This window comes from Psammomys obesus, unplaced genomic scaffold, assembly GCF_907164565.1.
Source record: "Psammomys obesus unplaced genomic scaffold, mPsaObe1.curated_primary_1811, whole genome shotgun sequence".
NCBI lineage: Eukaryota > Metazoa > Chordata > Mammalia > Rodentia > Muridae > Psammomys > Psammomys obesus.
In genome coordinates, this window is record NW_026585644.1 from 31,883,603 (window position 1) to 31,942,671 (window position 59,069).

At 43.6% G+C, this 59,069-nt stretch overlaps 3 protein-coding genes and 1 long non-coding RNA gene across 6 annotated transcripts in view; 2 read left to right on the plus strand and 2 right to left on the minus strand.

Annotated features, from left to right (window-relative positions):
- The first annotated feature begins 3,584 nt into the window (after positions 1–3,584).
- Ubxn2a (UBX domain protein 2A) lies at positions 3,585–31,150 on the plus strand. Its single transcript, XM_055626073.1, has 7 exons — positions 3,585–3,773; positions 9,119–9,172; positions 13,206–13,347; positions 17,587–17,693; positions 23,003–23,140; positions 24,311–24,469; positions 27,590–31,150. The coding sequence occupies exons 2-7, from the start codon at positions 9,132–9,134 to the stop codon at positions 27,777–27,779; spliced, it is 777 nt and encodes a 258-aa protein (XP_055482048.1). The 5' UTR covers positions 3,585–3,773; positions 9,119–9,131; the 3' UTR covers positions 27,780–31,150.
- Positions 31,151–33,095: 1,945 nt separating this feature from the next.
- Positions 33,096–44,291, plus strand: Mfsd2b (MFSD2 lysolipid transporter B, sphingolipid). Its single transcript, XM_055622830.1, has 14 exons — positions 33,096–33,161; positions 36,635–36,760; positions 37,701–37,825; positions 38,618–38,741; positions 39,051–39,129; positions 39,219–39,349; positions 40,525–40,615; positions 40,727–40,848; positions 41,287–41,370; positions 41,619–41,699; positions 41,911–42,020; positions 42,210–42,353; positions 42,667–42,843; positions 43,891–44,291. Exons 1-14 carry the CDS (start codon positions 33,096–33,098, stop codon positions 43,913–43,915), a joined length of 1,485 nt encoding a protein of 494 aa, XP_055478805.1. The 3' UTR covers positions 43,916–44,291.
- LOC129688091 (uncharacterized) lies at positions 41,434–42,271 on the minus strand. Its single transcript, XR_008721858.1, has 2 exons — positions 42,200–42,271; positions 41,434–41,695 (listed from the first exon to the last, which is right to left on the minus strand). It is a non-coding gene; the product is annotated as an uncharacterized LOC129688091 (long non-coding RNA).
- Positions 44,292–48,273: 3,982 nt separating the features above from the next.
- Positions 48,274–59,069, minus strand: part of Wdcp (WD repeat and coiled coil containing) — a 15,948-nt gene continuing 5,152 nt past the window's right edge. For 2 of the 3 annotated variants that reach the window (XM_055627316.1, XM_055627309.1), the window contains exons 2-4: positions 54,964–56,797; positions 52,017–52,131; positions 48,274–50,184 (exon numbers count right to left, since the gene is read on the minus strand). In XM_055627316.1, the coding sequence (XP_055483291.1) occupies positions 49,946–50,184; positions 52,017–52,131; positions 54,964–56,778 (2,169 nt within the window). In that variant the 5' untranslated portion in view covers positions 56,779–56,797 and the 3' untranslated portion in view covers positions 48,274–49,945. The remainder of the gene's footprint in view (positions 50,185–52,016; positions 52,132–54,963; positions 56,798–59,069) is intronic. The other variant, XM_055627325.1, reaches the window with a different exon arrangement.

The window sequence follows — 59,069 nt, forward strand, 5'->3', positions numbered from 1 at the left end:
AAGAAAGAAAGAAAGAAAGAAAGAAAGAAAGAAAGAAAGAAAGAAAGAAAGAAAGCTAACAAAAAACTAGCCGGAGAGCTAGCCAGTAAGCAGAATTCATCCATGATTTCTGCTTGAGTTCCTACCCTGACCTCTCTCGATGATGGACCATGGCCTAGAAGTATAAGCCAAATAAAGCCTTTTCTTCTCAAGTTGTTTTTGGTCGGTGTTTTCTCACAGCATCAGGAAGAAATATTTTCTAATCTGTTCTGTGGGGACAAAGCCAAACAAAAACTCCACAAGAACTATAAAATATCTCTTGTAAAAAAAAATAAAGCAAAATTATTTTTGTTTTGGTTTCTTTTTTTGAGACAGGGTTTCTCTGTGTAACACACGGCTGTTCTGGAATTTACCCTGTAGACCAGACTGGCCTCGAACTCAGAGATCTGCCTGCCTCTGCCTCCAAAGTGCTGGGATTAAAAATATGTGCCACCACCAAACAACTAAGGCAAAATTCTTAAACAAAATAAAACATCAACAAACCAAATCCAACAGTTTAACAAATATATATATGCACACACAACGACAAACTGCAATTTGCCCCAATACTATTCAACAAGGAAGTAAAATTTTCTGAAGCAAATGGTACTGGCAAAATTGTACACTGGGCTGAGAGAGGGCTCAATGGATATAAGAACAAAATTTTAAACAGAAATAGAAAACCTGACCTTAAAGTTTGTATGAATTGCAGAGGATCTTGAATAGGCAAAACAGTCTTAACAGAAGAGCAAAACTGAAGGACTCACATTTCTTAACTCAAGACCTCCAAGACATATATATGCCATGGTACATGCCTGCAAGCCTTCAATCTTCCAAGGTGGAAGCAGTAAGAATAATTCAAGGTCTTCCTTGGTTATGAGGCAAACTTGACCTGTTTCATTTTTGTTTTGGGGTGTGTATGTAAGTATATGTAGGTGTTTATTTTGTTTTGTTGCCATGAGGTTGTAGCCCACACTTTTAATCCCAGCACTCAGGAGGCAGAGGAAAGCAGATCTCTGTGAATTCAAGGTTAGTCTGGGCTGAAAAATGAGTCCAGGACAACCAGTGCTACACACACACACACACACAAAAATCCTGTCTCAAAAAACTAAAACAATAACAACAACAACAAAACAAACAAGGTTTTTCTGTGTAGCCTTGGCTGTCCTGGACTTGCTTTGTAGACCAGGCTAGCCTCAAAAACAGACAGATCCACTTGTCTCTACCTCCCAAGTGCTGGGATTAAAGGCATGTGCCACCATGACTCTGCTTGGAATAGGTTTCTTTACATATAATAATGTAAATAAAAATAAAAGCAAATGTAAAATAGAAATAAAAAATAAACATAAATAGGTTTAGTTACAGAAATAAACCTATAGAGCTATGGTCAGTTGATTTCTTTGGTTAAGACAGGGTCTCACCTTGGAGACCAGGCTAACCTTGAGCTTACATTGTCATGCACCCTCCTAATGCCAGGGTTACATGTATATGCCACCACACCTGGCTGGTAACTGACTTTTGACATGGGGAAGAGTCCTTTTAATTAGAACAAACCCTGTAATAGGACCAGGGACAAAAAGACAAAATATTAAAGGAGCCTCATAGACCAAAGTGTCTTGTGAGGTTGCTACATGCCTAAGATACTAATATTAGACAGACTGAGACAGGAGGATCTTGAGATGGTAGTGTACAGACACATAAATAGGCAAAACACCCATACACATGAAATAATAAATAAATCTCAAATATATATGCCGATTGCATCTAAGTAGAGGTTTCTATAGAGAATGCCCAGACTAACAATTATTATATACATAAACATATATGACAATTATTATATGTAACATTATATACATACAACAAATATTGTGTATAATATACTATTGTAATCCACACAATCATGCATCTTTCACTACTGGTTAAAAAAAAAGAAACTCAACACACAGGGGATCAAGAGCCCTGCTTTGAGTATAAACTCACCGCAGGATCCCTGAGCTGCTCAGTAGGTCTTCAAAAGAATCCCAAATTGCTTTTACCTGATTGGGAATGGTTGGTAGGTGAGGCCCAATCTCAAGCTGACTCCAGGCACTAACAACTGTCAAATAAAAAGCAAACTCCAGTTTAGGTAAATCTAAATTCTGTGTAGAGAGATTATTGCGGGGGGGGGGGGGGCTTGCAATGAGCAATACAATTGCCATAGGCCAAGAGTATAAATGTTAGAGAAAAGAAGAAAGAAAGAAAGAAAAAAAAAAATCTAAGATAGGTGGAAGTGTAACTTAGAGGCAAATACCCCTAGCATGTAAAAAACATGATTCCACCCAACAATTCTAGATTTAGATTTAAGAGACTATTGTAGCCAGGGGAAGTGCACACACCTTTAATCCTAACACTCAGGAGGCTGAGGCAGGTGGATCTTTCCAGCTGGTCTACATAGTGAGTTCCAGAATAGCCAGAGATACCTAGTGAGACCCTGTCTGGAAAACAGAGAACAACAACAACAAAAGGAGACTATTGAACAGAGGAAACTTGATGAGATCTGCGACAGGTTTCTAGATTAAGTAGATAAGGGCTTTTTTTCTTTTTTCCTTTTTTTTTTGGGGGGGGGGGGGGTGTCCTTTTCTTTTATAGGGAAGAATAAATAGGGCTAGAAAAACGTGGGTATAGGAAAGTGGGACCAATCAACAGTACAGGAGACTGGACCAGACAGGACATCAGAGACACTTTGTTTATTCCAAAGTCAACATACTTTCTGGAATGGCAAAAAGGAGAGGAGGTGCTTCCTGGCTCAGGCTAAGGACATTCGAAAATTTGGGAACCTGGAGAAGGAATGCTTCACTAAAGTTTGGTATGTCAGGGCAGCTGGTATTTTGACCACATAGTGATTACAAGCAGTTCTGATAATCATTTATAGCGCAAAGACCGGGAATTTGGAGAGAATATGCCTGACCTTGTGTTGAGTAAAACAGCGGGCTTGCTGAAGTCATATCTAAATCCTATAGGAAGCCAACTCCGGAGGCAGAGACAGGAGGATCTCGAAGTTCGAGGCCAGCCTGATATACAGAGTGAGTTCCAGAACAGCCGGGGCTGCTAAACAGAGAAACCCTGTCTCGAAAAACCAAAACGGTAAATAAATAAATACACAAGCAAATAAATAAATCCTACAGGGGAGAGCAGTCTTTGCAGGGGGCCCTTTCAAGAACGCGAAGGGAGGGGGAGTTTCTTTAACTGTCACTCTTGGGATGACGGGGATCAGATGAAGCCCACTGACAGAATGTAGGGCGATCTCTGCAAGGCAAAGGGGAGGAGGAGACATAGGAAGAAATAGGAAGACTCTGGGTTGTCAGGTAAACGCCCACCTAGCTCCTGGCATTTTCCGCGCCTCCTAAGGAGGCATCAAGCAGCGGCGCCGGCGGCAGGGAAAAGACCGCCGCCATTAGTGCGCGCCAAGCCGAGGCCTGAGGTGACCCGCCGCAGGAAGCCCCGCCCCCGGCGCGCTCCCGTCCCGGCCGCCCGCGGCGCGCTCCCGCCTCGGCCGTGCGCGCTCCTCGGAGCCGCGCCGAGCCGTCCCTGGCGCGCGCCGGGCGGACTGAGCCTCGGAGGCGGGCCAGGCTTTCGGCGGCGGCGGCTGCGGCGGGGCCGCTGGTCCCCGGAGGATTTCCAGACGCTCCCGGGCTGAGGGGCTTCGGCCCGGCGGCGGTGGCGGCGCTTGCCGGCCCTAGGGGACGGACGACTGGGCCGCGGGGCCGCGCCCTGAGGTGAGTTTCCAGGCTTCGCGGCGCGGCGCGGCGCGTTCGGGCGGGCGAGCGGGCGGGCGTTTCCCGGGCTGCCGCCCGCCACCGCGGCGGGTCCGGGCCGCAGTGAGTCGGCAGCGGCGGCCTCCGGACCGCGCGGCCGGGCGAGGACGCTGGCGGACCGAGGCCTCCTCCCGGCCCCAGCCCGGCGCAGGTGACGGCCGACCTGCAGCTCCCCGCTCCGCCGGCCGCGCGGCTCGTCGCGCTTCTCTCCCCTCACGGCGCCCCGAAACTTGGACTTCGGTGCCGTCGAGACGTCGCCGTTTCCAAAGGCGAACGCTGCGGAAAGCGCACTCCAGAAATACAGGGTGACTCGTTCGCTGGACGTTTCGTAATTCGCTCCACCAGCTCACTCAGCTCACTTTAAGTGATATTTTTGGAAATATTTGATGTTCACTGTTGTCCTGATTGATGATTTCTTCTTCTTCTCCTCCTCCTCCTTCTTCTTCTTTCCTTTTTTCACTCCTTTTTTTTTTTCACTCGTGGCAATAAAAGTTTATTAACAGTAAAAATGAACGTTAGAGTGGCCTCCAGCGTTGGTTCTTTTTTTACGTAATTTGAAATGAAAAATAAGGAATAATCTGAATTTACTCGGTTTTTCTGTTTGTGTTTTTGTTTGTTTGTTGTCTTTGTCAGATCACATGCCGGACTTGAATTTGGGATTCTCAGACCCTCAAGTGCGTGGATTACAGACATGTAGCATCAGTTTTTAATTTTTGTGACAGGGTCTCGCTAATTAATCTTGGCTGGCTTGGAACTCACTCTGTGGACCAGGCTGGCCTCAAATTCGTAGACACCCTGCTGCCTCTGCCTCCTGAGTCCTAGGGTCAAAGGCATGCACTGTAGCTGTTCCCCACCCCACTTCCTCCACACCCCTGAGGCGAAATATTTGTACCCTTGGCTATTTGGCTTTCAAGTTGCTAAGTAGTACATTGTGGCCTCAAACTGTCATTTGCCTGCCTCAGTTGTCTTAGTGCTGGTGTTACAGGTGTGATTCATCTTCCGAGTTTGTTGTTGCAGGGAATACTGGTGTGATAACACTGACATTAGTGGTAGGTACTGGTGAAATGCAAAAGTCAGAATTGTGTTCAGGTAGGAAAGAGCGGTTGAGTACCGAGTACTAGGAAGAACTATAGATAGCAGTTAGGACTTGAGCACTGGCTCTTTTTTGGGGGGAGGGGTATGTGTTATTTGTTACTTTATGTGCACCAGCGTTTTCTCTGTGCACCATTTTTATGCCTGACACCTGTGGAAGGCAGAAGACGGTGTCAGGTCCCCTTAAAACTAGAGTTACAGATGGTTACCAGCCACTATAAGCTTGAATAAGTCCTCTACCACTGAATTACACCCCAGTCCTACACATATGCTATATTTTCTTCAAGTTAGGTGGACTTTTACTGGGGAGGAGCACACAAATGTCCACTCACCCAGACCAACCACCATTGACAGACCAAAGTTTGAATTCCACTGGAATCCAACTTCACTTGGCACGCTAATGAGTTTATTGGGCTTACTTACAGAGCATGGGTGACAGGTTACTTATAGGAGTATAGGTGATCCCAGAGCAGCTTCATCTCTCAAGTCTTACCCTAACATGGATGAGGACTTCTCATAACTCATAGATGGAGTTCCCCCACTGCCTCTCTCTTCATTTAATCTTCCACACTCCATAAATTCTGGTACCTCAGAAACCCACCAAGTATTGCTTGGGCAACATTATAGTCAACTGGATAGGAAATGGAGGAGGGAGGGCTTACGATTTCTAATGATCCTTCTCACTTTTTCCTGTTCTGTGAAGGAATGTCAACAGGCTTGATATTGAAGGTCTCTTGCAAGTCACAGCTGCTCTGATGAAAGTGGTTTATGTTCAGAGTACAGCATTCTGCATTAATGCTTGGGAGAATTATTTAATGTCTTAGTTTTATTCAGTTTTAAAAATTATGTACAACTGTAATCCCAGCACTAGGAAGGTAGAGACAGGCAGATCTCTGTGAGTTCCAGGCTAGCATAATCTATATAAGACCCTGCCTCAAATAATAAATAAATAAATAAATAAATAAACAAACAAACTAATGGACTGAGTACTAAGGAGATGATGGTGGCAATTATAGATTCTATGTTTAGATTACATGGTATAATTAGACAAAGAATTATGAAACACAGAAATAAATGCCAGTAAACCAAGGTAGAAGCTAAGAGGAAAAAATAAGTTATTTGTGAGAGGGTGTTAATAAAGGATTTACCCCAGCTTAGGAAAGCACAAAGTTTCTCTAGGAAAATAATTTTTGAGCTGAGAGTTTATTGGTAAATAGGAGTTAGGTGAAGGTTGACTTCTAAAAGAAAGAAAGACCCTGCAAAGGAAATAAATGCCACAGAGGCTAAGAGGATGGCCATTTCAGGAACAAAAAGCTCACATCTGAAATATGGAGAGCAAAAGGGGACTGAATAGATTAAGGCCAGATAAAACGTGTCACCTTTTTATGTAATGTGGATTTGGGAACAGTCTTTTTTTCAAAACCATTACAGAGAAAGACTGCTAAGTTAACTTAAGCAATGAGTTTCTTTGCTAATGCTTATTCTAGGGGGCAAAGTAAAGAAACCACTAAAATGACTGTTCCATGGTATGGTTAAGGGGAAGGTTTTTATTGTGCATAAGAGAGAAAGTATCCAGAGGTATCTGAAAGAATCCAGAGCTGAGAGAACTAGAAACAGACTGGACATGACCAGGGCAATCTACAAGAAAAGGGAGAACAGCACATAGGTAAAGTGTGAGAGAAGAGGGAGAGTAACTGAGGGAGCCTGGAGGTCTTCATGGGCTTTTATATACAGGCACAGGTATATGTCAGTGGAGCCATTTGTCCCTTCTGTCAAAGGTAAGGGAAATGATTCCTTTTGGCAGACGGAAACCAGTTTCACAAGTTCCTGAGAAATGCTGACTTTTACCTAAGCTCCTCCTATAGTCCTAGGTGAATTGGGCCTAGACTCAATGTTGGACCCAGTCAGTGGGTTTGCTCTTTTGTGGGTGCAAATAGGATACCCTTTGGGCATGATACCTATATTATTATCTTTCTGTTTTAGTACATGAATAAATATGTGCAATAGCTGTATAGTGATAAATAAATGAAATAATTGAAATAATAAAGTAACTTAATTATATATGACTATTTCGGCAAACATCTAGTAGTGGTGATGATCATAACTTTGAAGACTCTAGGTTACAATTAAGGGAACATACTTTTATTACAAGCTATTAAGTGCAGCTATGGTAAAAATGTGAAGAACTATATTAGTTCTCCTGTAAGGATTCGGACCTTAATCTGACAGCAGTGGGAATCATTGAGGGGTTTTCAGTAAGGAGGTCCAAAAATCAGATTTGTATTTTAAAAAGGTTATCCTGACAGCAGTGTAGCTACTAGTTTGAATGAGGATAAGAATGGGGATGTGGGTCTTTGGAACTAACATTCCAGGTCATCTAGGGACCTTGTCTCAGAAAAACAAACAAACCAATGAAAAACCTCTGGAAGCTGCAGAAAAGCTTAGTCAATAAACTAAATTCCTTGGGCAAGGATGAAGACCTGAATTTGGAACACCAGTATTCACATAAAAGTTAGGTATGGTGGTGGTGAACACCTATAATGTCAACACTGAGGGTACAGAGACAAGTGGATTTTTGGAGTTCACTGGTCTGCTAGTCTAGCTGAATCAATAAGCCCCAGGTTCTAGGAAGAAGCACTCTACATGAAAAATAAGGGGATGGTGTCTGAGAAGGAAACACCTGAAATTGCTCTTGGCCTCCACATGCATGCATACATACCTGCACATATATACACAAATACAGTGGGAAAATATCCAGGAAGACACCTGACATTGGCCTTTGGCCACCACATGCCTGCCGTCATGCATGTACACTACATGAACACTTAAACACAGTGTACACACCCCCAAAAATAAACCCTTCAAAATATTTTTTTTTTAGCAGTTGAAGAAAGATGTTTATTAAGGGCGGGGTGAGGAAATACACATATAGCAGACAAAAAAAAGAGACCCTCTGGAAAGCAAAAATAAAAAAAGTCCCCCTTTATTATTATTGGTGTCTTTGTGTGTGTGTTTTAATATGAATGAGTATTTTACTCAAAGTATGGTTGTCTGTATACCATGTGTGTGTGAGGTACCCTCAGAAGCCAGAGTGTAACTCTGGAACTTGAGTTATGGGTGGTTGTGAGTTGCCAAGTGAGTGTTAAGAATCTATTCCCAATCCTCTGGAAGAACAATAAGTTCTCTTAACTGCTGAGACATCTCTCCAGCCCATGTCTGTTGTTATAAAAAAGAAAAGAAAAGAAAATCCCAATCGTTCAGTTTGAAGACCCAGGAACAAGATGCTGGGATGAAAGCCTGCTAGCTCAAAGAGGCAGAGAAAGCACCCAGATGACCTTCCTATTCAGCTGACATCTCAGAAGGAGAAAACCCTTCCTATTCAGCTCCCATCCCAAAGAAAAAAGCCCCTTCTCCTCCATGCTGTCTTAAATACCCTTCAACTCAGTGTCCCTCTAATGCATTGCTATCTGTCCTCTGGACTTCTGCTCACTATGTTGTTGTTGGTTTTTGTTTTTTTTTTTTTCTCCCCACGTTCACTTCCTGTCAGTCTGGTTAATTGTTCTGCCTCTTGACCTAGGGTTAACTTTATTTAATCCTGTTTACAGAAAGCTCTTGGATTAAAGGTGTGTGCTAGGGCTGAGCCACACCACAAGAACTTGTTTACAATAAACAGCTCTAGGGGTAAAGACTGAGCCATACCACAATTAGAAACAGGTTTTTACAGTTCACAATCTTCAGGTTCTCAATGGGATCAAGTATCCTGCAACACCTTTTGTTTTGTTTTGTTTTGTTTTGTTTTGTTTTGTTTTGTTTTGTTTTGGGACAGGGTCTCACTGTGTGGCCCCAGGTAGCCTAGAACTCTTAGAGATCAGCCTGCCTCTACTTACCCAGTGGTGAAGTTAAAGGCTTGCTTTCTTTCATTTTTTGAAACAGGATCTTTCTCAGGGCCAAAGCTTGTCTTTAGCCACATAGCAGACATGATCTTAAACTCTCCGGGGATCATCCTTCCCATTTTCAGGTGCTGGGATTACAAGTGTGTTCCACCATATAATGCTGGGTGATTTGTTTTAGATTAAAATGACAATGTTGGCTTTGTTCATTTGTTCAAACTCTTTTAGTGCTACTTTTTGGTTACATGACATGTTAAAGAATACTGATATATAGGAATAAGTATTATTGAGAACTTTAACTTTCATGTCTTTTAACTTTTGCAGTAGCAGAAAGAGAATGAAAGAAGTAGATAATCTTGACAGTATAAAAGAAGAATGGTAAGTTAACTCAAGCAATGAGTTTGTTGATGCCTTCGTTATTTTCTTTCTGGTTTTCATTCATGTCACTGGCAGAATAGTAAAGGAGCTTTTAATTATACATGACCACTTCCATAAATTGGTAATAGTAATATATTTTAAGAGTGGTTTATTGTTTTTACTCAAAGCTGCATTGAATAGATTGTAGTAAAAGTTTATTCCATTAACTGCGTCTTAGAGCTCTTCTTTTGATCATGATTACTTTTTCTCTTTAATTTCCTTCCCTTTCTTTTGTAAGGATTAAACCTAGGAACTCACATATTCAAAACAAGTACCCTGCCACTGGGAAGAGCTACATCCTAGCTTTATTTTTGTTCTTGTGACAGGGCATCACTAAATTGCCCAGGTTAGCCTTAAACTCACTCTGTTGCCCACATATTCACTGAATTTGCAAATCTGCCCCAGCCTGCTAAGTAGCTGAGGATACAGGCTTACAGCAGTAGGCCAGGCTAAGATTGCATTTTTAAAAACTGCTATTTGAATAAAATTTATTATTACTATTAGTAGTAGTCATGTGTGTGTTTGTGTATGTGTGTACATATGTATGTCTGCATGCCACAGTGTTGTGGACTCAGTTTTGTGGACTCAGTTTTCTCCTTCCATGTTCTGGGTTCATAGGTTCTGGGAATTGAACTCAGCCTTACACAATAAGTACTTTACTGGCTAAGCCAATGTAATGAGCACTAACTATAAAATCTTTAGCCTTGTCTTCAATCCCTAATATTTTGTCTTTGGCCTTATCTATTTTTTCTTTTTTTAAATTCTTTTTTATTAATTACAGTTTATTCGCTTTGTATCCCAGCTGTAGCCCCCTCCTCACTCCCTCCCAATCCCCTCCTCCCTCCCTCATTTCCTCCCATGCCCCTCTCCAAGCTCTCCAAGCTCCTTTTTTTTTTTTTTTTTTTAATTAAGGATGGTTTTCTTTTTCTTTAAGATTTATTTGGTTTATTATGTATACAATGTTCTGCCTGCATGTACATCTGAACCCCAGAAGAGGGCACCAGATCTCATTATAGATGGTTATGAGTACCATGTGGTTACTGGGAATTGAACTCAGGACCTGTGGAAGAGCAAGCAGTGCTTTTAACCTCTGAGCCATCTCTCCAGCCCCAGCCTCATCTATTTACAGTGCTTTTCATTGAGGCTTGTTTTGATTATTGATTTATTATTTATTTGATTTATTCATAAAACTGTTCTTTGTTTTATTAGTTGGCTTTTGAGACAGGATCTCTCCCTGTGTAATCCTTGAACTCGCTCTAAAGACCAGGCTGTTCTGAAACTCCTATAGATATCCTCCATTGCTAAAGGTGTATACCACAACTCCCAGCTTAATTGTCTTTTCCATTTAATCTTCAGGACCATTTGTTATGGCATCTGCATCTTTGTTTCTTAAGGCAGTCTCATAATGGCCCTGACTATCCTTCAATACAGTATGTACCCAAGGATCACCTTGAACTTCTTATCTTCCTGTCTTTCCTACCAAAGTACTGAGATTATAGTCATGCACCACCACACCAGGTCTGTGTACTACTGAGGACTGAACCCAGAGCTTTGTGAATGCTAGACAAGTACTCCCAACTATGCTGCATTCCCAACGTAGTTCTGCATCTTAGAGATAAGAAAACCAAATCATAATTTTAAGTTTCTTATTTAGACTTAGTTTTTCTCACTACAACTACGTAAAGATAGCTAAACATGAACCACAAAGTCTGGACCTTTAGATAATATGCTATACTATAGCTATTTGATTAAAGAAAAAATCATTAGTATCATGATATCATTTTACAGTAACCATTTCTGTGTGAGAGGTATCATGTCCTTGTTTTGGAAAGACGTAATTAATACTGATAATATGAATGTTTTAATAGTATATATAGGAGAAAATGAACTAGGGGAGTAAAAAGAATACATCTAACTTAAAAGCATTACCATGGGTATGAGCCTTCTCTTCAGCTAGAACACCTGGCATTTGTTTGTTTACTTTTTGAGATAAGGTCTCACCACATAACCGTGATTGGCCTGGAGCTCATTTGTAGACCAGGCTGGCCTGGAATGCAACGGAAATCTGCTTGTCTCTCCTTTGAGTGCTGGGATTCACTATTACACCCCTGCACAGCTGGGTAATAGGTTTCAAACTCAGGTCCATGTGAGTGAGCCATATCCAACTGAGCTATATCCCCAATTTTGAGTACCAGCATTTTAATAATAATAAAATGATAGCTATTTTGAGAGATTGTCTGACATAGTGATAAGCACATAAGCCTTGCATAAGCAAATTACTTAGCCTTTTTCTTGATCTATTAAGATAAAAATGATACTTTGTAGGATCATTGTGAAGACTGAATGAGTTGGCACACGTGAAGTACTTAGAATAGTTCTTTATAGAGTTTGGTGGTTAGAAGCATAGACTTGAGATGTAGATTAGCAGCAGGAGTAATAAGAGTATCTACCTTACAGTTCCTAACAGTGAAAGATACAAAATGTTTATATTTCATCACTTCTTATAAATGTGCCTAACTTCCAAAAGCTTAGAATCCATTTCCGACAAGTAAAATCTTAGATAATATTTTTATCTGATAAAATACAAATTCAAAATAAACACACACAGACAAAGCTAGGTAGGTTTGGGCTGTGGTGGTGTATGCCTTTAATCTCAGCATTCAGGAGGCAGAGGCAGGTGGATCTCTGTGAGTTCGAGGCCAGCCTATCGTACAGAGAGAGTTCCAGGACAGCCAAGGCTGTTACACAGAGAAACCCTGTCTTAGAAAAACAAAAAGCCAAGTAGGGTGGCACATAGTTGTAATTCCAGTATTCAGAAGATAGAGACAGGAGAATCAGAAATTCAAGTTTCCAACATCTTGGGAAGTTGTTTAAAGACTGCCTGATCCCTCAGTAGTTTGAGACCAGCTTTGGCAAAATGATGAGACTGTGTGATAGGAATGATAAAAACGTTATTTTGAGCCCTTCAAAAATAACCTATTTCCAACTGAGCATATACATTAGTTGGTAGGGTTCTTGCCTAGTATTCATTAGGTCCTTGGTTCACTCCCCAGTACCATATAAACCCAGCACATGGTAGATGGAGACAGTAGTTCAAGGTCGTCCTTGGCTACGAGAAAGTTTGAGGTCAGCCTGGGGTATATGAGACCCTGTCTTCAAAAACAAGAAGTGTACTTATTATAGCACTTTAAGTGGAGATTGGTTAACAACTATTATTTTCTATGAGATCTTCTTTAAAAATGTATTTTTTTTTTAAGTTTAATTATGTCTGTGTAGGATTGTTGCATGTGTGGGCAGGTGCCTTCAGAGGCCAGAATAGAGCATTAAATCTGCTGATTCTTTAGCTGTGAGCTGCCACATCTTGGTGCTGGGAACCAAACTCAGGTCCTCTATAAGAGCAATACATACTCTTAACCTATAAGCCATCTTTCTAGCCCTCTATGACCTCTTTAAAAAAAAAAAATTTAATTCCGGGGCAAGTGTAATAGCTTCCTTGTTGCCAAACTTGACAGCCTGAGTTTGATCCCTAGAACCAACATGGTAGAAAGAGTAAACCACAAAGAGAGTCCAGGATAGCCAAGGCTATACCAAGAAACCCTGTCTTGAAAAAGAAAAAAAAAAAAAAGAAGAAACCAATTCCCCAAGTTGTTCCCTGACTTCCACAAGTGCTTCCACACGTGTACACATATATACATATTCATGCACATAAATATTATAATAATGAACATCTAGTTTGAGAGTTTTTTAGTTAATTTTTTAAGTTACAAAGTAATGGATTTATGATGGCATTTTCATACAAATGTATAACTCTACTTGGTTATCATTTGTGCCTTTCATAATGTTCTTGTTATCAATACTGTATGGATAAGGGTCAAGGGCCCTGCTAGACATCCTAAAATACAAAAGATGCTCTACACAGCAAAAAGTTAGCCCTCCCCAAAGGTTACATATTTATTAACTTGGAGGTAACAACACTTGTTTTCTTTTGTTTTAGGGTTTGTGAAACAGGACCTCCTGACAGTCAGTCCCTCAATGATAATCAACAAAAGGACTGTGACTGTATTGTTGACAGCCTTTTTGAGGAAGCAGAGAAGGTTGGTGCCAAAAGTTTGTCCCCTGCAGAACAGAAGAAACAGGTAAATGTCTCTTACTTAGTGGCTTCTAGGAAGATCCTAAAGTCAAAACTACTTTTGTAATAGTAAAGCTATTTTTTACCATTTTCATGATGTTGGATTTGCACAGGTGCCAGGAAAGCAGAGGTGGTAAAGCTGAGCAGGAAGCAGAGCAGTCACAACAAACTGAATTATAAAGTTATCGTATTACTTGCTTAAATTTACAAACCAAATAAATGCTGTTTTCAGTTAGAAATATCTGTGAGGGGGCTGAGGACGTAACTCAGCTGATAAATGGTTACATAGCAAACAACACTCTGAGTTCAGTCAACACCAGCACTGCATCAGCTGGGCAAGGTGAAAAGTATCTGTAATCCAGCACTTAGGAGAGTCAGGAGAACAGCAAGTGCAAAGTTGTCCTCAGCTACATAGTACGTTCAAGGCTAGAATACTCAGGATGGAAGGAAGCCAGGGAGGTGGCTGTTAGAGGGTTAGGATCTGATTTGTATTCCCAGTTGCCACATAAAAAGTCCAGGGCTGGGAAAAAAAAAAAAAAAAAAAAAAGGCCAGGACTGGAGAAACAGACCCAAGAGGATCCCAGTGGCTTGGTGACCAGTCAGTCTAGCTGAATTGGTGAACCCCAGGTTCAGTAAGAGATCCTGTCTCCTACAGCTGGGATACAAAATGAATAAACTATTGGAAAAAAGAGAGAGAGAGAGAGAGAGAGAGAGAGAGATCCTGGGTAGTGGCAATAGCTCACTGAGTGAGGCCACCTGCTGCCAGGCCCAACAATCTGAAACCCACATGGTAGGAGAGAACTGACTCCCATAAGTTGCCCTTTGACCTATATACACACCTATATACTCTAGATACTTTGGGTTGTTTTTGTTGTTTTTTTTTTTCTTTTAGATTTATTTATTTTATGTGTTTGGGTGTTTTGTAGGAATGTGTGTGAATGTGTGTCTGCTACCCACAGAGTGTATCAGTTATCCAGGAACTAGAGTTACAGATGTTTGAGAACCACCATGCAGGTACCAGGAACCAAACCAGGTCCTCTGCAAAAGCAACAAATGCTCTTAACTGCTAAGCCAATTCTCCAGCCTGAATTTCTTTTCTTTTTTTTTTTGTTTTTTAACATTAAAAAAATATAAGATAGTAATTGAAAAAGACACATCAACTTCTGGCCTCCACGTGCACACAAACACATATGTACCCATTAAACTTGGCTATCTTGGCAGGCATTTTCACAGAATAAGTGAGACTAGTACTGCAAGGGAAACAGCTTACAGTATTTGTTACAAATGCAAAGATTTTACTTTATCACCTTTTAACTAAAATAAGAATTTGAAGAAATTACAATTATTACTTGACAGCTTTTCAAACATAACAGTATTTCCTCATAAAGTTAGTGTTATTTTAATAAATATAGTATGTATTATATAAGGAAATACGTTAGCATTTAGATTTGGTATGGCTAGGGAACCACTGTTTTCCAAATGACTCTGTATGTATGTTATTATAAAGTCATGCATTGAGCCTAGGTGTGGTGGCACAGGCCTGTAAACTCCAAACTTGAGCTAAGGTAGAAGGATGAGTTCAAGGCCAACCTGTGCTATTTAATGAACTTGTGGTCAGCCTAGGCTATATATATTTTTTGTGTCCAGAGGGGGGAAAAATCATGTATGAGTAAAACCTCCCAAGTAAAGTACATATGTGAGGATTTTAATGTAATTAGTATATTAAAAGGTGAATAATGAGTTTCTAATTTCACATTCAGATTCTCAACTAACTTTTGAGATCTTGCCACATATGAAGCCTTGATGAACTGTCTATATCTAGGAAACATTTTAAAAATAACTTTGTAACTGCATACCTATATAAGGTTTGATTTTTAAAAGGTATCTCAATCATAATAGTGCCAATTATAAGAATCCAACTGACTTTTTGAAGACTGACATTAAGAGGGTATGTGAAAAAACTCTCATTCTGATTTTCTTTCTTTGTTTTTTAAGAGAAAGGGTTTAATCAAATTTGGACTTGGGAGTTATTCTGATCCTCCTTGCCTCTACTTCCTGAGTGCAGGGATTAGTAGATGCTAGCATGCTTGGTTTTATGCAGAACTAGAAGAAAACCCAGGAAATCACCCTACAGATTGTGCTACATTTCCAGGCCCTCTTAAAACTGTTTTTTCAAAGTTTAAGTTATAAAAAATTAAAGTTTAGGAGGCTGATAAGAAGGCTTAGAGGATAAAAGTGCTGGCTGCTAAGCCTGATAGTCTGAGTTCAGTTCCTGAGAGCCATATGGAAGACAGAATGAACTCTCACAGGTTGTTCTCTTGACTTCCACACACATGCTGTGGCATGCACACACTCACTCACAAATACTCACAAACACACATACATTTAGACTCAAGGTAAATAAATAAATATCATTAAATATAATAAAAATGTTAGGGCCCGAGCGGGTGGGTAGAGGCATTTGCTGCTGAGCCTGATGACGTGGATTCAATTTCAGGGACTCACGATGGATTACTCTAAGTCAGTCAGGTGAATGATCTGCAGTAGCCATAGCAAGCATAAGAATAAATAGCAAGTAGCAGATGTAACATATACATATTGTTGTAAATCAGGAGCTTATAAAAATCTAACAGAAATCAGCTGGGGAAGCCCTGTTGAAACAATCATATGGAGTCCCCAGTCCGAGAGTGCCCTTGAGTGAGGCTGCCAAGCAGAAGAACAAGTAGCAGCAGGTGGATTACATCACCTGATCGGTTGAGCACGAAGTCCAGCAGAAACTAACTGGGGAGGTTACAGCAGTCAGTTCCTGATTGAGCTTTCTTTCCAAGGATTAGCTTTCCATGGCTGAACTTCTGGCTTCTTTTTCCCCTTGTAAACATTTTTTATATCATGACGTAAACAAGAGCTTCAGTTATAAATAATATACTTTCTAACTGTACTTGAGTATATAAGGCAGGAGGATCAAGAGTTTATGGTCAGCCTCAGCTCTATAGCAAATATGAGGAAAACACTCCCAAATACTTTCAGGCACTTCCCTTTAAAACTATATTGTTATGGGCCCTAAAGTGGATTGTTTTTCATTAAATCAATCTAGAAGCAGGCTTACCATTCCAGGTCATTTTCTTGTTTGCTTCTCTCTGTCACCCAGTCTCTCTGGGGATGCTCTTAGATACTGAACTTTTTCAACTAAGTTATCTTCTGAATATAGGCTTGTTAGATTCAGGTGGTTTTGGATAACTTAATTATGGTGCTTTTTGTTTTTGCATCTGTGAAGAGATAATTTTTATCTTACGTAAATATCAACAGGAATAAGTTTATGTAGGGAAACTATCTTAGACTGTGAACCATTATCATGTGGGGCTGAGAACTGAACCTTTCTGTAAGAGCAATAAGCACTTTTAGCAACTGAACCATCTCTCTAGCCCAGCTTTTTGAGGCAGGATAACACATTGTAGTTCAGACTGACCTGGTTGGTACTTGGTTTATAGCCCAGGCTGGACACTGGAACTCATAGTCCTGTCTCAGCATCCTGAGGGCTGGAATTACAAGCATGCTTCACCATACCATCCCTGCATGTTCTTCATGCTCAGAGTCATTTCAGATGAAGTCCTCTTACTGGTGAGAGTCTAGAAAGCTTTACCTCAGGTGTCCTCTGAGTCACACATGACATAGAACTTTTTTTCTAAGGAGTTATCTTAATATTACTAATACTTTTTTAACCACATTACTTATGTAAATACATGGTTTTTTATATTTTACATTTGAAGTTTGCATATGGAATATAGAGTGACAGGGGGATGGAGGGATGGCTCAGCAGTTTAAAGCACTGGCTACTCTTCCAGAGGGCCTGGACTAGCTGGGTGTGGTGGTGCACACCTGTAGTCTTAGCACTCTGGGAGGCAAAGGCGGATCTCTGTGAGTTTGAGGCCAGCCTGGTCCTCAAAGTGAATGCAGGACAGCCAGGGCTACCCAGAGAAACCCTGTCTCGAAAAATAAAAAATCCAAACAAACAGAGGGTTGGGTTCAATTCTCATCATATACATGGTAGCTCACAATCTTCTGTGACTCCAGTTCCTGGGGAGCCAACATGTTCTTCTGGCCTCTATGGGCACCGCACACATGCAGGCTCAATAATCATATACGTAAAATATATACAGTTTTGAAAAATAGATAGGAAGTTCAGAGGACTTCATTTACTACTGTCACCCATTACTAACAAAGCATTCCTTTCTTTACTGCCTTGTAGGTAGATGTAAACATAAAATTATGGAAAAATGGATTCACGGTCAATGATGATTTTAGAAGTTACTCTGATGGTGCAAGTCAGCAGTTTCTGAACTCCATCAAAAAGGGGTAAGCAGGCTGTACATGTGTCCTATGAAAGAATCATTTGTAATGATGATTGTGCCCCTTTACTCATTCACAAACATACTATTTCTTCTGTGAAGTCACATCTCTTCCTTTTTGGGGGAGGGGGTGTGGAGAGTTGGGGTATGTTTGTTTGTGTTTGTTTGTTTGTTTGTTTGTTTAAACAACAGCTGGAACTGGAGAGATGGCTCAAAGGTTAGGATGTTTCCTGCTCTACTTTAGGGTCTGTAGTGTCGTTGTGCGACATCCTTTTCTGGCCACCAAAGGCATCTGCCCGCACATGCATATACCTACACACAGGCATAAATACAATGCAAAATCTTTAAACAGTCTCAGCTAGCCTTGAAATCCAAGGTATAAGCTACTGTATCTGGCTTAAATTGATCTTTTTTTTTCTTACACACTCTCTCTCTCACCTTGACCCCTCCTCTTTCCCTCTTCCTTCCCTCTCCTCCCTCCAGGCTGACCTTGGATTCAAAGAAAAACTTGAAAATTACCAATAATTTTAATACTCAGAAATAGCTGCCATTAACATCTTTGTTTAATTTCATTCCTGTGAAGTGAAAATTTTTTTCACTTTGTTGGCATTTATGTGCCTTGATTGATTTTTATTTTTTAAGATTTTAAATTTTATTTTATGTTTATGGGTGTTTGTCTGCATGTATGTCTGTGCGCCATGTGCTTGCTTGGTGCCCGTGGAAGCCAGAAGACAGCATCTGCTCCTCTGGAGTTACAGATGATTGTGAGCCACCATGTGGGTGCTAGGAATTGAAATTTGGTTCCTCTGGAAGAGCAGCTAGTGTTCTTAACCACTGAGCTGCCTCTCCAGCCCATGCATTGATTTATATTTATAAACCAGTTTTTAGTTTTTCATCATGAGTTCTTTGAATATACCATATATTATCCCAGTGATAACTTATTATTCATATATAATACATATTTTACACACACATATTACATATGTATATAATATACGTACACATGTTATGCCCAGATCACAAAAACCACCAGGAGACTGACCACGTATGCAAGAATAAAGAGCCTTTATTTTGGGCTTAAGCTCAGACTCCCCACCATCCAATGCAGTGGATTATGGAGGGAGCCCCAGTAGCTGCAAAGCTGGATTTTTATTATGGTTTGAGCAAGGGACAGGACTTTCCAACCTGGCATGTACATGATTGGTTCACATTGAGCAGAAGCAAGCTTGTCATAAACCGATTGGTTGGTGCTGATCTAGGGGACAGAGCCACTTCATGGAGTGTCCCAGTAACAAGGTGTGCCCAGGTAACAAAGAGTGCTAACAAAAAGTGCCCAGGTCACAATATCATTTTGACTAGCTAAGCAAAGGTTTCTAATTAACCTTTAATTTGATTGGTCAAATGCTTAGGGACTTTTCAAGGCCGTTACTAAATTATTGTTTCTGGTTTCAGGAAGGTATTGAGTTATTGTATCTCATTACCTTGGACTATAGTTTCATGTTCTGAGAAATAGAAACAGCATCTAAGCAACTGTGGGAACATTACCAGGAAACAGAAACTCGGGCCTACAGTATCAAGGCTGATTATGCACTGTAATGGCAGCACAGCTGCTGCAGTGCCGCTGCCTGGGCCCTTCACACGCATTTCCTTTAATTTTTGTTTTGTTTTATTGTATTTTTTTGGCAATTGGGACTATTTAACTTTGTTACTATAAAAAAGTATCTGGCTAGGCATGGTGGTACATGCCTTTAATCTTAGCATTCTCAAGGCAGATCTCTGAGTTCAAAGACAGCCAGGGTTGTATAGTGAGATACGTTATAGTTTGTCTTTTTATCAGTGGTGAGATGCCAATTTTATATTTAGAGCTATTGTAAATAATGTTGCTATGAATATTTCTGTGCAGGTGTTTTACTTTTTGATTGTTTGGTTGGTTTGGGTTTGCTTTTTGCTTTGCAGGGATATGGATCAAAGCCAGAGCTTTATGCAAGCTAGGCAAGTGCTCTGCTACTGAACTACACTCCCACACCCTGTACAAATTATTTGGCTGACCTGAGCTGTATGAGATGTTTTATTCTGGTTCATTACTGAATATGACCTTGAAGTTCTTATCCTTCTGTCTTTACCACTCAAATGCTAGCATTAGAGATATGTATCACTAACCCAACGAAGTTTTTTGTTTTTAATTTTTTTAATTGTATGTATGCAAGGGTAGAGGATGCATTGCACACATGTGTGCAGATGCCTGCAGAGGCAAGAGGTATCATATCCCCTGGAACTGTAGTTAGAGGACATTGTAAGCCACCTAATGCAGGTTCTAGAGGCAAACTTGGGTGCTCTGGAAGAGGAGACTATGCTCTTAACTCCTGATCTCTCCAGCTCTTGGCTAAGTTTTTATGTGGACAGATGTTTTCGGTTAGGCATATGCATGTACATATATATCTCAAAAAATGTTAAATCTATCTAAGTTCACAAAGAGCTGCTGAACTGTATTCTAAAGTGGCTATATCATTTAAGACAACCCCAGAAATATACCAGCAATTATGACGGTTACAGTTTTTCTGTCTCCATTAATGTCTGCCAGTTCCAGTCTTTTTAAATTATAGCTTTTCTTATAAGCAAGAAACAATGTTTTATTCTGGTTCTTCTTTTCATTTTCCTGATGACCAGGAATGTTGAATGGTCTTTCTGTGTTTATCTTCTTCGGAGAAATATCTGTCTAAATTATTTGTCTATTTTTTTTCTTTGCCTGTTTTAATATTAGATTATTTGCTTCCCGAAACCCATTTCTGGAGAAATCCAACTCGTGCCTTGCACATTATGACCACTGTTCAACCACTGAGCTATAAACCCCAGTCCACCCCATAGGAGTTCTTACATATTCTGTATCCATATTTCTTATTGGATAATTTGGACTCAATTTTTAAAAATAATTATATTGAATTATGATGTATATGAAGAATATTTAGGCTGGGTGTGGTGGCACACACCTTTAACCCCAGCACTCTGGAAACAGTCAGATGGATCACTGAGTTTGAGGCCAGCCAGGGCTATATAAAGATACCCCGTCTTAAAAGCAAGCAAACAAGGAAAGATATTGGAAATACTAGACAAAGCCTGGGTCTGGAGCCAATCTCTGTTATTTAAATGTTAGAAGGATGAAATGTGAGCCGGGAAGTGGTGGTATATACCTGTATTTCCAGCACTCGGATGGCAAGCGGCAAGTAGATCTCTGAGTTCGAGGCCAGCCTAGTCTACGGAACAACTCTAGGATAGCCAGGGCTACACAGAGGAACCCTGTTTCAAAAAACCAAAAATTTTAAAAAAGGCTGAAATGTGAAAACATTTTTTAATTCAATAGTGGTTTGTATTTCACCTTTGTCATTATCAATGTAAATCTATTTGTTTGCTTGTTTGTTTTGTTTTTTACAGACAGGGTTTCTCTTTGTAGCCCTGGCTATCCTGGAACTCACTTTGTAGACCAAGCTGGTCTTGAATTCAGAGATCTGCCTGCCTCTGCCTCCCAAGTGCTAGGATCAAAAGCATGCACCACCACGCCTAGCAGTAAATCTATATTTTTATTTTAAAACCTAGATGAACCAAGAAAGTGTCCCTCCTGTAACCTACACAATTGGCAGGAGGATTGTCATGTCATGAATTCTAGGCCAGCCTGTGCTACCAAGTCAGAACCTCTCAAAAACAAAAACCACCACTAGCCAAGTGTGGTGACATATGCCTATAATTCTGCATTTAAGAGGTGAGCCATGAATCAGAGATGCAAGGCTAGCCTGGCATACCTGAGACCCCATCTCAAAAAAGCAAATAACAATAACGAAAACAAAACTGAAGCTTAATATTTCTACTCATCTTTAGTCCTTTGGTCATGTATTTTTTAAAAAAAAAATCATAAAAACTAATGGGGTTTCAGATGGCTCATCTGATCAAAGTTTTTTCCCATCAAGCCTGAAGAACTGAGTTCAATCCCCAGAATCCACAGTGAAAGGAGAAAACTGACTCCAACGGTTGTCCTCTGACCTCTGCATATGCCATGGCACACACATGCCTGTATTCATACATACCATACATACACGTAATAATAATAATAATTTTTAACTGGGGTAGAGGTGACTCAGCTGTGCAGAGTGCGTCTGCACTCATGAGGACCTGATGGTCATTGTCTCATGCACCTGTAACCCCAGCACTGTGGCAGAGTGGAGATAGAAGGATTGTTGGTGCTTATTAGATGCCTAAGCCAGCTTAAAAAAAAAAAAAAAGAAAGAGCTGTTGGTTCACAGAGAGACTGCCTCAGATGAGTAAGGCAGAAAGTCATAAAATACCTAACACCCTCTTGTGGCTTTCATGCACGCATGCATAGGTATAAGCATTACCCATATACATAAGCATATGTACTCATATACACACAATGAAACTATTTAAATTTATCAAAACGTAATCAAGTATTTTGAATTTAATACTATTTTAGATAATGCTATAAAGCTGAATATATGACCTTTAAAATTATTATACCTCTTAGGGTTTGTGTATGCATATTATTTGGTGATATTACTTTTATTTATTTATTATTTATATAGCATTCTACTTGCATGTATGTGCTTGCATACCAGAACTGGACACCGGATCTCACTATAGATGGTTATAAGCCACCGTGTAGTTGCTGGGAATTGAACTCAGGACTTTTGGAAGAACAGCCATTGTTCTTAACCTCTGAGCCATCTCTCCAGCCCAGTGATATTACTTTTAATACATTCAATTATTTCAACGTAGAGGTATTATGTATATATCATTTATATTTGTTGTTTCATGTATTTAAGTTTTTAACATTTGTTTATTTATTTATACATACAAAACACCCCTGTGTGCCATGGCCTGACTTCTAATGAAGTCTGAAGACAACTTGCAAGAGTTGGTTCTCTTCTTCCACCATGTGGGTTCCAGAGATGAAACTCAGGTGGTCCGGCCTGGTAGCAAGTACCTTTACTGGCCCTATTTATTTTTACACAGGTCTCTTGTAGTCCAGGCTGACCTCAACTTTGCTGTGTGGTCAAGGATAACCTTGAACTTTCCTCCTGCTTCGGTGTCCCAAGTGCTGGGGTTATAGCATGTGCCACCATGCCTCATTTCTGTGGTGCTAGAGATTAAACTCAAGACCTGCACATGCTACATAAGTGCTCTACCAGCTAAGCTACCTCCTCAACCCGTATCTTATACTTCTGCAAATCATGCAGTTCTTTTGCCATATAGAAAGTGTATTTCAGAGAAAGAGAAAACAGGAGTTTATCATTTTCTTTTCTTTCAAAGGGAATTACCTTCAGAATTACGAGGAGTTTTTGATAAGGAGGAGGTGGATGTTAAAGTTGAAGATAAAAAAAATGAAGTATGTATGTCTACAAAGCCTGTGTTCCAACCCTTCTCAGGACAGGGCCACAGACTAGGAAGGTGAGCAAGGTTATTGTCTGTGCTTTCTATGACAAGCGTTCTCTTACTATTCTGACCATACACAACTTGATATTTCTCATGCTAGAAAGGATTCTTTTTTTTTTTTCTGGTGCTGAGGGTCAAACCTACGGCCCATACGCATGTGAGGCAAAGTACTTACTACTGAAATACATCCCAGTTCCCAAGTGAAATTTTGTTTTGGTTTTGGTTTGCTTTGTTTTAGGCAGCATCTCTATGTATCCAAGGATGGCTTTGAACTTCTGATCCTTCTGCCTCCACCTCCCAAGTCCTGAGATTTTGGTGTTTGCCACATGCTCAGTGTTATGGGGTATTATAAGTTGAAACAAGGACTTGTCTGTGCTAAGTAAGCACTCTACCGATTGAGCTACATACCCAGCCTATTACCTTTGTAAAATTAATATAAGACAATACTAATTTTGGGTATTTGGAGGGGTCCTCAGATCAGAAGTTCCTGTTGAGGACAAAATTAAATAAATCATTTTTTTTCTCCCTACTTATAATACTAAAGCACCTCTGCTAACTCTCTAAAAATAAAGTTCCAGCTTTTCCTCTGCTCTGGACAAAACTTACCTATAGTTTCCAGTGCCCACACTTTATTCTAGGATCGCTGTCTGAAATTTAATATATTAAACATAAGAATATGCCTGATAAAGTATCAGTGTCAAAGCTGTGTGATAGCACCTGTGACAGAACATACAGAGATTAGACATGAGGCCACTTGGCTTTTTATAAATGCCAAGTTATCAGTTTCGGTTATCAGTGCTGGGAAGGTATATATATTTTCAGCTTTACATCTAGAAACTTACAGGTGTATCTTCCAAAATACTTTGTTTGCTTTCTTTTCCTTGATAATTCAAGGGCTAACCTCTACACAAAACTTCTAATTTCTTTTAGAGATTCATCCTGTGCCCCAAGTAATGCTAATTTACATGTCACTTTGTAAGTTTACAGATTAATTTGATGTGCATAATTGCCTTTGATTCCTAGAACGTCATATGTTGTGACCATATAAATAAATGTTGTGACATTTATTACTGAGGGAATAGTTATATATTTATAAGATTTATAAAACTCTTCCTAAAATGAGTTTAACAATTTTTATAATAATGAGAAAATATGTATCTGACTTTGTTGTTTGGATTTTCCCAGTGCTACACCAAAAATCGTTTCTAAAGCAAGGAGTATCGAGATTGACAATAAAAGCACTTTGTCTGCTGTTTCACTGAACAACTTGGAACCCATTACCAGGATCCAGATCTGGTTAGCCAATGGGGAAAGGACTGTCCAAAGATTTAATGTTTCTCATAGGTCAGTCCTTTGTTTTCTACTTGTCTAGTTTCTTTTCCAATTTTAATTTTTTTTTCTTCTGTTAAGTTTGGACAACACTGATTTTTGAGAACCAATGAAGTTATCTAAATATACGATGTCACTGCAACATAGGATTCTTAGATTCAACTATTTATAGTCTAGGGTATGTTTTCCTTTGTTTTGGTATCATGTTTTGAGTGTTTATTTGGGCTTCTATACTGTAGCTATTCTTCTTCTCTCTGACACTCTATTTTGTTGTTGTTGCTGGGTAGCTCATATGTGTTAGGCATATATGCCTTGCAGTGAGCTACAGCCCCAGCCCAATTTTTTTTGTCTACTGTATTCTACCATATATAAATAATTGTTTATTCATTCTGTTTTTATTGGCAGCAGTCTGTTTATTTATGCAGATGTGTCAGTTTTCCTGTGCCATCACAAAAATCCCAAGAAACATGATAACTGAGTTTTAAAAAGTTATAGAACAGAGCAGGGTGTGGAGTTGCAGGCCTTTAATGCCATGACTTGGGGGCAGATACAGTGGGTCTCTAAGAGTTAGGGCAGCCTGGTTTACATAGTGAGATCTAGGCCAGCCAAGGCCACACAGTGAGATCCTGTCTCAGAATAGAAAAAAAAAAAAAAGACGTTATAGAACAAGTTCACTATAATCCTATTCATACTTTAGAAAAAGCACGACTCTTGTTTCAGTCTTTCTCCTGTGTTTCTTGGTATGGCTTTGTGGATCTCAGCTGGGCTCATTTGCAGGTCCTCTGAGGGAGCTCTGTAGATCACTAACTAAATCTGCTCCTTCTGTCTCCCATTTTCTTTTCTTTTTTTTCTTTTTTTTTTAAGATTTATTCATTAAAAAAAAAAAGGATTTATTCATTGTCTATACAACATTCTGTCTGCATGCACGCCAGAAGAGGGCACAAGACCTCACTATAGATGGTTGTGAGCTACCATGTGGTTGCTGGGAATTGAACTCTGGACCTCTGGAAGAGCAGCCAGTGCTCTTAACTGTTTTCCAGCCCCTCTACTTGTTTTCTTAAGCCAACTGCTGGTTCCTAATCCACTTGCCTTCCTCTACTGCAACCATAACAGATGAAATGGTGGGAGATAAGGTCTGTATTAAGTGTCAGTAGACATTTAGTCAGGTATAGTGGCATACCCTTGTAATCCCAGCACTTGAGAGTTAGAAGCAGAAATATTGCATCAAGTTCATGGGCAGTCTAATCTTCTTGGTGAGTCAATCAGGGCTACATAGCAAGATTTGTCTCAGAAAAAAAAAAAAGTAAGACCTTTAAAACCTATACTATAAAAATTACTGCCAGGCAAATTCAGCAAAATGAATGATTTTTTTTAATTCATATATGTTATAAATCTGGCAATAAAGTCTTAGATGATATTCTCAGGAGAATAAACAAATTGCCTGTCCATTGGTTTTTTAGAGTAATATTCTACCACTGGACTATCCTGTTTTTATTTTGTGTTAACTTTGGGACAGTTCTCACCAAGTTACCAGTCAGGCTTTGAACTTCAATCCTCCTACCTCAGCCTTCCCTTTGTAACTGGAATTACAAAGCTGTGTCACCAGACTCAGCTTAGTTTCTCATTTATTTACTATTTTTTTCTCATCTTGTGTTTGTTTGTTCCTTTTGTTTTTGAGCTAGGACCTTATGTATCCCAGGCTTAGGACATAGAGCCAGGAAGATGAGAAGTTCAAAGACATTCTCAGCTACATTGCACATTTGAGACCAGCCTGGGCTACATGAAATTATGTCCTGAAAAAAAAAAAAGATTTTTGTATCAGGTTGGAGATGTGTTTCAATGCTTACACAAAACCTTGGGTTTAATCTCCATCATTGAAAAAAGTACAAAAAGGTTTACATCACTAACACAGCTAGTACATGAAGAAAATGGACTTCGGTGATGGAACCAGAAATGACTGGGGTCTGAGTCTCAACAGTGTTCAGATCTTACCTCCTTGGTTGCTTATGTTGTGTACTTTGTGGAAGTACTTGAGTGATTTGAATAATGCTTGCAAAATTAAGTCTAAAAGGACTCTGCTTCAATAAATAAAAACAGAAATTCCAAATGTCAAGAAAATATTTTGGGAGAGGGAGGGTGGGATTGGGAGGAGATGAGAGAGGGAGCCACAGGCAGGATACAAATTGAATAAATTGCGATAGATGATAATAATAAAAAAAATGTTTTTGAGTGCTGGGGTTAAAGCTCAGTAGTAGAGCACTTGTCTAACATGCACAAGTCCCTGTGTTTGGTTCCTACCGCTGCAAAAGAGAAAGAAAGAAGAAAAGGCAAAGGGAGGGGCGAAGGAGAAAAAAGGAAAACACTATACCATCATTTTTATTTTAGACAATTCATAGGGCTAGTAAAATGGCTTGGTGATAAAAAGCACCTGCTGCACAAGCCTGGAAGACTAAGTTAGATCCCTCAGAATGGTGGGTAGGAAGGGCCTCCATATATGCACAGGAGGATAAATTAGCAAATGCTTTAGCTAGTAATAAAATAATGCTGTGCTATAAAAATGGCATCTTAGTTTTGATAAATGGCATGTACAGTCTCCTTTAAACACACAAAGATGAGCATAAGTTTGAATGACATTCAGGTTGTCAGTGATTATGGGCCGAGGATGTAGCTCAGTTGTTAGAGTGTACACACACACACACACACACACACACACACACACACACACACACACAGATATGACATCAAATTTAAAAGCTAACCTATAACTTGGACTCTAGCTGAATAGTAGGAGCTTTTGGCTAGCATGCATGAGCCTCTAGATTTATTCACAAATATTAGGGAGCTTGGGATGTAGCTGTGTAGCTCAGATGGTAAAGTACCTGCCTACAGGATATGTGAAGCCCTGGGTTCAATCCCCAGCACCACATAAAACTGGGCATGGTGTAGCACACTTGCTAGCTTATCACTGGCCTGTAATCCCAGCACTCCTTTAAAAACAACAACAAATGACTAGTTGTATCATACAAAACTTTTTCTAGTCTCTATTTTAACAAATCCAAATATCTATACAAGTTGATGCTACTATATATTAAATAGTTCTTATTTTCATTAATTAATATTTGTGTTATTTTGCAGGGTGAGCCATATTAAAGACTTCATTGAAAAATACCAGGGATCTCAGAGAAGCCCTCCCTTTGCCCTGGCAACAGCTCTTCCTTTCCTCAGATTTCTGGATGAGACACTCACATTGGAAGAAGCAGATTTGCAGAATGCTGTAGTCATTCAGAGACTCCAGAAAAGTGCTGAGCCTTTTAGAAAGCTCTGATAGTTTTAATTTTTGAGAGACTGAGAGAAATGATGGTTGGAAGTGGACATGCAGAAGTGGGAGATAGAAGTCAGTGTGACTGAACTTGTGGTTTGAGCGATACTTAATCCCTTATGAGGGGGGGCTTAATAATCACAAGCTAGGAAAGTAACATATGGCTGGAAACCATACTCAGCGCACTTTTCTCAAAAGGCTACTCAGAAAAAAAAAAATCCCTATTTTCAAATACTAAATAACCAGTATAATATATTAAATAGCTGTATCATTAATCTTAATGTAGTCTAAATTAGCAGAGTATTCACACGCATCAGCATTCAAACATTATTTCCAAACAGCAGATATTTATATAAATGTTAGCTATCTCAGTTTTAAAATAGCAATACATTAAAATATACTGACATGTTGAAAGCATCGATGTAATTATTATATTGCCTCATCTTCAGAGCTTGTCAGTTTTCACTCTGAGATATTCAAATATTCATTTGGCAACGTATCCAAAATGTATACTCTTGTGTAGCTTAGTATAATGTCAGTATTAATCTGTCTACACACTTTTCTGTATCTTCTATATGTAATTTTATGGGCTGGAAATATAAATATAGTTCAGTGATAGATTATTTGCCAAGCATATATGAGACCCTAGGTTCAATTGATCCCCTGCACCACACACACACAAACCCTCAAAGTTTTCAAATATTTATTCATTTTAAAATAGTAACTGGGAGCCAGGCATGGTGTGTACACCTGTAATCCCAGCACTTGGGGAGGCAGAGACAGATCTATGGGTTGGGGGCCAGCCTGGTCTACAAAGCGAGTCCAGGACAGCCAAGGCTACAAGAGAAACCCTGTCTCAAAAAACCAAAACTAATAATAATAACAGCTTCAAAACTGCCTACAGTGGTGCATGCCTTGTAGCTCTAGCGAACACCAAGCTGACAGTGGAGGATCACTTGAGCCAAGGAGTTCCAGTCAGCCTAAGCAACATAGCAAAAAACCCTGTCTATAGTAGCAACTTTATGCCTAGAGCAAAGGCTCAGCAGTTAAGAGAATTGGCTGCTCTTGCTGTGGATCCAGGTTCAATTTCCAGCACCCACATGGCAGTTCACAACCATCTGAAACTCCTGCTCCAAGGGATCCAACTCCCTCTCTGAGCTCTATGGGCACTGTACTCAAGTGCTACATAGACTTACATGCAGGCAAAACACCACACATGTTAAATTTTTAAAAATTAATAATTTCCAAAGCATGAAAAGATTTATTGAGAAAGGTGGCATTGTACTTCCTTTTTTCAGAAAATGTAATGTCTGACTTAATGACGATAAATGATTCTCACCTGTTTCTATATTCACTATGTTGCAGTATCACGTATCTTATAGCCTCTGGAACAGCAGTTTTCATTTGTGAGAATGAAAAAGAAGCATGTAACACTATATGATTAGGAAAGCCATTTTGACAAAGGGTCATTTGGAAGTCCTTCCCAAAGGACTAATACCTGACCAAACATGGTAGCTCACATATGTGACCATATCACTTGGGAGCCTGAGGCAGGAGGATTACCAAGAGGTAAAGCCCAGCGTGGGCTACAGAATGAGACGATGTTAAAATGACAAAGTCTATTCCTGCCACCTACCACAAGCATGCTTCACTGTCTGAGACAGGTGTCAATTCCATTTGGAATCTTGAGTGAGTCATAGGTAGTGATTAGTGTAACTGCAGGAATTCTGTACTAGGCCTCAGTCCACACTGTACTCCTCACCAGGGGCGTGGGCAGCTCCACCCAAATGCAGCTTCTACACCTCAGCTTTGTCTTCCCAAGTTTACTCAGGCTGAACTACTTGCGACGAAACCTGTGCCTTGCCTCCCATCCACAGATGAAGGCAGGGCTGGGAAGTGTGATGAGGTTTTAAGTAAGACTCAGGAATAACAAGAGGAAACCTATGTATGTAACTGGATGTCCTGGATCAGCCCTTTGTTCTGCAGTCTTATTTTAAAGATCCTTTCTTCCTTGCCAGGCTTCTCTGTATTTTCGGTGGGCAGTGGGGACAAGAGGACTAAGGAGAGCATTTTCATTTTGCCCTTTACCTAGGAAATCGGCAGGACTGTAATAGAAAGTTAAATTATTTGTCAATAATGTTTACACAACAGTATCAGAGCCCTCTTTAGCAAAGCAAATAATTACTTTCGTAACAAAAAAGAGGATAGTAAAATCAATGGTTTTATCTTACAGATATAGGCAAAAACTTTTGATTGTTAATATGTTCAGGAATCTCTAAGGAAATGTTTCATAAAGGCCTATCATGAAACCTTTCTGTTTGCATAGTTATAATTGATAAATGGTTTTCTGTATTTTTATGAGGAGCCTCTCACAAGAATGTTTCTTGTGTATCTACAAAAAAGGGGGGGAAGCCTCCTTTGTGGATATTCCAATTAACCAGAAGCTCTAGTGGGGTTTTCTTGTTTGTCCACATAGAGTATATGCCAGGGAGAGGTTCTAATAGGAAAAATGGTCATCAGCAATAACTAGCATTTTTTTTAAACTGTGAAAATGTTGTAAATATATTCTCAAAGATTTCCTTAAGATAATCATCTGGTAAAGCTTTTTACTTGAAAATTCACAAGTTGTAAAGTTTAATGTATAGACTCCTTATTATAGTTGACTTTGGAAGACTAAATTGCCCAGGGAAGCAAAACTTGAAGTGAGTGAATATCTTAGGAGTGGGATGCAGCTTGATCCAAGTCTTTGCTTTAGAGCTGTCATCAGTCATTTGTCTTGCAGATGAAATGGACACATCAAAGCATACCTGATTGTATACATCCTAATTTGCCAGCTAGATTACTATGCACTGTCAAAGCTAAAATAATCTTACTTTATCACAACTCATTCAATATATTTCATGATGTTTCCATACATTGACAGTGTAGTAGTTTGTATCTATTTTAGTGCCTTAATATATTTTTGATGCGGTATTTTGCTAATGGTTAAATGAACGGTTCCCTTAAAGATAAAATGCTCTTCATTGAAAGGATATGTTAAATAATTTACACCTGTTGTAAAAATAGTTACTTGTGAATGCTTTTGTCTTTTTTTTTTTTTTTAATGTGGCTAGGTCATTCAGTTTGAGAATCTATTATTTGATCTAATAATTATTAGATGCCTTTCTTTAAGCAATGTTATTTTTATTTCATACTCAGAAATGTGAAAAAGTGATATTTTTGTAGCTGTCCAATGGTTGTATTTATTCTTATGACGTAGCATGGAAACGTATGAATAGTGTTTACTCTTTTGTCCTTCTCTGCCACAGAACGAAACACTTCAGTAAAAAGTTGCTCCTCACACTGAGTCCTCAGTGAGAAGTGGCTTGCTCATTACAGTTATGTCTGGCTCCTTGTCATTTGTTTTAAATTGTTTTGGCACAGACAGTTCATACTCATAACTTAGACTCATTTTAGAAAATTATATATATTCTAAAGATAATCTCAGGATAAGTTGACTTGGTATCTCAAGATGGCTGTAATGGCAGTCACAAAAGAAAACAGAATCAATGATTTTTTTTAAATGTACTCAACTATATTATTCAACCATGATGTAATTTTGGAAAGTTGCATCTCCTTGAAAAGCAGTACCGTCTGGGCAGTGGTGGTGCAAGCTTTTAATCCCAGCAGCTGGAGGCAAAGGTAAGCAGATCTTAGTAACTGAAGGTTAGCTTGGTCTACAGAGCCAGTTTCAGGATAGCCAGGGCTACACAAGAGAAACCCTGTCTCTGAAAAAGGCGTGCACTGCCACAGCCGGCATAAGCATTTTTTGTGTGCTTATAATTCATCTATATATAGTGAGTATCACTTTAAAATGAGATTTTTTTTCCTGTTATTTGCATATCCCAATACAAGTGCTTTATAACCTGTGTTATCTCTCACAATTGGGAGAACACATCTTGCCACGTGATTATCTGCAGCACAAAGTTTTTCATTTTACTGTAGTGCAGTTTGTGGTTGTGTCCTTGAGGAACGGTTGTTTAATGTGTACACTGACCTATTGCTGCCTGACTTTAGGTCCCAGCCTGTGCCCCCAACCAGACAGGTTGAAGCATCCACCCTCCATACATCAAAGTCAAATGAATAGTGAAAAAGTGAGAAGGGAGGTGTATTCAATGTGAGCACACTGGGGAGCCGAACTCAAAGATCCAGTGGCCTCCCGAGTCCATCTCCAAGAGAGTGTAGCTCAGCACTCCAGCCATGGTGGACTCGGCAAGGGTGACAGATTGGAAATCTTTCTCTCAAGAAGTTCCTCCTCGAAGGGGAGGAGGACCTTTTCAGTGGACTGGGAGAGCGACACCAGTGGGGAAGAGGGAGAGTGGGGTTGGGTGGGGAGGGGGGAGGAAGGTACAGGTGGGGATACAAAGCAAATAAACTAATAAAGATTTTTTTTAAAAAGTTCCTCCTTTGTCCTTTTCTCCAAGGTTTTGGTTTTGGTTTTTTGGGGAGAGTGACTAATTTCTGGTCACTAATTTCTGCTTGTTTCAGCAGTCTGATAATACAAGGAAGACTGGTATAAAACTGTTTCAGAGTTTTATACAGTGTAGTCCTTTGTTATGTCTTTTAATTTATGTATTCATTTATTACAGTTTATTCACTTTGTATCCCGGCTGCAGCCCTCTCCCTTGTCTCCCCTCTATGCCCCTTCCCTAGTCCGCTGATACCATTTGTGTCTTCAAGACACAATGATATGTACTCACTTAGAAGCCTGTTTTGTTTTTCAAGACGGTGTTTCTCTGCGTAGTCCTGGCTGTCCTGGAACTCGCTTTGCAGGCTGGCCTCAAACTCAGATCTATCTGCCTCCCAGAATGTTGGGATTACAGGACTTGGTTACAGTCATACCTACAAGTTAACTGTAGTGAAGCCTGGGAGATGTGTAGTTCAGGCTGAAAACCCTCTCAGCCACATTTTAATCACAACAAGTGGACTGTATTGCTTCATTTAAAGAGTAAATTTATTTGCTGGCTTTCACCCACTGGGGAGAGGGCAGGGGACTAGTTGAGGGTTTCTGTCTAAACACAAGTCTACCAAGAAAAAAAAAAAAATCAAATCGTCCCTGAGGACTTGGCTTTCCCATGTGTATGGAGATGGGTGAGTTCCTTCTTGGAGAGGAGAATCCCTGAAGCTTGGAGGTCCCGGGGATCCCCACGCTGCTGGGCAAGCTACATGCGGCTGCTGGGCTCCTGCACGGGCCCCAGCCGCGCCCACTAGGCCAGGTCCACCCCTCTGGATGATAGCACCCAGCGCTGCTGCAGTCAGAGCGGAGCAGCCTGCGTGATGTCCATGTCGTCGCCCCAAGGACCCACCCAGGCTCCTGTCGCAGAGCCTCACACCGAGGAGCCAGGCTCGGTGAGCGCCTGGGGCGGGGGTGGGGGTGGTCGGTTGTTGAATGGGAAGCTGTGCTGCTCGGGAGCGGCGCTCCCACGGTCAGGGAAAAAAGGCACCTGCCACAGCACTTTGGCCAGATGTTGGGCAGAGTGCAGTTTGCTGCCACTGGGATACCCCAGAGAAAATAGGAAGGCACCCTGAGTCCTGACTTGAGGTAACAGCGCTTCATTCAAGACAGGCAGGAAGGACCAGATCTCTAGTGCCCTGACCACAGGCCCGCTGCAGGTCCTCCTGGAGGCCTCTTCAGCCCTGGCAGATGTTGGTAAATGGGCTGCTTCCCTTCACCAAACTCCCTGTGGACTTAGCCTCCCTCCGAAATCCTGGAGGTTCTTCTGAGAAAGTCGATTCCCTCGGGCGCGCCCAGGCAGGCTGCTTTACAGGTGGATGGGAACCCAAAGTATCCCTAGACCCTCTGCGTTCTCTTCGTGGATAGAGCTAGGCCTAGGGGCTGTTAAGGCTGGTGCCAATGCCAAAGAGTAGTTAAGAGCCTCTGGGCTGTGTCTTTCAAATTTCAGAATCTACCCCTGCAAGGTATTTCTGCGGCTTCAACTGACTCCATCCCCTGTTTTGACTCAAAATTTGTTTTTAGGCATCTCAGAGGAAAAAACTGAGAGACCTCTATGTCTCAGTGTGCCTGTAGTCCCAGTTCCTGACTGGAGATGCTGAGGTAGAAAGATCCCATCATGTTCTGGGAAACATAGTAAGACCCACTGCCTTAACAATTAGAAAATCTCGATGAGTAAAGATGTAGCCCACTGGCAGAGGGTTTGTCCAGCAAGATAAGACTCCTATACTGGGGGTGAGGGGTGGGACCATCCGGAACTCTCATTTTCCCGGGGAATTTAGAGAATTGAGGTGACACCTTTCACATTGAGGTGAAAGAAAGAAAGAAAGAAAGAAAGAAAGAAAGAAAGAAAGAAAGAAAAGAGAGAAAAACAGAAACAAAAAAGTGAGACTGCCATTAGGCAGTATTTAATTATCCCAAAAATATTTGATATGGACGTTTCTGCATTTTGCTTGTCAAGAAACTGAAGCTCAACAGGGATCCCTTGCCTAAGTTTCACACAGCAGTTTGTCAGTCTGTAACGTGTAGATTCAATGGACTCTAAAAGGCTAATGGGATAAGGAGAACAGCGTCATTCAGAAGACACAAAACTGTATCATCTTAGTTTCAACTGGAATTTGTTCTGATGGCCCTCTGTTACCCAAAACCTCCACAGGCCCATTTAGGGAAGGAGGCTCACTATGGGATGGAAATCTACTTGCACTGGATTCTGCCAATTTAGTTTTTCTGGAAGATGCAGCAGTGTTCACATAAATGTCAGAAAAAGAATGCACTCAGCCTTGAGTGAGGTTTTTCTCCTGGGGTAGGAAGCATGTGTGAAGTGTGTGATAAGCCTTATCTAGGAGGACCTTCCCTTCCATGCAGTCTGCCTGTGGTGTCTTCAAGATACTGAAATGGACAATGTCCTAGCTCCCTCCCACCCCACTTCTGTCCTCAGGCAAATAATGGAAAAGGGATTCCTAGCATTATTTGAAGATAGAGTACTTTACAGTGTCCTAATGGCCAGTGACTGCTTTTGAAATAATACATGTGTACTAGAGGCACTGCAGTGAGTGAGAATGGGTAAGCTCTCAGCTTCCATGGTGGTGGGGAGTCGTAGGGAATGAATGAGAGTATACCAGGCAGTCTGGGCAACACGGTTGTCAGGGAATTCCTCTGAGGAAAAAACATCGAAACTCATACCCAGTGGGAAGCACTGAACTCTTCCTGAAGGACACACAAGTACCTTCTAGAGATACAAAGACTGGTAGAGAGCAAAGGTCTCAAAAGGTTTGAACAATAAGAAACCCCAACAGATCTGTAGGCGTTAGTATGGCTGTCCTATGTTATACGGCTAACATCAGCTTATAAGCGAATGTACACCATGCATGTCTTTCTGTTTCTGGGTTACCTCACTCAGGATGATATTTTTCTAGTTCCATCCATTTGCTTGAAAATTTCATGATTTTCCTTGTTTTGAATAGCTGATAGCTTTGGGCAGATGGCAAGGGAGAACTCCCCCTTTCAGCGGACTAGAGGAAGGGGGGGAGAGGAAGGAAGGGTGGGACTGGGAGGAGTTGAGAGAGGGGGCTTCAATTGGAATATATAATGAATAAATTGTGAAAGAAAATAAAAAATGTAAAAAGAAGTAGGAGAACATTAAATTTATATTTTTATATATAAAAAAGGAACCCCTACAGAGAAAGCTATTTGAAGTGAGGAATGGAGTGGGAGCAGAGTGGGGTCCTGTAGGCCATCTGGAGGACATGGACTTTTACTAGACAATGAAGACAGGCAAGTTGTGCGTTTTAAGCAGAGGACATACATCACCTGGTTTATTCAAAGAGCACCAGCTGCTGCAGGAAGAGTGTGCTAGAGGCAGAGGGGCCCTTAGGGGGCTCATCTGATAGATTTGGCAGGGGGCTTTGGGAGGAACCAAGGATGGCCAAGGTTGGTGGCCTGAGCCACTGAGCAAACATCAGTGTTATTTAATGCAATGTGGCAAATGGGGTTCGGAGCTGGTTTTCATAGTGGGATAGTAGCAAGGAGCTGTGTTTAGAGCATGTGCGGCTGTGAGTTGGCAAGCAAATGTTTAAGACTCCACGGGATGGCTGGGGGACTGTGCTAGCCCACTTTCCCGGCTCTCACACTGCTTTGTAATGCCGCTGTGTGGAGAGACAGCCTTTCCAGGAGAAAAGGGGAGAGCTCTGATTTGTACGGTGTGCTGCTGTCTACAGGGTACACACCCTCATCACAGCTGGTGCCAGGGGCTCAGCAGGTGGCTTGCAAAAGTCACAGACTGGATGACTGAGTAGGTGAAGGCACCTGCCACCAAGCCAGACACTTTGAGTTCGATACCTAGGGTCACCATGATGGAGGAGAGGGCGTACTATGACCTCCACATGTCTGCTCTGATACATACACGCCTCTCCACACACAAAATAAGTGTAAAATAAACCCAAACACTGAGCAGTCAGTTCTCCCTCAGAGCCACTGTCTTGTTCAGTCATCACAACATTCCTATGAGGCCGGCAGGAAGATTGCCTCTGACGGATGAGGAAAGCAAGTCCTAGAAGCATGAAGGGATTTATTCACGGTCACACAGGGACCCACAGCTCACTCTGATCACTAACTCAGCACAGAAAGTGGCTGCCACAGAAAGCACGGCATGGTGGGAGCAGTGTGCAAGAAAGAACTTCTCTGGAATGGTTTAGAATTCTGTTTCGTAATTCTCTCTCACTTCCCCACAGGATGATGTGGGGGCAAAATGAGGCTGAGGTTGCAGAGCCCTCAAGCCTTCAGGGAATATAGGGTGTTTAGGGAAGTCACTGGGGTGTGGAGAGATGTTTGTGCCTGTAGAGATAGGAGCTACTTCCTGTGTCTCCCTCAGGACAACAGAGATGGACGCCTCTCAGTCTGTACAAAGATGTGCTATGGCATTGGTGGGGTCCCCAGCCAGGCGGCCTCCAGCGCCTCGGCCTTCTACCTGCAGCTCTTTTTACTTGATGTGGCACAGGTGAGTGTGGGCAGCAGCCCGGGGCTCTGGTCCTATTACCTCACCTCCACCCCGCTGGCCCCCATGCTGGCACTTTGGTTGGTAGATAACCCTTTGACCCACGTTTAATAACAGCGACAAAAAAAAATGCTTCAGAGGGCAACCTCTTCAAGGATATTTATCACTTCCTGCTTGTACTAGGAAAAAGAGAAAATAGTCAGGTGTGGTGACAGACGCTTGTAATCCCAGCATTTCAGTCATTCCAGAAGAAGCACAGAAGGAGGAGGATCAAGAACTCAAACCCAACCTCAACGACATAGCTAGTTTGAGGCTAGCCTTGGCTACATGAGACTCTGTCTCAAAACAAAACAAGATGGGGATTAAGAGTGTAGGACAACAGATAGACTATTTGCCTAGTATGCACAAAATGGGCTCAGTGGTATAAGCCTGTAATCCCAGTAGCAGAGACAGGGTTGGAAGTTCAAGGTCATCTTTGTCTACATAGTGAGACATAAAATCCTATGTTAGTGTTGCTCAACTTCCCTAATGCTGTGCCCCTTTAATACACTTCCTCATGTTGTGCTGACCCCAAGCCATAAAATTATCTTTGTTACTTCATAACCATAATTTTGCTACTGTTGTGAATCGTAATGTAAGCATCTGATATGCACGATATGTGGGAATCATAATCTACGCATTGAGGACCCTATCTCAAAAACAAAAAGCAAACCACCAAATAGTGGCAAAGTGCCTGTGCAAAGGCCACAGCTTGACCACTCTCCTCACCGGCTCTGATGTCCTTCAGAGCTTTTTGGAATGTAAATCCTGGACAGGAGCCTTTTCCACCATGTCTCTAGCCCCAGATGAGTTCCCAGATCTTCATCCCAACAGGCAAGCAGGCCTGGACATAAGTATTGTCTGACTTTGTGGACCCTTGGCTGTCCCCTCCTGATGGTTCCAGATCCCCGCTGCCCAGGTGTCACTTGCCTTGTTCGGAGGGAAGGTGTCTGGGGCAGTTGCAGACCCCGTGGCTGGTTTCTTCATCAACAAAAGCAGGAGGACAGGATCTGGACGGCTAATGCCTTGGTGAGCAGCCCCTTGGTGCTTCAACTCCCTTGCCCTTTGCCCTTTGTCACTACCACAGCCTGTTTCCTAGTTGATCCCTGTGGACGGTTAGAAGACAAGCCTGTGCAGTGTAGACGAGCTAGGTCAGAGCATGACTCATACATGAGTTCAGAGACAAGCTTGGAAATCATCTGTTTCTCATCAGTTGGCCCGGGGCTAGACAAGCTTTCAGGGCTCCCATGTCGGTTTGGCTGGTGACTCGGTGTGGTGAGACTGGGCTGGCAGGCCCTAGAACACTGGCTCTCAACCTTCCCCATGCTGCAGCCCTTTAACTCAGTTCCTCCACCTTGTGGTGATTCCCCAACCATAAAATCATTTCTCTGCAACTTCATAACTGCAATTTTGCTACCGACATAAACTGTAATGTAAACATCTGATATGCAGGATAGCTGATACTTGACCTCCAAAGGGGTCATGACCCACAGGTTGAGAATCACTGCCCTGGAGCAAGAGCAACTTGCCTGTGCTCCAAGAAATCAAACTCAGGGCCTTATGTGCTGGCCAAATGCTCTGTCACTAAGTACAGCCCCAGTTCTCAAGTGTTTTCAGGGAAGAGCACCCTGAAGGGCCCTGGCCGGAGTCCCAACAGTGAATGCCCCTCCATCCATCACCTTCTTTTCTCCCTGTCTTCATGGCTCCCTAAGAGCCCCAGCTTGAGGGCCTCTCAAGGAGCAGGGACAGACTGAATGTGTCCCTCCTGGGTCCTGGGTGCCCCGGAGCTGTAGGCACAGTACCTCAGCTGTACTTCTACAGGGTATTGGGCTGCATGCCCTTAACTGCACTGGCCTACTTCCTCCTGTGGTTCCTGCCCCCGTTCACCAACCTGCGTGGGCTCTGGTATGCCACCTCCTACTGCCTGTTCCAGGCCCTGGCTACGGTAAGCATGTCGTGCCGAGCCTTGCTGCTGCCTTTGATCACTTTCCAGATTAAGGGTACTAGGAGCCTGGACTCTTCTCTGACCTGCCCATGGTTGCTTGGAAACCTGTCATTACCACTGCTGGCCCTGCTCAGGGCCCTTCTGAGCCCTTAGCTCTGAGGTTCAGATGACTTGGCCTTTTAGGACCCTCAATGGGACAGGGTGGTTGCCAGCTCTTGCATAGCGAAGTGGTGGGGGTGGGGAGACCACAGTCCTTGAGTGACGGTGTGGGTGGCAGAGGCCATCCTAAGCTCTGAGGGGCCATCCCAGTTCTTCCAGGTGCCCTACACGGCGCTCACTATGATCCTCACCCCCAGCCCCAGGGAGCGAGACTCTGCCACCGCATACCGTGAGTGTAATTCTGTGCTCGGCCTGGGAGCAGGTGGTCCTTGAGATCCTGCAGCTTGCCATGTTACCTCCCACATGCTCTGTCTCCAGGGATGACCATGGAGATGGCGGGGACACTGATGGGAGCCACCGTCCATGGGCTCATTGTGTCCAGGGCCCACGGGTCCCAGAGGTGTGAGGATACTGTGTACCCCAGGAGTCCTGCTGTCTCCCCAGATGCAGTAAGTATCTGAGATACCCAGAATCCCCCTCTCTCCCTTCTGCAGGGTCAACTCCATCCAACAGGGATGCTCTTCCATCTGTTCTTCCTTTGGGGGGGTGCTTACTGTACCCTCACCCTTTTCCTATTTCTTTCATGGTGGTACACACCTGTAATCCTGGCACCTGGGAAACTGAGACAGGAGGAGCAGGAGTCCAAGGCTATCTTTGGTCATATAGTTAGTTCAAGGCTAGCCTGAGCTATATGAAACCCGTCTCAAGAAAACCCAAAGTATTCAGTGTGTGTGATTCTGAGAAACAAACAAACCAAAAAAGAAAAAAGAAAACCCACCAATAGACAAGAACAACAACAGAAAACACAGGGACTGGGTTACAGCTCAGCTGGCGGACAGAGTATTTGTTTGGCAAGTGTGAAGTCCTTCAGCACCTCATAAGCCAGGCATGATGGCTCACAGCTGTAATCCCAGCACCCAAGCGGTAGAGGCAGGAAGACCCCAAGGGCATCCTTGGCTACACAGTGAGTTATAGGCCAGCATGGGCAACTCAAAGAGGATGCCTCAAAGAAAGAATTCACAAACAACATTTCAGAACACAAAGAGCAGAGCACTGGAGCCAAGCACAGTGTGCCTTCCCGGATGAGGCCAGGGCAGCTGCTTGGCGCACAGGTGGGAAAGCCGTTCTACACTCCCCTCCTCTTCCGAGACGTGTCCCCTGTCCTCATTGGCTATCACCCCCTGCATCTCTTTGTCTGCATTTTTATTTTCTTTGTATTTCATCTGGGTCACCGGACATCACACTACTGTTAACTGCCTAGGGCTCTGCCCACCTCTTCCCAAGGCCCAGCCCTTATGGTGGACGAGAGGCCACTCACTCCTCATTGTAACCTCAGCGTCTGGGACACAGAAGTTAGCTGCAATGCCTATTAGCTGATGAAGGTGGGGCAGTGAGCACGCTGACCTCTGGTGGCATGGATGCTCCTTCCATACGGAAGCACAGAGTCAGCAGAAAAGCAAGTCAGTACCAAGCCCGTAGAGCTAACTGAGCAAACCAAAGAAGCAAAGGAGCATCCTTGGGCTTGGGATGATGATCTTTTCACTGACATTGAGAAGCACCCCTCCCTGCCTTCCTCCATGGGCTGGAGACATTACCCCCAGTGCAGTTCTGTCCTGTCCTGCAGGCTCGCCTCTATTGCATTGCAGCTGCTGTGGTTGCCTTGACTTACCCTGTGTGTGGCGGTTTGCTGTGCCTAGGAGTGAAGGAGAAGCCAGGTATGGGGATGCAGGGAAGACATGAGAGGCAGAAGGTGGGAGCAGGACTCCTCCTGGGGGGAGGTATAGATTCCTCACCCCTATGCCAGCTATCAACTTTCTGTTCTGTAGATACTTCTGCCCCAGCCTCAGGCCAAGGCCTGAGCTTCTTCACAGGCCTGGCCATGACTTCCCGACACCCTCCCTACCTGAGCCTGGTGGTCTCCTTCCTGTTCATCTCAGCCGCCGTCCAGGTACTGCTAGCCAAATGGCCTTTGATTTGCTCTGGCTCTGCTTATTGTAAACAGGCATTTGAAACAGGGTCTCATGTAGCCCAGGTTAGCCTTGAACTTGCTATCTAGCTGATTCTGGTCATCCATGCAAGTGCTGGGGTTATAAGCATGCATCAGGGTACCTAGTTTTATGGGAGATTACATGGCTGAGGGAGGCTGGTGCCAAGAGGAAAAATGTGGGTGTGGTCATGTGATGGTAGTAGATGGCATCCTCTCATATTACCTGAAATCTAGTAAAGTCCATTTGACCTTAGCTATGCAAAGGGGAACAGCACACTAGGAACAGCTCCCATATATGTTGGGGGGAATCTTTTGAGTTCAAGGACTCTCCTACTGGACACATGATTCCTGAATTCCTGCCATTCCCTGTGTATGACTGTCTCCCGTACACCTCCTCAGGTGGAACAGAGCTACCTGGTCCTGTTCTGTACACATGCTTCCCAGCTCCAGGATCATGTCCAGAGCTTGGTACTAACCATCCTGGTAAGGAGACCGAGGAGGTGGAGGCTGGGGCCCTTGGGAGACTGAATGGAAAACCCCAATGGCTAAAGTTCTAACGGTTATATTTTAGTCTCATTCCAGCAGAGGGTGGAGTTGGGGCCCAGGCTCAAAGTTGATAGTTACTGGTTCAAACCAGACAGTCCGAGGCTGGGTGTCAAAGCAAGGGCTGTGAGATCTGGGAGCAGTTGTGGACTTCAGGGCCCTGGTCGGATGATGCTGTCTACTCACAGGTCTCTGCTGTGCTGAGCACCCCACTGTGGGAGTGGGTTCTCCAGCGATTTGGGAAGAGGACATCCGCATTGGGGATCTGTGTGAGTGAAACAAGAAGCAAGGCCTGAGGGGGGCTGAGGAGATAACCAGGGAGCGGAGCCCAGCAGGGTTGGACCTGTGTTCCCTTGTGTCTGCTGGGCCTAGCATAGGACCAGGTGCGGGCTTATCATAAATAACAAAGGCTGAGACTCTTGATGAAAAAGCAAGCCAGGGAGATCACGGAGGGGCCAACTCACAGGTGTCTCTCCCCAGGTGATGGTGCCCTTTTCTATCTTGTTGGCTGCTGTGCCCTCAGCACCGGTGGCCTATATTGTGGCCTTTGTCTCTGGCTTGAGCATTGCTGTGTCCCTGCTGCTACCCTGGTAGGCTGGATGAAGGGAAAGGGAGTTGGGAAATTTCTATCTCTCCGCCTGCTGCTGTCCTGTTCCCTGCCTGGGACTGATGGATGGCTGTGGGCTCGTTCTGGACAGAGCAGGCTCCACCTTAGTTAGCCTCCAGCCTCCTGAGGATTTTCAAAGGGAAGAGGGCTAACTCCATGTACCTGCCCCTAGGTCCATGCTGCCAGATGTGGTGGACGACTTCCAGCTGCAGCACCAGCACGGCCCGGGCGTGGAGACCATCTTCTACTCGTCCTATGTCTTCTTCACCAAGCTGTCAGGAGCAGGCGCCTTGGGCATCTCCACCCTCAGTTTGGAGTCAGTCCTAGGGGGCGGGGTATGGGAAAAGCATGAAAAGCCAGGGGATTGGGAAGAGTTGGTCAGAGCCCCTGCCATAGAGCCACCCGGGAGCCTGGAGTGCATGCTCCACTCCAGGGAGTGTGGGGGGACTCCATCACCAGGACTGAGAGGCCCTGACCGCTCTGGCTCTTCGCACACACTGCATAATAGGCTAATCTGTCGAGAAATGGGTTCTCAGGAGAGGGCTGGGCTGACACGCCCGTGACTTCTGCGCCTAAGGAGTCATTTGCTCAGCAAAGCGGATGGAAAGGAAAGGGTGGTGTTTCCCCAGGTTCGCAGGGTATGAGGCAGGAGCCTGCCAGCAAGCAGAAGAAGTGGTGGTCACCCTCAAGGTCCTCATCGGTGCTGTGCCCACCTGTATGGTCCTTATTGGTCTGGGCATCCTCCTGCTGGGCCCCACGCCCAAGACGCCAAGCCAGGACACCTCCACCCAGCTAAGTCTTCGGAGGTGGGCAGTGCTTGTACATGGGTTCACATGGGCAGGGTTACCAATCTAAGGGACACACACACACACACGTACCCCAACGCCCAACAGCTAACAGCAGCCTGCAGATGTGCTGCCCTGGCCACCTGAACCATCTGATTTTCAGGCTACCGGTCTTAGCTTCACTGATACTCTTTGCTGCTAGATTTCCTTCTAGCTCTAGTCTTCATCCTTGGGCTACCTGGTAGATGGGGGGTGGTGAGGGATCCCTGGGTTTCACATAACCTAGACCACCTCACACCTAGTATGTTATTCCCCTCCACCCTGCATGTCTGTCAAGGTCCACATCTGGGGGCATCATTCATTCATTGCACAGCTGTACTCACTGCCTCGCCGGCTTGTCAGCCAGGTGCAGGAGCTTTGACCTCAGTTCACCCTTCTCCATAGGCTTCTCCTTCTGGGTCTCCATCTCAGAGACCCATCATCTCATTGTCTGCCCCAGTGCCAAAGCCTGGGATCTCCCTGCCCTTCCCTCCATGACTGCTAAGTGGCTGTCCGACTTGTCCTTCCCCCACCACACACCCAGGATGTGTACACTGCCTGGCCTTCCCGGGCAGTGCCGGGATCTTGCAGCTGGGGGTACATTACATTAATCCCCGTATCCCAGGAGATCAGCGAAGAGCCCAAGGCCAAATATGTACTTAGGGAGTGTGTGCTGGCACGACCAACTCACATCTGGCTCACAGATGTTCCTACTTACAAATGCACGCATTAGTGTCTATGTCCAAGGCAACATGATCAGCAGCCCCTCCCGTCTCATGGCTGATAATGTCAGTCTTCAGCAAAGGGTCCAGAGGTCATGCTTTTCACTCTAGCAATGCCTAGAGGAGGCTTGCCTGACGGGAATTGGGGCGGGAGAAAGGGGACTGGATTGTGGCTTTAGCAGAGCTGTAAGTGGAGAGTTGCTGGCAAGACACAGAACAGCCATTGAAACTTCTGTGGCACTCCGTGACAGGGCCAAGAACCTCACCTCACCTTTCTCTTCCTCCTTGGCTTCTTTCCTTCCCTCAGGAGGACTAGCTACAGCATCGCCTGAACTTTAAGGAGACTTCTATGAGCTGGAAAAGCAGAAACCTGCATTTTCTCTTATCCGCCCAGCCCCCGGGCACATGCTAGCAGCTTAGCACATGGCAATTTCCTTCCTTTGTGGAGACTTTAGTGACATCTCCTGAAGGGGCTGGCCCAGGCTCCAAGAACCCCACGGACACCCCCTTATCTGCTGAACCTGGACCCTTTCAGGCTTGTACCCCAGACTGCTCCACCTTTGAGAAACCTCGGACTCTGAAAGCATCCTCCTTGACGGTTTCTGGCACCAGGAAGCTCTTGCCTACACTCCCTTTGCTAGGTGGCAGAGCTCCACACAGGAGTATATATGCCGACCTGGCTTGCACTGAGACTCCAGTGGAGCGTGGGACACGGTTCAAACGGGCAGACTGAGGACACATGACACGTCGGAGGCTAAGCAGGTGCTTGGCCAGCATTTTGTTCTGTTCACAGGAGTTGAGGTCACTGATTCTATCAATAGACAGAGGATGGATGACATGGAGCTATCAGAGGCCAACCACCTTTACAAACAAATATGAATATATATATTTTCTGAAATTCTATGTTGTAACAGCATACACAATTAGGATTATAGTTTTCGAGGCTCTGTGTCTTTGGGGAAGACTCACTGGGATATATAAATATATAAATAATTGACTTATTTATACAGACTGTGTTCTGCCTGCTGGTATACCTGCAAGCCAGAATAGGGCACCAGATCTCATTATATAGATAGTTATGAGCCACCATTGGTGGTTGCTGGGAATTTAACTAAGGGCCTTTGGAAGAACTGCCAGTGCTCCTAACCTCTGAGCCATTTCTCCAGTCCAGTTTATATATATGTATTTTTTTTCAAAAACAAATCTAGCTGGGTTTGGTGATGCACACATGAAATCCCATCACTTGGGAGGGAGAAGCAGGAGAATCAAGAGTTCAGGCCTATATATCAAGTCTGAAGCCTGCCTGAACAACCTGAGACCTTGTCTTAAAAGCAAACAAAAGCTAACGAGCTTATTTCCTACATAGTGGGTAAAGTGTGACTGTGGACACCTTACCATCCCATGCTGGAGTCCCCTGAGGAGAAGCCATTAAGCATGGCTCCTGTCCCAGCCATGTATTTCATAGACTGGGCACCATGTTGTGTCCTGGATGAATGAGTAAATATCTGGGCCACTCTCACCCCAAAACAAGACAGCTTACTTTTCTTATTGCTCTCCTCATCTCTTGCCATTCCGATCTCCTCCTTACCTGCCACTCCTTAACCTACTAAGCTTGCCCCCAGCCTCCGTAACAGAGGAGACGGTGCAGCCCGGCAGGACAAAACTCCATCACACAGTGTTTGTATATAGTCTCCACTTTCGCCACAAGTAACTGCTTGCCTTATTTATTTTCTAAAGTTGTTTTTTTTCTTTTTCTTTTTAATGTGTATGTGTTTGTGCCTGAGTGTACTTGGGTGCCACATGCATGTAGATGCCAGCAGAGAGCAGCAGAGCCTCTGGAGTGATAGTCACAGGTAGTTGTAAGCTGCCCAGTGTGGGTGCTAGAACCAAACCGCGGCTGTCTGAAGAGCAGCAAATGCTCTTAACTACTGAGCTCTCTCTCTGGCCTTTTATCTGTTACTCTATTGTTTGTGTGAGACAGAGTCTCATGTAGGCTAGGTTGGCCTCAAACTCACTGTGTACCTGAGGCTGTCCTTGAGCTGATCCTGTTGCCTTTACCATTCCAGTGCCAGGTTTACAGATCTGGATAACTAACTTGTTTTTTAAAACCCCCAGTTTAGTTTAGATTAGAGGCGTGTTGCCTAAGCTGGCTCAACTCCTGGCTCAGGCAATCTTTCTCTCTCAGCTGACTGAATAGATGGTTATTTATCGTTTGAACAAACATCTCAGGTACATCTCAGGATGGATATGTCAGTCAAATTAATAATGCCTGGCAGAACATCAGACTAGAACGGTTGATGCTGACTAGCAACTTGGCAGGATTTAGAATTACTTGGGAGGCAATTAGATTGATGAGGATAACTGAGGTGGGAAGGCCTGCCCACTGCAGCTGACACCATTACACCGGCTGGGGGCTGAGGCTGAAGAAAAAGGAGGGAATGAACAGAGCGTAAGCATCCCCCGCCCTCTGCTTCCTGACTGTGGATGGAAGGGGACAGGCTAATGCTGAGTCTGCACCTCAAAACTCTAATCTCCCTTGCCTTGCTCACCACCGTCTCGGACCCACACTTCCGCCCTCTGCTTCTGTTTCTTTGAAGCTCCTCAATCTTCTCTGCCTTCGAAGGGCAGTGTGCTTTCACCACAGCCTTGCACAAGCTGCGGCAGACTCCACCTCCAACCCAGGGCTCTTGGCTGAACTTCAGCTCCCCAGACCCAATGCCTCCCGAGCGCTCTTCAGGCAGTCCCAATGGCATGCATGCGAACAGAACTCATCACCTTTCCTCCATGAAGAAATGCTTCATAAAAACTAAATGCATCCATAAGAGAAGTACCAAGAGCAAAAAGAAATACTTCTTCCTGGAAGAAATACCTGCCCCAAATCCCTACAGCAAATATCATTTTTCTTTCCTATGTGTGAGACAGGACTTTGCTGGAGAATCCAAATTGGCTTCAAATTCACCAAAGTAGGCTTACTCTGCCAAACACTAGGATTGCAAATGTGCCCAGCTTGTTCCCCTCACCCCTGGGTAAAGACTGAACCCAAGGCCTGAAGTATATGCTAGATGGGCTACGAAACACACACACACACACACACACACACACACACACACACAGCCTCTGAACTATGTCCCTAGTACAACATTCTTCATAGAAGAAGAAAACAAAGCAATCCTTATATTCATAGGAAAATACTAGTCCCTACATCAATCTTGAGAGAATAAAAAAAAAAAAAAAAGCATTGCAACACCTGGCCTCAAAATACATTATAAAGCAATTTGTAGTAAGCAAACAGCATAACAGTGATAGTCATTTCTAGATAAAAGACCTCAGAGAGACTTCTCAAATATTTGCATATGGAGATATTTACAAAAGTATCCAAAGCAATATGGTTCATAATTTCAGAAATAAAGCCAGGAAACAACCAAATGTCCATGCCAGCAGTATTGTGAATTGTGCCAACTCACAACAGTAAAAAATAACAGTCATAAAGAGGATGCATCTTAGAAATAGTATTGAACCATGTGAGATGGCTGAGTGGGGAATGTGCTTCCATGTAAGTGTGACGACCCGAGTTCGGATCCTAAGCACCCAAGTAAAAACTTGGGGCAGCACGACAGTACTCACCTGTGACCCCAGGGTTTGGGTGGATGGGTGAGGGGGACAGGCAGATCCCAGGGGCTCAATGGCTAGCCAGTCTAAACAAAACGGTGAGCTCCAGGTTCACTGAGAGACACTGTCTCAGACAACAAGGTGGAAGAGCTGGAAAGATGGCTCAGTGGTCAAGACCACTGGATGCTCTTCTCTGAGGACCTGGGTTCAGGTCCCATCACCCACTCGGTGGCTCGTGTCATCAGGAACTCCAGTTGCTGGGAATCTGAAACCCAGAAACATGAAGGTAAAACATGCACACATGTAGAATAGGGTGAGGACTGATGGAGGAAGGTGCCCAGTGCTGACCTCTGACCTCTACAGACACACGGGCAAGGCCATGCGCACATACACATATGCACCAACTGTACACACTGGAAGGGAAGGCTCCTTTACAGAAGGGACTTTTACCACCTTCTATACACATTGGCCTAGACCTAATGCTTGTTTTTCTTGTTTTGGAGCTTTAAACAAACGGTATATTATATACAGTCTTCTCTGATTCTTTTTGTGTATAAGCATGTGGGCACATACATTTTTATATAAGAAGCCTCAGAGGAAGCAATAATTACTACATTCAAGACATCTACCAGTCACCTTTGGTGCTATGGAGACAGGACTAGAAGGCACACACAGGAAACTTGAAAGGATTCTAGAAATGTTCCAACTCTTGAGAATGATCATTATTATTATTATCATTATTTTAATACAGGGTCTCACTATGTAGTCCTGGATAGTCTGGAATTCACTGTGTAGACCAGGCTGGCCTCCAACTCACAGAGATCCACCTGCCTCTGCCTCCTGAGTACTGGGATTAAAAGCGAGCACTACCACCACCTGGCACCTGCAAAAGCTTTTTTTCTTTTTGATTTAGTCATTTTTACTTCACATACACTGGTGGTTTTGCCTGAATGTATGTTGCCTGAGGGTGTAGGGTCTCTGAGAACTAGAGTTCCAGACAGCTGTGATTTGCCATGTGGGTGCTGGGGATTCAACCTGGGGATTGAAACTGGGTAGAGCAGCCAGTGCTCTTGACTGCTGAGCCATCTCTCCAGCCCCTGCAAAATCTTTTTAGGGCAACATTAAGCATGCTAAAGGACTTAGTGCTTCTCTCGAAAGCCGGTGAATACTGGACTCCCTTCTATTGTTCCAATGACTGTAACAGCAGAGGCCAAAGAAACACCTGTATAAGAGTTGTCATCGGATTTATTATAAAGAAGCAATTAACATTTTGCATAATGTCCACCAGAGGAAGAAATACAAAAATGACAATTATGCATGTGCAAATCCAGAATACTTCTGTATACCAGGAATACTCATAAAGACCATATCATCAGAGCATTCAAAACAGCCACAGCCACTATAGATTTTACTGAAGACTCATTCTGAGTATTCTTGCCCTGAGTATAAAGTACATCTTGAGGCATTCACAGTGATCTCACTTGGGGTCCCTTAGTCCCTCTCTTTAGGATTCATAATAGCAGTGATTTCATCACACCCCAGACACTTCCTCTGCAGATGGAGCCAGGCCTCAAACTCCCCTCAGTCACCAGTCGTCAGGCCGCTGATTACAGACAAGCAGCCTTTCCCGTCCATTATCCCAGCAGTTGTCTAATGCATCTGAACCACAAAATAGGCTTTCCTAGCCTGGCTCCATCTTCATAAACTGCCGCAGACAGACAAGAGCCCCCAAAGGCACAAGATATTTCCTCTCTGGGTAATTTTCAAGGAAAGAGGAGGGGGAGAACATGTGTTAATGGAACCTGGATGGCTGATGTGCTGCCCCTCTCCCCGGCCTGGTCAATCTGCAGTGAATGGGGTACCGCCTGGAGCAGCAAGGTGTCCAGTTTAAGGGACCAGGGTCCTTCCCACTGCACACAGAGGCTTTCCAGAACTCATTGTTTAGATTTTGCGAAACTTTCAACTTTTTGAGACACTTTCTGTTCTACACTGGTCTCTTAGGTTTGAAAGGAGTTAAGTTACAATGACCAACTGGGTGGAGGGAGGCGTTTGGGGGAAGCAGAGCTCCTGCCTGGCATGTACAAGACAGGTCTGAGCCCCTGCTTCAAAAACACACAAACAGATGAAAAGTCAACAAAGAAGGGTGATTCCTGGAAGGGAAAAATGGCAAATTTTGTGACCCTCAGACTGGAAAGAAAAGAAAAGATCTCAAGGAGAAGGCATGAGTGGCAAAGGCAAGAAAACAAGGCCTGGGTCTCAACCGGTAAGCAGCCGTGTATTCCAGCAGAGTCAAATCTTGAAATGATATTTAAAATTTGCCCAGAGCAAATTTAACCAAAGCAAGAGGGTTGGTTTTAGATCTGGAGAGGGCAGGCCAGCCTCAGAACTTCCTGTTGGACTTCTGACCTGGACAAGCAACTAAGATGCCTTTTGGACCAAAGTGCACTGGCTCCCAGGTCTCCCAGCCTCCCTTGCTCCCTACCTGCTGCAGAGGTTGGCTGGTATACTCTGCCCTCTACCCTGAACTTCCCAGCCCAGCGGGCAGAGCTGCCCCTCCCCCTCCCTGCATAATCCAGACATTTTGGCTCCCCTTGATCTCTTTGCTTGTTCACTCTCTTCCTTCTTTCTGTGCTTCCTCCCTCTGTCTCTCTCCCTGCCCTGCATAGCAGCCCAGAGCTGCTTCCAATAAACCTGGATTTATATACTTTAACTTGTCTTGCATTAGCTCATTTCAGCACTTTCAAGCATGTTTATCACTTCCTTCTTCGAACGGAAGTCTTGCTGGGGGAAGCTCTGACTTCCTGAGAGCGGAAGCAGGGTCTTTGACTTCCGTTGCACTGGACCCTTGCTGCCTCAGGGATTGGACTAAAAGGCTGAGTTGAAGCTTGGGCTCCCCAGCAGCTGCCATCCCTCACCACCACTGTCTGGGCAGCTGTGAAAGTCAGTGGGATGAAACCTTGGCTGTCAGCACAGAGGAGGATCCAGTGGGAATCTACAAAGAGAATAAATGCACAGCAATTTAGGCTAGTGTACAATTCCATAGGGACAAACAGATGGCTGCAAACTTGTATTGTTCCTGTTGTCAGCTCTCAGGCTGTAGCTGTGGCCCATGTAGCCCAGGGCTGGCCTCAGCCTCAAGCCCTGGGATCACAGGTGCACACTACATCAGGTCAAACTTTTTAAAAGTGAAATACAGGAGTTGTTACCAAACCTTACCATTATCTAACACTTTTCAGAAAACATGGAGAAAAAAGGATGGAGTTTTATTAGGGTCAGGTCACATGACTGCGCAGGAAGCGGTGGCAAAGACAATCACGTCAAGTGGGTCACTCAAGGCTAAGAACACACAGTTTTCCCTAGGACTGACACTTATCATATGTGCTATGCATTACAAGGTTCGTGAGTATGCGTCTGTACACATTAGGATGTTCACTGGTTTCTCGAGAAACTTCATGAGGAGGAGCCACCTTACAGAGGTTTGTTGTTTTTTGTTTTTTGAGACATGGTTTCCCTGTGAAGCCTTGGTTGTGCTGGACTCGCTTTTTAAACCAGGCTGGCCTTGAACTCACAGTGATCCACCTGCCTTTGCCTCCCTGAGTGTTGGGATTACAGGCATACGCCATTAGTACCAACTGTAGCTATCCAAGGAGGGTGAGCCAACCAGAAGTAAAACAGTGACCTAGAAAATTCCCAGGGGCCACTAGTATGACAAGTACTTGGACCATCTCTAGTTCCTTCAAGTCTCAGAGACCCTGTGCTTTGACTTCTGAAAAGTCTACACTCCTAAAAGCAATAGACAAATATGTAGGGAACTCTTTCTTGGTGTTATTTATAATGGTGAAAAACTGAAAATGACTTAAATGTGTATTTTTTATTTGATTTTACAGGTATGGGTGATTTACTTATATGTATGTGTGTGTGCATGTGTGTGTATGTACACACTGAGCATTCAGTGCAGTGCCATCCATGGACAAAAGATTGGATCCAACGCCCTCTTGTCTCCTAGGCAACAGATACATGTATAGGCAAGACACTCATGCATGTAAAATTAAAATGGGGCTGAAAGAGCTGGCTCAGCAGGTAGGAGTACCAGCTGCTCTTCCAGACGACCAGGGTTAAATTCCTAGCACCCACGAGGGCGAATATATACCCGCCACACCAGTCTCAGAGCATTCAATGCCCTCCTCTAGCCTCCATGGTCCTATATACCTATACATGCCCAGAAATAAAAATGAAAATAATACATTTTAAAAAGCAAAATAAAACAAATAAACAAAAAATATGAGGAAACAAAAATGGTACCTCAGAAATAATATTAATGTATCTGTCAAAAATGACAATTGTAAAGCTATATCATAAATGTATCCATCAAAACGCAAGAGTGTTAACAATGCTAAAAAGAAAAGTAAAATGTCATATGTTCAATGTGGTGGCTGCTAAGGGAGCAAGGCATAAGAAAGCAACCGTGTTCCACACATAATGAGCAGAGCATCAGGCAGGCTTCATGTGTGTGTCTTTCACATCTCCCTGTTTCTACGACCGCTGCATTTGATTGTAACAGGCATACTGCAGCTGTAGATACTGCCTTGCAAATCATTTCTACTTTTTAAAAGGAGTGAATTTTCCCAGCTGGGGTAAGTTCCCCCAGGAAAAGACTCATTTTCAATGGGTTATAATATTTCTAGTAGGTCTAAGTATACAGTAGGCAATTAAACATATTTATTAACTACCTAGGGAATCACTTGAATGGTTGGACAGCAGCATTTCCATTCCTGAAGCAGAAAAACGGAAGGTAGAGGGGGAGCGTCTCTGGCTTTAACCTACCGTGCAGCATTTCAACAAGACTGAGGCCAAACATCTGTTGAATTGTACTGAGCCTTAGTTTGCCATCGCAGAGAAGCACTGCTCTTTTCTCAGCAGGACAGAAAGTGGGAGGTTTCTTCAAGTAAAAGTAAAAATAGTTAACCGACTGTAAGAGTAAGCAATGACATTTCTTTATATATATTAATTTTAAGATTTAATTATTATTTATAATCTGTACTCCAGAAGAGGACACCAGATCTTATTATAGATGGTTGTGAACCACCATGTGGTTGCTGGGAATTTGAACTCATGACCTCTGAAAGAGCAGCCGGTGCTCTTAACCTCTGAGCCATCTCTCCAGCCTATCTATGTAGATGGCGCTGGGATGTGGAGCACGCCCTGGGTCCAGCACTGGAGGCTGAGGGCCAGAGGCAGGCAGAGCTCTGTGAGTCTAAGGCCAGCCTGGTCTACAAGGCAAGCTGAGGCCAGCCAGGCTTACACAGTGAGACCCTGTCTCAAAACACAAACTTTTTTAAAGTCATGAACGAGTGAAGTCATTTTAGAAGTGATTTATACCTAAAGAATGATAACTTTACACTCCCACCTCCCAAGTGCTGGGATGACAGCTACGGGGCCTGATGTGTACCAATCACACAAAGTCAGGAGAGGAGTTTGGCAGAGTTGTGATACTTAGGACATTTCAGATTTCAGATACTTGGATTGAGGACACTCAATCTGCTTTTTTTTTTTTTTTTGTATTTGTTTAATCATTTTTTTAATTTAAATTCTTTTATTTATTTATTTATTTATTATTTATTTATTTATTTATTTATTTATGTATGTATGTTTTTTTGAGACAAGGTTTCTCTGTGTAGCCCTGGCTTTCCTGTAACTACTTTGTACACCAGGCTGGCTGCAAACTCACAGAGATCCAACTGCTTCTGCCTCCGAGAGCAGCGCTGGGATTACAGGGGTGCACACCACGCCCGGCTTGAATTATTTTTATGTGTGGGAGTGTTCTGCTGCACATCTGTCTGCACAGCACACGCGCACTCCTACCAGAAGAGGTCAAAAGAGGGCTGGCAGCTCTGGGACTGGAGCTACAGGTGCTGGGAGCCGAACTCTGGACCTCTGTGAGAGCAGTGTGTGTGTGCCTGCGTGCTTGCTTGCTTGCTTCCTTCCTTCCTTTATTTTTATGAGTTGTTTTTGTTTTATTATGTTTGTTTTTTGTTTTTGAGACAGGATCTCACCATTATAGCTCTGGCTGTCCTGAATGTACTATGTAGACCAGGCTGACCTCTAACTCACACAGCTCCTCCTGCCTCTGCCTCTCAAGTGTTGAAATTAAGGAAGTGTGCAGCATGGCCAGCCACACTCATGCTCTTAACCACTACCTCTCTGGATCCTAATCACTTTTTAAATGCACACACTAATTAAATAAATACAAAAAAAAGGAGGTATTAATTGGGTAACTCTCCTCAAAGGGTAGAATGCTGGTTTTGCACACAAAATGCCCTTAGTTGGGCCCCTGGCAGAGCATAAAACCAGGTGTGCAGGGACATGCCTGTAATCCCAGCACTTCAGAGGCAAAGGCAGAAGGGTAAGAAGTTCAAGGTCATAGTCTGGGGAGATGGTTTAGGCAGTAAAGTACCTGATAAAAAAAAATACGAGCACTATGAGAACCTGAGCTTGAATTCACAGCACACGCTTAAAAAAAAAAAAAAAATTCCAGGCACATGCTGGCTGGAGTGGAGACAGGTGACTCTTAGAACTCACTGACCAAATCAATGAAAACCAGGTTCAGTGAGAAACAGAAGGTGCAAAGCAATCTTAGAAGACACACGGACACATGACTACCTTCTTACCTCCAGACACAATGTGCATGTCTTCCACCTGCACGCAACTCACATATGCGCACTCCCACGCGCTCACATGCACACATGCACACAGAAAAGTGCAAGGTCATCCTTGAGAGGCAAACCTGAGCTACACAGGATCCTATCTTAGAACCAAAATATGGTAGAAATACACCGTTCAAATTTGCACTTCATTTCTGGGAACCCCATCCAACAAAAATAAAGGTATTAAATCAAATTAATAAATGCATTATTTTCGTACTGTTTGAGCTGCCTGGCTGAGAAGGAAGTTGAGTAAACACGTACTCAGTTGGAGGTCCAGGGCACCCCAGGACTGCCCTGCTGTAAAAGAGACAAAGCACTCCACACGTGCTGTATGTGTCCACCAACACGAGGACCTGTGTTAGGTTTTATGGGTGTAGAGGCAAATGTGCAGGGGTCCACATCAGACTGCTGGTTCAAAGAAGTGACGGGCAGGGTGGGCCAGAGAGAGATTCAGTGATGTATCTGTATGTTCATGTGTAGAGATGCAGTCAAAACATTTTAAATGCTCTCTCTCTCTCTCTCTTGCTCTCTCTCACACACACACACGGAAAAGGTTTTCACAATGAAATGTCATAATCAAACCTATTTTTTCCCCTAAATATAAGTCACCAGAATGTAGTCATTAGTTTCCATACCCTGGTGTGACCACATTTGGTAGGTTAACAACCAACCAAGTATATGAAGGTCTGCCAACCTGTCCGTAACACAGTGCACCCCGTCACCAGCTTCACTCGGAGCCTCCCCAGCACCCCATCACCCAGCTTCACTCGGAGCCCCCCAGCACCCCATCACCCAGCTTCACTCGGAGCCCCCCCAGCACATCACCCAGCTTCACTCGGAGCCCCCCAGCACCCCGTCACCAGCTTCACTCGGAGCCCCCCCAGCACCCTGTCACCCAGCTTCACTCAGACCCCCCCAGCACCCCGTCACCCAGCTTCACTTGGAGCTCCCCCCAGCACCCCGTCACCAGCTTCACTCGGAGCCCCCCCCTACGGCAGTGCTTCCGGGAGGACCCACTGGATGCAAGAGCTTCGTGCAAAGTGGGGGTTCCTCAAAAGAGACTTTACCTGGTAAATGAGGTGAATGTAGGGAGGCTCCTGAGAGAGTGGATACACGGGAGAGAACCGTTTCTCCTTGTGAAGAAAATCCATGAGTTCAAAAAGATGCTGCTGCATTCCAACCAGATGACGAGATAAGATCGCCAGCTCCCCGGAGAGTGGGCAGGTTTCCTTTTCTTTTTGTAGGTTCTCTCTTTGAGGTACCTTTGGCTCTGGGGTGCTGGTGTGGTCTGGGGTGCTGCTGGGTCTAGACCCTGCCGTCCAAAGCCCGCAAGGCCTGTGAAGGGTTTCCTGGACAACGGAATCACGGCACAGAGGGGGAAAGGGACTTTTAAGTTCTTGGATAAGGGCTCTTCCAGACTTCTCGCTCTGAGTGTTGCAGTTAGCTGTTAGCAGGAGCCCTTGGCTCAGGGGACTCGAACCCAAGGACAGGCTTTCAACCAAGTTTTCTCTCTCTGCTTCATTCACTAGCGCACTGAGTGCACAGTAAGCACGCTGGCTTTGAGGAGATGCTCCAGGAGATTCTCTTCCCATCGATACTTTTCTAACTATCAGGTGGACCGTATACTGATCAGACTCTGAAGAAGGAAGAAACGCTGTTTCAGTGGGCTTTTGTTTCCCTACAGCAATTAGTAATAACCTGTTTGTCAAGAAACACATGCCTTTTGGCCTTTCGTTACTCTCTAACTGAATTTGCTGGATGTTTGGCATAGCAGAGGACATGACAGAGAAGATCAAAATTACATTACACATATTGGAAGCCACAGCCACAAGCTGGGCTGTCAGGTTAAACGCTATCAAGTCAGGAACCAGAATGCCTGGAACAGCAACCTTTTTTGTCGTGGTAACTGCTTTCTCGAAGGTTACCAGGACTAAATGTGAAGAATCCTGGCCAGTCCCTGTCAAGTAGTCCTTTTTTCTTAAACAAATAAGAGAACTCTCCTCAGCTTGTGATTGGCTGAAATGTATGTGAGTCAGATCCAGAGGAGCTGAGAAGGGAGAGTCTGCCACTCCAGCACCCATTTCCGAAGCGGCCACCTGCTCACCCACAGGGGGTGCCTCACTCACAGAAGGAGTACGCACACCGGCACCTTCACCATTTGCTGGACCGTCAAAGGCTTCAGATGCATTTAAGCTACAAAGCTTAGCGAGTGGAAGCTCAGTGGCTACAGCAACCTGTGAGTCGGCGGTGGCTGCGATGGAGCGGACAGAACAGCCGACATGAAACACGGGGCAGAGGGAGCAGCTGTGAACAGACCTCTGAGCACTGTCCCAAATATAAGAGTGGAGGCTATCGTCTACTGCCACCACCAGCCTCCGGCCATCCAGCGTCCAGCAGGCACAGTAAATGCGGCCCTTGGTGCTGATGCCCACTCTCACCCTGGAACCACTGCTGTGAATGTCAGGGAAAATGGAAACGTCCTGTGCAGTCAGCACAGTCAGGATAGTGTCTTTTGGGTGCCATATACAGCCCTGAGGAAGGACAGGGAGCAATTCTCTGATCTCAGAGGCCTGATACATCTGCCTTTTGCTTGATCCTGAAGTGCTGGGCCACAGCTGCCACACGGAGACATGCTTCCTGTGCTGGATGGCGAGCAGAGGCAGTATGTGAGCTGTGCTGACCGGGTTCCAGGAAACCCCACAGACATATTCAAACCTCCCAATGACTTGGGAGTCCGCAAACGTGGCCTCCCCACCATGAAGCTGTAAATCAGTAAGCACTACACGACTCCCATCAGTCCAGGCGAGGCCCTGGGTTGGATGTACAGCTTGATTTAGTGAGTTCAGTCCGGTCCTAAGCAGTTCTCCTTTTCCCAAATCCATCCTTTCTGACAGAGGCTCTCTGAAATGATTAAGAAGGAAAGTTAGAGAAGGCCAGCACTCAGGAGGCCGAGGCAGGAGGACCTTGGTGAGTTTCAGATCAGCCTGGTCTACATGGTGAGTTCCAGGCCAGAGTGGGACCTTGTCTCAAAAGAGAGGGGAGGTGAGAAGAAAAGTTACAACCTGAAAAAATAATCAATATGCCGAAATTAGGAGATCTTTACAAGAGACCTGGACCTTCATAGGCTAATATTGTTGGGACATAGGAAAGTTAAGAGATTATTATACCAAAGTAAGCATGCTAAGCAATGCTAGGAAATGAGACTTTCAGTAAAAAACGAAGCATGTTAGAACTGCAGAAATCTGAATATGAAATGGATGTTAGAAGATATTAAGTTTGGGCGGTGGCTCAGTGACAGAGCATGTCCTTAGTGTATGTGAAGCCCTAGATTAAAATCTGGCATGGCACAAAAATATTTAGTATGTAGAATTATTAAAGATACACCAAAATTGCCCAGTATGGTGGTGCACACCTTTAATCTCACGTCTACATTGTGAGTTACAGTCTAGCCAGTGAGACTGTCTTAAAACACAGCACGCACATGCACACCCATGCACAAACACACACACACACACACTTATTGAGTTTAGATTTAGGGTTTATCCTGGTATTTATAGTTCTTTTCCTTTTCTTCCTCTTTCTGTTTTTTTGTTGTTTTTTTTTTTTTTTTTTTCAGATTTACTTATCTTACGAGTGAACATTTGTCTGCACGTATGCAGATGCTCCGTGTGTGCAGCATCTGGTGTCTGAGGAGGTCAAAAGACGCTATCAGATCTCTGGCAACTGGAGCTATAGAAGGCTGTGAACCGTAATGTGAATGCTCAAACCAAACCCAGGTCCTCCAGAAGAGCAACAAGTGCTGTAAACCATAGAACAGTCTTTCTAGGAGACTGTGAGACAAGAGTCTGTGTGGAGCCCTGGCTGTCCCGGAACTGAGCATGGAGACCAGGCTGGCCTCAAACTCACAGAGCTCTTCCTGCCTCTGCCTCCCGAGTGCTGGGACTGAAGGCGTGCACCATCACTGCCTGGCTGTTTTTATTTTAAAAATAACCCTCTATTATTAATCTCACTTTATGTGTAGGTGTGCATGCCCTCAAGGATACAGAGGTCATATGACAACTTGGTGATTCCATTCTGTCCTTCCACTATGTGGGATCTGGAGATCAAACTCCAGATCTTCAGGCGTGGCAGCAAGCACTTTTACCCACTGGGCCACCTTGCCAGTCCCTCTCTTTTTCTTGACTGCTTTTCAGACAGTCTCACTCTGTATCCTAAGCTGACCTAAAACTCACTATGTAGTCCAAGCTGGCTCAAATTCTTGTTAAACTTCCTACCTCAACCTTCCAAGTGCTTAAAGGGGTTAAAGGTGTGGGTAACCATATCTAGTTATTTATAGTACTTTCAAGTTAGAAACATTTTAATTAAAAATTAAAAGTTAAGGAAAGTCTACTATCTAATTTCCACTCATCCTTTCATGTCAAATCAGTAATATTCACACCTCTGGCTTTATTAGCACTTACTTCCTCAATTTTTTCAAAATGGCTTTTATCTTTATTGAAATGACATTCAAAAATCACTATTTGATTTCTCCTTCATGTCAACCAAATAGCACTCACTAATTTTCAGAGCACTTCTATGTGTCTGTTGGGTTTGCTCTTTGCAGCAATTCTTCACAATTGCAAAGCGTCAGCTTTCCCACACTGAGTAGGTACTACCACCTCTGACCCAGGAATCTACTAAAGAAGCACACTAGACAGAGTCTGAGTTCTGCTGGGAACGGTGGAACACCGCTTTAATACCAATACTCAAGGGCAGCCTGGGCCCCAGGGCAAGTTCCAGGACAGCCAGGGCTGCACACAGAAACTCTGTCTCTTGGGAGGTGGAGAGGGTTTCTACAAGATGAAGAATTAACAGAGATGGATGGCAGTCGTGGCTGCACAACACAAGGGTATTTAACACCAATGGATGCTTAAAAGTGGTTAGGGTAATAGATCTCTGTATTTAACCACAGATACAGACTGGATTCCAAGCAGGAATCGGGGGCTGGAGGGAAGGCTTGGTGGCTGAGAGCAGTTGCTGCTCTTCCAGAGGACACAGGTTCAATCCCCAACACCCACACAGTAGCTCACAACTATCTTCAGGGAATCCAATGCCCTCTTCTAGTCTCGTAGGATACTTGCATTCGAACACACACACACACACACACACACACACACACACACACACACACACA

Excerpts from the sequence above, each read along its gene's own strand:
- Mfsd2b (XM_055622830.1), top strand. The coding sequence starts at position 33,096 with ATGTCGTCGCCCCAAGGACCCACCCAGGCTCCTGTCGCAGAGCCTCAC. Across the intron at positions 38,742-39,050 it reads TGTTCCAGGCCCTGGCTACG|TTCTTCCAGGTGCCCTACAC; the intron begins GTAAGCATGTCG and ends GGGCCATCCCAG. Across the intron at positions 40,616-40,726 it reads AGGAGTGAAGGAGAAGCCAG|ATACTTCTGCCCCAGCCTCA; the intron begins GTATGGGGATGC and ends TCTGTTCTGTAG.
- Ubxn2a (XM_055626073.1), top strand. The coding sequence starts at position 9,132 with ATGAAAGAAGTAGATAATCTTGACAGTATAAAAGAAGAATG. Across the intron at positions 13,348-17,586 it reads CTGCAGAACAGAAGAAACAG|GTAGATGTAAACATAAAATT; the intron begins GTAAATGTCTCT and ends ACTGCCTTGTAG. Across the intron at positions 24,470-27,589 it reads AGATTTAATGTTTCTCATAG|GGTGAGCCATATTAAAGACT; the intron begins GTCAGTCCTTTG and ends GTTATTTTGCAG.